This window comes from Pinus tabuliformis, chromosome 3_2 (genome assembly GCF_031772625.1).
Source record: "Pinus tabuliformis cultivar Carrire ecotype Pingquan chromosome 3_2, CPIR1, whole genome shotgun sequence".
Classification (NCBI taxonomy): domain Eukaryota; kingdom Viridiplantae; phylum Streptophyta; class Pinopsida; order Pinales; family Pinaceae; genus Pinus; species Pinus tabuliformis.
Window position 1 is genome coordinate 61197370 of NC_142302.1, and position 72089 is coordinate 61269458.

Genomic DNA, 72089 nt, shown 5'->3' on the forward strand with positions numbered 1-72089 from the left:
GAATTGGTGCAAAGCCAAGACATTGGCAATTTTTGGCATAGGCCGTTGGGCCATTTTCATCATGGGGCTTTGAAGATAATGCAATAGATATCTACAAGACTTCCCAAAGGTAAACTTGAGCAAGTTGACACATGCAAAGGTTGTACCTTGGGAAAGTACACCAAGTATTCCTTTCATGATTGAGACAGTCAAGCAGAGGCTATCTTAGAGCGAGTTCATACTGATTTGTGTGGACCATTCTTGACGGCATCCATAGTGAAGCAAAGGTATTATGTGATTTTCATTGTTGTCTATTCTCATAAATGCTAGATTTATTTCATGCAGAAAAAGTACCAAACCTTCACAAAGTTTTGTGAGTTCAAAGATTTGGTCAAGAAAGAGTCAGGGAAGAAGATCAAGACCTTGAGAAGCGAAAACAATGGAGAATATGTCTCTCAAGAGTTTAAGGACTTCTGTGTAGCAGAAGGAATTAAATGAGAGTTGACGACACCTCATAACCCACAGCAGAATGGGGTGGCTGAGAGGAAGAGCAGAACTACTGTAGGGGCGGCATGAGCAATGTTGCATGACCAAGGCCTACCACCTCACTTGTGGGTTGAGGCATGCAACACAACGGTCTATTTGTAGAATAGAAGCCTACATCACATACTTAGGATGAAGACACCAGAGGAAGCTTTCTCCAATAAGAGACCAGATGTGGGTCAGTTCAGGATCTTTAGCTCATCAGTATATTTCCATGTGACAAAGGATGCATGGAAGAAGCTTGAGCTGACAATAGAGTTGGGGATACTTTTGGGGTACATTGATACACCTCACAACTATTAGGTGTACTTGCCTACCAGTCAGAAGATAGTGGTTCCCAGAGATCTCAAGTTTGATGAGCGGATGGCCATGTGAGTTTCCCTTGAGAGGGAGCTCCAACTACAGGTTGTGGAGGAACTGTTGGTTCCTAAGAAGGAGGAGCCTCAGACTGATGCAGAGTAGCTACATGTAGATGTTCCAGGAGTAGAGACATCCACTCAAGCAGAGTCTTCCAGAGATGGACAGAAGCGCATAAGAGAAGCTGACAGATTGTTGGAGGATGCGAGAGAGAATGTGGGAGCACCATCTTCTCAACGCAAACAGAGGAGGTCATCTGAGAGGTACACTGGATACATGGCCCTTGTTGGGGAATGTGTTGAGACCAAGCCATCTTCCTTTGAGGAAGCAGTGTAGCAACCAATTTGGGTTGATGATATGGTGGAGGAGTATGACTCCATATTTCGTAATAGTGTTTGGGACGTGGTTTCGAGACCGGAGAACAAGTTAGTTGTGAGTTCCGTTGGCTTTACAAGGTAAAGAAAGATGCCGATGGTAGTGTGGAGAAGCATAAGGCAAGATTTGTTGCCTGTGGTTTTTCACAAGTCAAGAGGATCATGTTGCTGCAGTATATTTCGACATAGGAGCAAGATGTTAACATTTTGACAAAGGCATTGTTAAAGTGTAAATTCGAGTTCCATGGATATATGATTGAGGTGGAAGATAATCCCTTTTTGTTTTAGAGAGAGTGTTGAAATATGGCAACAAGAATATTCCAATTTAATTTGTCCTTGAATTAAAATCGAATTTAGTCTTAACAGCAACTTGGAAATAATTAATTTATTTATTTTAAATTAATTGGTTGGAGAAATTCAAGTTAAAAGTTTTTCTGAAGTCATGCAAGAGTTATCCCTTAAATTAAGGAGATAAGATTGAATTATATTTGAGTTGTAATTAGTTAACTCAGTTTACTGAGTTAAGTCCAATTAAATTAGTTCCAAACTATTTGAGGAACTAATAGTGAGTTAACAGTCAGTTGATGCATTAATGCACTCAACTAGAGCTACTCGAGTTAACTGAATATTCCCTTATCAGAAACTCATGCATGTCTATTATGAGAAAGACCTAGTTGAGATTAATGTTCAAGGACTGTGTACTATCAGTTTCATGTGTTTTCTCATGGAGAAAACTCATAGATGCAGTCAAGGATTCATCCTTGAGGATTGCGCAGTTTTGAAGGTTGGTTTTCCACTTGGTAATAGGCAAATCATTGACAAGGAAAAACACAAGGAAATAGGAGCTTGGAGGGAAGAGAGGAAGGCTGGAGAGAAGCCAATATTTCCTGTGAGCATCTATGAGGATTATACTGAGAGCTGGCTAGCTGTGAGAGCTAAGGCCTTGTATAATTCCTATGTATTTCCACCATGTATGATAATACAATAGTGTGAGGTTTTTAGCTGAGGCTTTCCCCAAAATATTTTCATGTGTATTGTGCCATTGATTCTTCTTCTTCTAGTTATATTGTTCAACTCAATCTTTAAGCTTCCACAAATTGATAGTAGAAGTAGGTTATAGTATTCTGCTTTGATTTATATTGCATTATTAGGTTAACCTATTACAAATTTTCTATATAGTTGTCTGTAATAACCCACCATAATTTTTTTACGCTAGGGATGAGACCATGTCAGACACCCTAGTATGGATAAAACTTGTTGGACTCCCCATGGAACCCTGGACTATCTAAGATTTATGAATAATTGAAAACAAGCTAGGAAAAACTATTCTTGTGGATGATATCTTTTTGTATGAAAGATAAACGTCAATTGTAACGATATTAGTTGATCTTGATGTAAGTAGAGGTCTTTTTGAGACAAATGAATTGATTATTAAAAAAATGCAAACATTCATTAAATACACTTTTCCAACTCCCCATCAATTGGCACAATTGTTATGGTGTACATGGTGGTCATACTTGTTGGTCCTTCATTTTGTCATAATAAATATGACTTGTAACCGTGGTAAATTAACCAAATAGTATTTATAATATAAAAGTGACTTTAAATTTATTTGATTTATTATAAATAATTTAACAAAATAATTCTCCTTCCAACTCTTCGTGGTCTATAAGATTCCATCTCGTAGTGTTTTGAAGTGAGAAGACTAGCTGGTGATGATAATGTTTAATCATGGATTTGTGAAAAAATATAGAATTTTCCCCTTTCCCTAAGCCATCTTATGCAATATTTTTGGCATTAGATAATTTATTTCTAAATGTGGCCTTATAATTGAGTGAGAAGCTCACTTTCTTCCTCAACTAGTTTTTTAGATCAACCTACAAGAATAATGTGTTACTAAACATGTTCCATATGACCCTCTAAATCCTATTTGATTTGGTGGATGTTCCCAAAATCTTCTCTATTCCATTTTTTGAATTGAGCTTTTAAGAAATTGAATTTTTACTGGAATTGGTGCATAATTGAGCCTAGTCAAAGAGTGGCTTCCTACCACCATTGTTGGGATTTTTCCAAGAAGGAAGTATCCCTATGTGTAACATACCTCTATTTCACACCCATTTTTTTATTATTATAATTATCCAAACATTATAATCATATTTACTCTTTATGATATCAATAAATTGGTTTACTATGGATTCTTTAATTTTCTTCCAAAACTTGCTCATGTTTTTAATTTAAATATGGCTTTGATACTTCTAGACATATCAAAATTTGGTCTCTTGGTAAAATGGGGCCTTTTAATAATTCATTCTCTTCTTCCAAATTCATTTGCATCCTATTGCATAAGATACATGTTTATTCCTATGTATCAATAGGTTAATCCTTTAAAATGATAATATTTACCTAATTTTACCTTAAGAAACATTTCTATCAGCGCCACATCTCATTGTAAAGAGAAACATTTCGACAAGCACCACATTTCCTTGTAAAGCCGATGGGTCATAATTCATATCACTTATAATCTTCACCATTTCCATTCATTTCATGCAGTAGACCTTTTCTTCCCTACACATTTCACTAGGGTATTGTTGTATTATGGTTTGCATGTGGTATTTATGACTGGATTGGATTCGTTGGCCTATCATTGTCATTTTGGCACCATGGATCTTACACCACATAGGTTGAATTACGTGAACTTCATGTGATACTTTGCACTGGCTCACATTGATGGTGAAAGATTTGTTATATGAGATCTAAGGATTGAGGGTGATTAGGTTTTGGACCTAATCCACTTATCTCACCTTCCTCCAAGTTTTTTGTTCTCATTTGTAACTTTTGTTCTATCAGAGCGTCACTCTGTTGATTTTCGCAGTGCCACAATTTTTGTTGGTTGTATGGCCATATGGTCCTTGTTCCACCTATGAATCACCTCTGGGGATGACTGTAACCTTAAGCTTCTATATTGGTCAAGTTATAACTATAGAAGATAATCTATATTTGTAATTTTTCCAATGAGCTTGTTCCATTTATGTTTATGGTGGGTGTTAGTAGGAGACTTAATTGTTTATTTACCTTCATCCAGGTACTCATGGGCAATATAATCAACATTAGTGAGGGTAACCCCCATTTTAGTTGGACAAGGGCTTTTGGTTCCTTTCAAAAGGTAAGAGTTAAAATCCTTTTCTCGGTGTATTAGTTTAATTGCAATTTTTTCCTTTTGAAAAGGTTCCATTCCATCAATTTGGGGTTTCGATTTCTACTGATGGTGGTTTTCCCTTCTAGGGTATTCAATAATCATGGTTGCACATTATTGGGTTTTCTTGAACCTTGAAACTCATGGTGGTAAGAACCTAGGTATATCAAGTTGATCTAACCCTTAAATTAAATTGAGGTTGGTATTTACATTTATTCATTGCGGTTCTTTTAATTTCTTATTCCATAGGATTATAACCCTATTAAGTTCTTCTATAATTTTCGTGTAGTATTTGAGCTATGATGGATGCCAATCTTCCTCTAGAGTTGTGATCTATTGGGAATTGGGGTAATTTACACTCGTACCCTATTTTTTTCCTTTTCAATTATTCCTATTATAGAACCCATTTTTTGGAATTTCTCTATTAATTAGTGCTTCTATCTACTCGTGTTCTGGTCAAGATTTGTAATTCCTTCCCTACTAACCAAGTTGACTATTATTCGTTTTATAGTTCAAAGAGTTGCAAGAGACACACTCCTATTTAGATAAAGGATTTTCCTTTTCATGCTAGTTAATTTTATGACTATAATTCTAGTTCTTGTATCCCTTCCCTAGATCTTATGCTAATTCTCTTTAATTCTCATGCTGGCAGGTGTGTTTATGCTTACGAGTTGATTTCCTTCCAAATCCTCCCATTTTGTATGTAGATGCAGAGGCACTGAGAACAAATGCTTATATAGGGTTTCATTACCAATGTCTAGGTTTTTTTGGGTTTTTCTTGTTTTATTATTTGAAAAATCCCATCGGGGCTCGACACTATCTCATGGCTATGGACATGTTATGTTCAATGTTAATATATATGATAATATAGTGACTCTAACAATGAACACTCGTATTTATTTTCTTTATTTATATTCGATGGATATCATTGTCAACTTATAGTTTTTATATATTGAAGAATGAAATATTTCCATTCTTAGGATTTTGAATGGTGTAACCATTAGGTTCTTTTATAAGTTTCTTATGCCAAATATCCATTGTGTGTATGCAATTCTTCTATGTTGAATGAGATTTACTATTATAGCGATGTCACTTCTATGTTACCGAGTCCAATTCAAAATGTTTCAATGATTATTGCATAACATCTATATAATAGACATATTATATAATTTCTCCAAATTATACTTAGTCCCTCTCTCTTTATTATTAAACATATTATTCTATCTGTAGTTTGGATGACCCTTCTTGGATTGTATTTCTTTCCTTTTGTATGGATACTCTATCCATTTAATGTTAGTATATTGTACATGATTCGATTACAGTGTATATTTCTTAATTTATTCTACTGTAGCTCATGAGTATTATTTACAATATTACTTAAATATCTACACTTTTTAGATTTGTCTTCTTCACACTTGTTGTTCATTAATAAATCTTCAATTGCTTATGTTGTATTGTCCTTTCAGTGTTCAAATTTAATTATGACAACCTTGAAACTATCAAAGTCTACGGTTATATATATATATATATATATATATATATATATATATATATATATATATATAACATGTAATACAAGGGATGGTATACATTCATTTACCTATATACATGCATATAATAACAATAATCCTGTAGGGTATTTTATTTCCCTACTAGTTAGATTCACAAACATAATTCTCATTTATTTATTGTGATAACATGGGTATTCCATGCTTCTTTACCCAAAGTTAATATAGTTACATTCACTTGCATAGATATATCATCCTAATACTAGATGGGTTGGATATCCTTATTATTCAATAACACATATATTACAGTGATACAATTTCTGTTCTTTTGACTTGTAACATGCTTTCCTAATAACTGTTATTTTAGTAGAAATATTTTAGAATATAAAGTTTATATAACATTTCTATAACTTTTCCATTGATATTTAAAGAGACAGGTCTAGATCTTATGTATATATTCATAGCTTTGTTTCAATTGTTATCTCTTTTCTTCCTCAATGTAAGACGCCACTCTTATTCCTGCACCTACAGAATTTAAATCATACCCAATAATTTCTAGATTTTTTGTATTTTGGTACTGAGTTGAAATTTGGTATCTGATAATTCCAATAACATAATTTTCAATCAACTTTGCATAATTTAATATTAGTCTCATATAGATTTTAATTTCAATTTAGCCTATTTTTATTCCTACCACGAATAATTTCCTTCATCGAATTTATAGTTAATGCAAGCATATAAACATTACATGCATATAGTCATTCCATATAACAACTTAAAAAATCCAACATGAAGAACTTAAATATGCATCATGAACATTGGTATGCATATTTTCTGCGATCCTGCCCACACCTATCATTAAATGATTCAGAAATAAATATAAGAATTAAACAAATTTTCATATAACCATTATTTCTTGGGGAATACTCACGAACAGAGAACGTTCCACCCAACCATGATCTATATTCAATAGTTCCCCTTGAGCTAATACCTTCTTGTCTTCAAGAATCAATAATCTCTTTGATTCCTATGTGGTTTATTTTATAAATTCTTCCCAACAGTTTTTTTAGCAACGTCTAGCTTTAAGGCTTGGCCGTCTTTTTCCTAGGTCTTTGTGTTTTTTAGTTTTCAATTTTTTTATTTTTTTAAGCACACATTTCTCTCCCATTGTGCTTTATTCCACTTTTCACCCCACTTAAAATTTATCTCCAACTAACTAATTAACGTAGTCTTTCTCTCTCATTATGTTAATATTATTAACAGCTTTCTCTTAGGGATTTTTAGGATACTTTTAGGGAAGGACCAATATGTGGACTTTAACCACTAAAAACTTTCTATAAGCCGGAAAGAAGTCTTCTGATGATCTAGTTTTCTTTCTTGAATATTTCCAAATAATTTATTTATTACTCCATAATAAAAACAATTACGTCATCATATAATTCCCATTCTGGCTTCCATAGCCATTAAATCCAATAATAGTTTAAAATTCTAAAAATAGTCAATATCTATAAAAAAAAACATAGGGGTGTTACATCTTCCCTTGTTAAAAATAAACATCATCCTCAGTGTTTCCCTTGAATTCCTTTCCTCTTAGAACAATGTTGGAATTTCCTCACACATTGTTTCCTCCATCTCCTAGGTAGCCTCCTTTGGGTTAAAGTCCTTAAATTGCACTTTAGCTTGGGTGATGGCTTGAGTTTGGAGCATGGTTTCTCTCTGATCTAATATTTGTAGTGGTTCTACCTAGAAATATCCTTTTGGTTCCACTTGTACCACATTCCAATCAATCACATGAGAACTATCATCAACATACTTCTTCAGTAAAGAGACATGAAATAAATTATGCACTTTTATATGATAGGGAAAGGCTAGCTGATAGGCCACTAACCCAACACTAGCTAGTATCTCAAAGGGACCATAAAAACTTGGTGGTAGTTCAACACAAATTTCTACTCTCAAAGTTCTATTCCATGGTTTTACTTTGATATAAATGTGTTCTCCCACTTTTAATTTCTTGTGCACTCTCTTTTGCTTTGTGTAGATTTTTTTGTCTATTTTGTGCATTTTTCAGATTCTGTCTTATTTTATTTACTACCTATTCCATTTCCTGAAGGACATCCGAGCCCAATATCAACCTGTCTTCTGAATGACTACAACTTAGGGGACTATGTCATTCCTTCCATACATAACTTCAAATGGGATCATTTTTATAAATGTCGGATAGTTGTTTTTGTATGCAAATTCTTCTAGTGTAAGAAATCCTCCCACTAAGTGTGTCTATCCATAACATACATCCTTAGCATGTCTTCTAAAATTTGGTTTGTTCTTTATATTTGACCATCTGTTTGATGATGGTAGGTAGTACGAAAATTGAGTTGCGTACCCATTCCTCCAAATAATGTCTTCCAGAAGTTAGAAGTGAATTTAGCATCTCTATTTGATATTACTACTTTTTGTATTCCATGTAACCGAAATATTTCCTTCATGAATATGTTTGCAATCTGTGTTGTTCCAAATGTAGAGCGTATAGGTATGAAATGTGCTACCTTACTTAGTTTTTCCACAACAACCATAACATAATCATGATGTCTTCTAGTTCTTGGAAGACTCGTGATAAAATATAGAGAGATAACCTCCCACTTCCATTATAGAATGGGTAATGTCTTTAGTAGTCCTTAATGTATGGAACATATCTTATTAACAGGTTGGTAAACTTCGCCAAAAAATCATCCATACTTAATTGTCCCAACCTTAAATCATGGAACTCTTTAGCACAATCATCATAATACCTTTAAGTTACTTTGAGCTATTTCTGGAACTCCTCTCAAGAAACTTTTTTCTCTTCAAGACTATGCACTGTTTTCACTTCTTCCCACCATAATCTAGCTCTCCCTTGTAGCTAGTAAATTGCTAATCTAGACATTAAATCATTGGCATATTCATATACTTGGAAATACTTAGTAATTTTTAACAACCATGCTTCTACATTTCCCTCTTTCTCTCCATCAAAGGTAGGTGGTATTATCTTGTTGAACTCTCCATGGAGTTCAATTTTCTTCTTCTTTATGGATTTACTTGCTTTTGGAGATCTTTTATCATAATCATTTCCACTTTCAGATTTATCACTTTCATCATCAACACTTTTCCTCTTCAATGGGTCTTCCTTGTCCCCTTCTACCTATGTATCAAGAGGTTTGTGGCTTGCATTTTCAGTCAAATCTTTATTCCATTTCTCTTGTTCCTCACTTGCTACCAACAAGCTTTCGTGACCAAATCTGATGTTGGCTAATTCTTGTCGTAAATCTCTTATTATGTCCAAGAATTGAGTTGTTGGAGGTGTATCTTTCCCTCCCAACTCAACATAAACCTCTCTTCCTTTAGTAGGAGGGTGATTAGAGGGTTCTGCCATTTTGTACTTTCCTTGTTGCTTGCTCTAGTACATTATTACACAAAAAATCACATCAATTTTCACAATACATACAAAAAAATTCTGCATTTTATTTTTTTGTAGTGGTTTTCCTTTAGGCCTAGTTTTCGAACCTAAAACTTTGATACCATATGTAACACACCTCTATTTCACACCCAATTTTTATTCTTACTATAATTATCCAAATAATAGCATCATAGTTATTCTTTCTCGTATCGCTAAACTGGTTCACCTTGGATTCTTTAACTTGCTTCCAAAAATTTCTCATGTTTTTAATTTAAATGTAGTTTTGATACTTCTGGAATCTAGACATAATAAAATTTGCTCTCTTAATAAATTGGGGTCTTTTAATAATTCATTGTCCTATTCAAAATTTATTTGAATCCTATTGCACAAGGTATATGTTTATTCCTATGTAACAATAGGTTGAGTCTTTAAAATTATAAGATTTACCTAATTCGGCCTTAAGAAATGTTTCAACCAGCACCACATCTCATTGTAAAGTGACACATTCTGATAAGCACCACATTCGCTTCTAAAGCCAATGGTTCATACTTCATCCCACTTATACTCTTCACCATTTTCATTCGTTTCATGTATTAAACCTTTTCTTCCCTGCACATCTCACTAGAGTATTGTTATATTATTCTTTGCATGTGGGATTTATGACAGGATTGGAGTCGTTGGCCTATCATTGTATTTTGGCACCATGGATCTTATGCCATGTAGGTCCATCCTCTTGAACTTCAAGTGATACTTTGTATCAGTTCACATTGACAGTGAAGATTTTTTATATGAGGTCTAAGGGCTGAGGGTGATTAGGGTTTCATCCTAATCAACTTACCCTCCCTTCCTATTAGTTATTAGTTCTCATTTGTAATTTATGTTCTGTGAGAGCACTGCTTTGTCAATTTTTGCAGTGTTGTGATTTTCGTTAGTTGAATGGCCATATGGCCCTTGTTCCACCTATGACTCACATTTGGAGATTCATGTAACCTTAAGCTTCCATCTTAGTCACATTATGACTACATAAAGTACTCTCATTTTCCTAGTGAGCTTGTTCCATTTATATCGACGTTGGATATCACTAGGAGGCACAATTGTTTAGTTACCTTCATCCAGGTACTCCATGGGTGACATAACTGAGAATAGCGAGGGTAACCTTGTTTGTAGTTGGACAAAGGATTTAATTTCATTTTCATATGTAAGAGTTAATATGCTTCTTTCAGTGTATTAGTTTAACTATAGTTGTTCATTTTCAAAAAAAAATCATTCCATTAATTTGGGGTTTCAATTTCTATTGATGGTGGTTTTCCTTGCTAGGGTATTCAATAATCATGGCTTGCAGTTATTGGGTTTTCTTGAACCTTCAAACTCATTATGCTATGCACCTAGGTACATCGAGTTTCTCTAAACCTTACATTAAATTTATATTGGTCTTTACATTTATCAATTATGGTTCTTTTAATGCATTATTACACATGATTAAAACCTTCATTAAGTTCTTCTATCTGTTTCTTGTAGTATTCGAGCTATGATGGACGCCAAGCTTCCTTTGGCGTTGTGATCTGAAAGGTATTGGGGTAATTTAAATTCATACCCTATTTTTTTTTCCTTTTCAATTAATCTTATTATAGAATCCATTTTTGGGGATTTTTTTGTTGGTTAGTTCTTCTATCTACTCATGTTTTGGCCAAGATTTCTAGTTCATCCCCTACTAACCAAGTCGACTATTATTCATTTTACAGTTCCAAGTATTGCAAGAGGTGCACTCCTATTCAGGTAAAGGATTTTCCTTTTCATGGAAATTAATTTTATGACTATAATTCCAGTTCTTGTATCCCTTTCTTGGCCCTTATGTTAATTCTCTTTAATTCTCTTGCTTGCAGGCGGGTTTATGCTTACGAGTTGGCTTCGCCTTGGTATCAAAATATCAATTTGATTTCAAAAAATTGATTTTATGTGTCATGTTACCATAGGTCGATTTCCTTCTAAATACTCCTATTCTGTGTGTATACATAAGGCTTCGATCACATATGATTGTTTAAGGTTTCATTACCCATGTTTAGGTTTCATTGGGTTTTTACCACATGGGCTCAACACCATCTCACGACTATGGACCTATTATGTTCACTGTTAATATATATGACAATATAGTGACTCTAGTAGTAAGTGATTGTATTTATTTCCTTTATTTATATATGATGGGTATCGTTGTCAACTTATAGTTTGTCTATATTGAAGAATGAATTCTGCTCTTAGGGTTTTGACTAGTGTAACCATTGAATTATTTTATACGTTGCTTATGCTAAACATCGATTGTGTGTATGAAATACTTATATGTTTAATGAGATTTACTATTATAGCGATTTCACTTATATATATATATATATATATATATATATATATATATATATATATATATATATATATATATATATATATATATATATATATATATATATATATATATGTAATACAAGGGATGGTATACATTCATTTACCTATATACAAGCATACAATAACAATAATCATGTAAGGTATTCTATTTCCCTACTAGTTAGATTCACAAATAGAATTCTCATTTATTTACTGAATAGGAATAATGCGGGCATTCCATGTTTCCTTACCTAGAATTAATATTGTTACATTCAATTTCATAGATATATTGTCTTAAAACTGGATGGGTTGGATATATCCTTATTATTCAATAACAAAGATATAACAATGATACAGTTTCTGTTCTTTTGACCTGTAACATGCTTTCCTAATAATTGTTATTCTAGTAGAACTGTTATAGAATATAAAGTTTAGATAACATTTCTATAAATTTTTCATCGATAATTAAAGGGACAGGTCTAAATCCTATTATATATTCCTATGTTCATTTTGATTGTTATCTTATGTCTTCCTCAATGTAAGACACCACTCTTATTCCTACACCTCTAGAATTTAAATCACACCTAGTAATTTCTAGATTATTTGTATTTTGGTACAATTCAGGTTTGGTATCTGATAATTCCAATAACATAATTTTCAATCAATTGTGCATCATTTAATATTATTCTCGTATCAATTTTAATTTCAATTTAACCTATTACTATTCCTACCTTGAATAATTCCCTTCATCAAAATTATACGTCAAGTTGGGATATAAAAATTACATGTAGATACCAATGACATATAAAAACATAAATAATCTTGCACACAGAGCTTAAATATGCATCCTGAACACTAGTATGCATATTTTCTGCTATTCTACCCACGTCTATCATTAAATGATTAAAAAAAATATAATAATTAAACAAAATTTCATCTAACTGCTATTGCTTCGGGAATACTTAGGAGGGGAGCACATTCCACCCAACTGTGAACTATCTTCAATAGTCCCCCCCCGGATCTAAGACCTTCTTTCCTTCAGGAATCAATAACCTATTTGGTTCCTAAATGGTTTATTTTGTCGATTATTCCCAACAAATGTTTTAGCAGTGCCCTACTTTAAGGTTTGCCCGCCTTTTTCCTAGTCCCTTTTTTTTAGTTCTTAGAAAAGGTTTTTTTTCTTTTTATTTAAAGCAAACCTTTATCTCCCGTTGTGCTTTGTTCCAATTTTCACCCCACTTAGCATTTCTCTCCAGCTAAGGGATTACCATAATATTTCTCTCCCATTATGGTAATATTACTAACAACTTTCTCCTAGGGATTTTTAATAGACTTTTAGGGAAGGTCCAATAACCACTAAAAACTTTCTATAAGTTGGTAAGAAGTATTCTAATGCTCTAGTGCTCTTTCGTGAATAGTTTCAAACAATTTATTTATTACTCCATAATAAAAATAATTAAATCATCATATAATTCCCATTCTAGCTCCCATAGCCATTAAATCCAATAATAGTTTAACAGTCTAAAAATAGTCAATGTCTGAAAAAGAAAAACATAGGGGTGTTACACTAATAAAATTTATTTCAAACCGAAAGGGCCTATTTTTGGGGCTTTCTTTGATGTATACATCCAGGCTTATTATCCAAATATTTGGTTTGTGACAGGGAAGGATTGAGGCTTCCACAAATATGTCTTTGTCCCAAAGAGATTTCGAGACCAAACATCTATCTAGTATGGAAGCGATTTGAGGGAAACCACATTTTCTATTATTCCAAGTAAATATACCATTTATAGTATATAAATCTATGGCATACATGTATTGGATGAGGTCAAGGAATATCTAGGCATTAGAGTCCAATCATCACAAACCTCCATTTTTTTCTTCCAACAATTTAGTTATGTTGAAACCATACCCTATTATCCATAGGTCTTCGGAAGAAAGGGAGTGGAGGTCTTGAAGAAACTTTTGTTTATCATTCAGTAGTGTTGGACCATAGACACTTACAAATCTACCTATTGAATTATAACCTACAAGTTGAAATTGAACTGAAATAATGTGTGGGGCTATAGTCAGATTAGTGTTGGTACTTTCCACATGATTGCATACAAGAGCTTTCCATCCTTCTTGTCATGTTGCAACTATTGGCAATGGAGCACTGCCTTCCCAACATTTATCTAAGATTTCGCTTAGATGCTCACTAAAGAATTTTGTTTCTTGTAGCATGAGTATTGTAGGGGTTTCCCTATGATTTTCGTCTTTCAGGTGCCTCAACTTTCCTTTGCTGTTGAGGCCCATTATGTTCCATGTGATTAATTTCATTGAGAAGGATGGGGAATGCAGTGGAATACATTTGTCATGAGAGTCACCTTATTTGAATTGGCTAACATCTTGCTCACTTCTTATATGAGGTTGTTTTTGTTTTCTTTGCCCTTCTTTTTTCCTTCCTTGTGGTGTTTTGAGGGTTCCTTGAAGTTGTGAGTTTGGATTCCATAGCTTGATGAACCCAATATTTGAGACATCATCCCTTTATGATTATAGAGGTTCAGGTATGGTTGTTGTAGCATATGCACTACATTTTTAAGGATTGATTGCAAATATTTTCCTTTTAGCTCTTCTACATCCATTTCTTCTACGTCATCATGGATATCTCCTGAAATTGTTTCTTTTATTCTGCATTTTTTGTTCATGGCTCTTCTTGGCTAGGTTCTAGTGCCTTTCTTTTGATAGAGCTTTAATCTGTATTTCGATCCACATAGTTAATTTCTGGTGTTGATTTATCCTCATATGCACCGTTTATTTTAGAAAATTTTGTAGATATTTTCCTTTTAGCTCTTCTACCATGCTTGCCACGGTTACTTCCTCCACATCCATTTATTTTTCATAATCATGGGTATCTCCTGGAATTTTTTCTTTTATTATGGCTTGTATGTTCATGGCTCTTCTTTACTATTTTTTGGTGGATTTATTTTGATAGAGCTTTGATTTGTATTTGGATCCACAACATTCATTTCTTGTGTTGATTTATCAACATATGCACTATTTGTTTCGGGATTGTCTTTTTTTTCTCCTTTTAGCTCTTATACCATGCTTTCCAAGTTTACTTCCTACACATCCATTTCTTTTGCATCATAACGGTATCTCTAGGAATTGTTTCTTTGCTTCTGGGTTGTCTATTTGTGGATCTTATTGGTTGGTTTTTGGTTCCTTTCTTTTGATAGAGCTTTGACCTATATTTAGATCCATGAAGTTTATTTCTTATGTTGAGTTATCCAACATTTCCATGTTATCTTCTAAGGAAGTGTATTTGTTCTTCGATTGCTAGTTTTCCTTAGGAAGAGGGGTCTCCTATTGTAGCAAACTTATTTTTCGAGGTGCCACTCTTTGAAATCCCTCTACATATTTTTCTTGCTATTGTTCCTAGGGGATTTCCTTTTGACTAAGAGGTCATATTCATGGAATTTGAAATATGGAAAGGAACATGCATGTAGTCCATAGATTACTAGTGTAGTTCATCATGGTAATAGATGTATATGGAGGTTGACAAGGGTTCCAAAATGTTTATATACATGAAAATGCACACATACAAGGTGTATTTGCACCTTTTAGGTTCCTATGAGACTTTGACAAAGGTACCTATTGTGTTCCTCATCCCTTCCAAGACTTCCTCATTACATAATTACTTGGGAAGTGAGAAAAACCAAACCAGCACAGGGGATTCCAAGAAGTTCTCCTTTTTTGGGCTATATCTCTCCTTCTAGAAGCACATGTATAGGCTTGCATTGTCGAAGAAATATGGTTTATTTTGAAAAACCTAGTTTTATCCTCCAACTTTCAAAAAATGATTGTTAAAAAATGTTTAACTCTAACTCCAAGTCTATTTGTCCCTTTAGCCTCCATTTGTTTTTCAACCAACTGATTAAAGCCCTTTTAGTTGGCCACATGCATATGAAATTGTAGATCAAGGTGTGGTATTTCATGTATTGAAGATATTTTTCTTGTATTTTTGATCGCACTTCAAATTTGGGGTCTTTCATTGCCTTGGACAAGAATCTAACTTGGTTTTGAATATGCTAGTAGAATCTCATCAAGACCTTGTCTTTCCCTCCTAGATTTGTATTGATGAATTTTCCATTGGTGTCTAGTGATGGGTGAAAAGGTATTGTAGCATCAAAACCCTATGTTTTATTATCACTGAAAACAATGTTCTTTTAGGAGGGAATTGCAACCCATATGAGTACTGCATGGTAGTGCTCAATGAGGATTGCTATAAAAAACCTAAGAGAGAACCCTAGCTGAATGTTGTATCAAATGTTTTTTCAAGAATTGATGTTGGATTCAAGTGAAATATGGATTTGTGGATGAACCCTCTTGCTTCTCTAATAACAATAAATTCATGAATTATTTAAGAGTAACACTGTGACTTTATTGTGTGCTTCTTAGAAAGGAACCATGATGATCGATGAGTTGTCAGAAGGAAAAAAATTACTTAAACAAAGTCCAGTTATGTTTGTTGGTATTTTCTTAATTTTCTATAAATTAAGACCACTTCCATTAGAGCTGCTTATATATGCATACAGAGGGTATGCGACTTACTGACTACCCTAATTCTAGAGAGTGTAGGATGAAAATGCTAGAGATGCCTCTAGATATAGGATAGATTATGTTGAAGGGTTTTAAGCCCAACAATTGTTATAGATATATCCCTCACTTCCTGTGAGACATCCAATTGAGGTGGAGAAAAAATGTTTGAAAAAATATGCTCAAATTTTTAAGTAAATATGCTCTAGTTCATTGTGTAGTTGATGAAAATGTCATGGGTTCGAGTGCCAGTGTAGATATCGTAGAGGGCCTTGCTGGCCATGTGACTTGTTGCAGTTCAATAAGGCACAAACTTCATCTCCAGGTTCTCGCAAAAGAATGATGGTAAGAAACAGATGTTGATTAATGGTTTTGGCACATTTATATTTGGCGCAAGTTATAAGGGTCAAATTATGTTAATGATGTCAAAACATTACGTTAAGTTTCATTTACCCTAATGCTATGATGGCCATAGTATTATGTTGTTTTAAAATAAAGGGCATTATTAAAATTCCAAAACATATGGAGCTAAGGCAAGGTGAGCACTAAGCATACTACAAAGTTTGAAGCTAGAATTATTATTATTCAACCTAAGTGCAATGGTGGGAATGATTATAATGTTTATGAGAACATATTAAATCCAAATCAAATGGATGAAGAATGTTCATGGTGGAATTTTAATGTTGAAAAACATTACAAATGGCATATTCAAAATTTATGTGACATACTATATGTAATGCTACATTAAAATTATAGTGCAACTCCACATCATTGCCAAAGAATATGGCGAAGTCCATAGAAGGCGCACTGGAAACCACCAATGCACAGAGGCAGTTGAAACATAGCCAATCAGCACAGTTGAGTGACTGTTGAGGGAGTAGGTCCGCTCACATAACATGGGTTCGATCTGCCATTAAGGGTCCAACTCAATAACATCACAACTACCAGAGGTATTTGGCACGGTGCCATGGGTCGTGAAATAAGAGAGTTTGATGAAGCCAAGGTGGCACTGTGGCATATGCGATGACAAAACTCAAAACTTGGCAAGCGCAAGTTAGCACAATGATAAATCCAGTGTCGGTTCCAACATCAATTAGAGTCTAGCAGTTGTTTGTGAATATGTTAAAGCCTGGATAAACTTCAAAGTTTGCGGTCCATTCAAAACAATTGGAGTTTAATGACTTTGGGTTATGTGTGAATGCAGCAATGGTATCAGTGCCACGGCCAATAAAATAAATACAAAGTATGCTAAAGGTTATGTAATATATTGAGCTTGAAATTTTTATGGATAGTGCTAGTGATATTTAATGTTTAATATAGTTTGGTGAACTATATTTAAATATATATCATTGCAGCGAGATTGCTCATTTGGCCACCAGAGATTTTTTTTTAAAACAAACTCCAAATTTAGCTTTGGATTTTCGTATAAAAGGAGGCGAATGCATGGAAGCTAGAAAGGAAGTAGATATTTGTAGAAGACAAATCCAAGGGTTCACATTTGTGAAGTAGAGATCACAATTTAAGTGTGAGAGAACTTTTTGCAGCCTTGTGTTAAAAGAGAAGAGAGTATAGCAGACTTAATTTGATTTGAAGAGTTGAAGTTCATATTGGAGTGCAGAAGGTAGAGAACCATTGCATCAGATTGAGGCATCAAGAAGCTTGAAGTCATGAGCTAGTCTGTTTTGGGCTTTCTAGAGTCATACGGAAACCAAATGGAGTGATTCAAAAGCCTAGATAGGGGTTTCAAGGTGCTCCAGAGACACTAACAGGGTCCTTTCAGTGAATGAAGTAGCCAAAATTCCAGATTTCAGTACAGAGACAATCTGACTCCTATGTCAAGTTGAGGGAGGTTTGATTTGTATTCTCGTTGCTATTGATGTTTGCTTGTTTTCAGTAGAGGTCCGAGTCTGCATTCTAAGACTCTTTTATTTTGTTGAATTTGACTAAGTCACTTGAAGAAAGTCTATGTAAAGTTGCGAGAGTTCTCTGCACTAAGAGAATTTCCAATTTGGGGAAATAGCCGCACTGTGTTAGCATTTTTCATGTACCTCTTTTTCACTGAAATACAAGTGGCCTAGCCTTTTGCATAGGGCCCAAAGACGTAGCTTGGGAGGGGTGAACTCTGTAATCAACATCAGTGTTCTCTATCTTGTTGATTTTTGTAACTTTTGTTTAAAATTTCTCTACAGTTAATTTCATATGTGATGAGGTTATCTGTAATGAACAACTAATTAACAAGTTGCATGAAGCATCATTTAATAATTTTTTCCAAGGAGAGAAAGTACAATCTAATTTTTCGCATTTCAGATCAATTTCTCATATTTAAATGACATGTAGATTGATTTTTCTTTGTCGATCTTGTGAAGTGATCACATATGTTTGGTGGAAGAATGACATAAGTTGTATTCGGATTTGAATCGATATTTTTCTGGAGATCCTTTTTCTCATTAGGATATTTGTCATGAGGTTTCTTCTCTGGATCTTTTTATAGCTTGATGATCGCCAATCAATGCATCCAAATGCTCTAAGACTATCAACAAGATTAACAACATTTGGATCCCCAATTACAGTGATTTGACTATTCTTCTCTTCAATCGTTATAGATTCAACCCCTGTGATGGATACATAGACCAAGTAAAATTTAGGATGAAATATTGTAAAAATCAGTACAAATTATCTCGTATTTTAAGACTCATTTCCCCTTGTCCAACAAATAATAAATAAAATGATATTTGCATTAAACTCCTAAAATGGTATCCATGTCTCTTTGTTTGTGTTTTTCACAATTTAGTTCCACCTACATCATGGTTTTCTATGTAATCGTGTGTATAATTCACATATAATGACAACGTAAGAAAAAATGGATGAAAGAACAATAATTTCTTGCATACCTTGGACATATCTTGAAGTTGCTAGACAATATGAATCTGGGATACCTTCTAAATAAAGCTCTTGTTCTATAATCCATGTTACCGGTTGACATTTACAATCATTGAGCTTGTTATTATTTTTTCTTGGGGTTTTGTTTGAGTCTTGTTGGGTTGTGTTATATTCTTTCCACGACTAACCCATGTAGTTAACTGGGGGGCAGAGCCCTCCCTTCGTTGCACCGATTGTGTAGCGGGGGGAGTCACAAGGGGTTTGAGGTATGCAAGTAACCCCACTCTATGGGGTGCAGGAAAATTTTGGTTTTGGACTCTATATTAGGTTGGGTGGACCTACCTATGGTTTTGTGCATGTTTTTCGCACATGGTTTTGGACGCGATGGTTTTCGGTCCATGGTTTTGGACGCGATGGTTTTCGGTCCATGGTATTGGATGCTTCGACATATATAAATATGTATTGTAACATTGAAAGGAACATAATGAAAAATCAAGCTGGTAGTCCCGGTTTTGGGATCTAGGGGAAAATCTCTGTGTATATGTGTTTTATGTGTTATGCTCTCGCATTGTTTATTTTCTGTGTTTTAGAATTCGTATGTAGGTAATTTATGTACGGGGTTAGAACCTACATTTTGGTATCAGAGCTATTTTTGGCCTCAAGGGGATGCCTTTGTTGTTGAGGGGTTTCGTTTAGGCCTATGGTAGACCCTGTTCAGTGGGAGATCTGCGAGATCGATTTTGGTGGTGAAAGAAGATGGCAGAGTAGTGGAAAGATAGAGATCGAGAAATTTAATGGTCAGAGTTTTGAGTTGTGGAAACTCAAGATGGAGGATTTGTTGGTGGATAAAGATCAGTGGCTCACGGTAGATCTGAGTACTAAACCAGTGGATGGAGGATTGTGGTGGATAAAGATCAGTGGATCTATAGGTCCGATGAAGAATGGAAGAAGTTGGATCGGAAGGCAAAGAGCACAATATGATTGTGTGTCTCAGATTTAGTATTTCTGAATGTATCAGGGGAAGCTACGATGAAGGCTTTGTGGGACAAGTTAGGGAATTTGTACCAATCTAAGTCTCTGGTGAATAAACTGTTTCTGTGGAAAAAGCTGTATAACCTAAGGATGAAAGATGGAGACTCAGTGACAGATCATTTGACATTTAATACTGTGGTAAGTCAGTTAGCATTTGTTGATATTAAAATTTCAGACGAAGATAAGCGCATTAGTTTGTTGTGTTCTCTACCAAATTTGTGGGATAGTCTGGTTATTGCAATAGGTAGCAATGCAACTGCCTTGCAGTTTGATGAAATAGTCTCATCCTTGCTGATGGAGGAGATGAGACAGAAAAATATGGAGAGCCAGAATGGTGATGCCTTGTTTGTATGAGGACGGTCCCAGAACAGAAGCAAAAATAAGTCATCGAGTGGGAGATCTAAATCTCTAGGAAAACCTGTAAAAGTGGTGTGTTGGAAATGCAGAAAGGAAGGGCACTACAAAAGGGACTGTAAATCTAAGGCTCCTGATAAAGGAAAGGGATCTGATGATGCTCCTTCTATAGAGGTGAAAACCACCTCAGATGAAGGTGGGGATGTGTACTTGGCTTCTTCAAGTACACATGTAGATCATGAGGCATGGTTGATTGACTTAGGTGCATCCTTTCACTTCACTCCCCATAGAAAGTGGTTCTGCGAGTATGAGAAATATGATGGTGGTGATGTCTTCTTAGGGGATGATAGGAAGGCTAGAATTGTTGGTCAGGGAAAAGTAAAGTTGAAGTTATAAGGTGGAAGGGTTAGAACACTTCCGGGTGTTCTGTGCATTCTTGTATTGGCTAGAAATCTGATTTCTGTAAGCAAGTTGGATGATGCAGGTGTAAAAATAGTATTCGAGAAGGATACTGAAAAGATGGTTCAGGGAGCACTGGCATTGATGTGGGGAGTTCGAATTGGAACTCTGTACAAGCTGTAAGGTAGCACAGTTGTTGATGGGTGCAATAGTTTTGTGGTTCCTAAAAGTGGTAGAAAATCTAGTGGTCTCTGGAGAGAAGACCATGTTGTGGCATCAAAGGCTTGGACATATTGGAGACAAGGGCCTTTGAATACTTCATGGCAAAGGTATTGTAGAAGCTATGAGTAACAACTCTCTTGATTTTGATTTCTGTGAAAATTGTGTATATGGGAAGTAGAATTGGGTGAGTTTCCCCTCTAGTGGTAAGAGGGCGAAACAGATATTAGAGCTTGTGCACAGCAATGTGTTTGGACCTGTGAAGGTTCCATGACTGGGTAAGTCTGTGTACTATGTATCATTTATAGATGACTTCTCAAGGAATACATGGATATATTTCCTTAAGAAGAAATCTGAAGTCTTTGACAGGTTTAAAGAAATTAAGGTTCTGGTGGAAAACCAGATAGAGAAGAAGATAAAGGTGCTAATGACAGATAATGCTGGAGAGTTTTGCAGTAAGGAATTTGAAGAATTTTGTAACAAGTGTGGTATAGCACGACAGAAGACTACTCCATATACACCTGAGCAAAATGGAGTTGCAGAAAGAATGAACAAGACGTTGATGGAAAGGGCAAGAAGCATGCTCAGTGGTGCTGGGTTAGGACAAGAATTCTGGGCAGAGGTGGTGGAGATAGTAGGTTACCTGGTCAACAGATCACCTTCATCAACGTTGGAGGATAAAACTCCACAAGAGGTATGGACTGGTAAGAAACCCTCTCTTTCACATCTGAGGGTATTTGGATGTGATGCATATGTACATGTTCCAAAGGAGAAATGAACCGAGTTGGACAGTAAATCTGAAAAGCGCATCTTTATTGGGTATAAGGATGGTTTAAAGGAATATAAGCTTTGGAACCTAGTAACAAGGAAGGTTGTGTACAACCGAGATGTGGTGTTCAGAGAGGTGAAGGATGTTATTAAACATGAAGTCCAACCAAAGGATCCTGAGAAGATAGAGTTTGAGCTAAAGAGGAAGAATCAGACCCTACATTAGAGGAGGAATTAGAAGATGAAGAGCCACAAACTCCGAGGGTGACAAGATCAATTCGAGAAAGAAGGCAGCCAGAAAGGTATAGTCCATCTGCTTTCTATTCAAATTTTGCTTTATCTATTACTGATGATGATCCTAGAACTGTGAAGGAAGCAGTAGATTTAGAAGATGGATAACTCTGGAAAGAGGCCATGGTTGATGAAATGGCATCTTTGCACAAAAATGAGGCTTGGGATTTGGTGGAGTTGCCGGCTAGAAGGAAAACCATTGGCAGCAAATGGGTGTTCAAGAAGAAGACAAATGCAGAAGGAAAGGTGGAGAAATACAAAGCTCGGTTGGTAGCAAAAGGTTATTCCTAGGTGTTGGGAATTGATTTTGGTGATATTTTTTCTCTTGTTGCCAAGTTAACTTCTATTAGATTACTGTTATCTGTTGCCGCTGCTTTTGATTTTGAGGTAGAACAAATGGATGTGAAGACAACATTTCTTCAAGGGGATCTGGAAGAGGAGATCTACATGAAGCAACCTGAAGGTTTTTTGGTGAAGGGTAAGAAAGAACTGGTATTCGAGTTAAAGAAGTATCTATATGGGTTAAAACAATCACCAAGGATGTGGTAGCCGAAATTTGATACATTTATACGGGGATTTGGATTCACAAGAAGCAAAGAAAATCACTGTGTGTATTTTAAATTAATTGGTGACCATGTTATTTATTTGGTCTTGTATGTGGATGATATGTTGCTGGTTTGAAATGACAAAGAAATTATCCAAGATTTGAAGACCTAATTGTCCTCCAAATTCGACATGAAAGATCTTGGTGCTGCAAACTATATTTTGGGCATGGAAATTAAAAGAGATCGGGAAAAGAGGAAGCTCTGGTTAAACCAGAGGAAGTATGTTGAGACAATATTGAAGAGATTTAATATGCAGGATAGTAAACCGGTGAAGGTTCCTATTCCTATAGGTGTAAAGTTATCTGCTAAATAGTGTCCCAAGACACAAGAAGAGGAAGAGGACATGTCTCATGTTCCATATGCAAGTGTAGTCGGTAGCCTGATGTATGCAATGGTCTGTACTAGACTAGACATTGCACATGTAGTGGTAGTATTGAGCAGGTTTATGTCAAAACCAAGAAAGGAGCATTAGACAGTAGTGAAGCAGGTTTTTAGGTATTTGTGTGGCACTAGTGATTATGGTTTGTGCTACAAAGGAAGACCAGGATTGGACAGAGTGTTGTATATTCATGGCTTTGTTGATGTAGACTGGGCTGGAAATTTGGATCAGAGAAGATCTACAAGTGGGCATGTGTTTAACCTATTTGGAGGTGTAGTCAGTTGGATGAGTAAGAAACAATCTGTAGTGGCACTATCAACTACAGAGGCAGAATACATGGCAGCCACTCATGCAAGAAAGGAAGCAGTTTGGTTACAGAGATTGTGTTCAAGTATGGGGTTAGTACAGGGAGCTATAAGGATAGACTGTGACAGCCAAAGTGAAATTTTCTTGGCAAAGAACCCTGCATATCATTCAAATACAAACTACATTGACATTCAATATCACTTTGTGAGGGATATGATAGAAGACAAAAAGGTGTTGCTGGTAAAGGTGGACACTTTGAAGAATACTGCAGATGCATTGACAAAATATGTGAGCTTTGAGAAGTTCTCTTGGTGTAGAGAAATAATGGGAATTTCAAGGCTAGATAAATGACCAGGCTCTCTTGTGTCCCCTTGTGGAAAGAAAACAACAAGTGGGAGAATGTTGGGTTGTGTTATATTCTTTCCACGACTAACCCACGTAGTTAACCAGGGGTTTAGAAGGGGGGCAGAGCCCTCCCTTCGTTGCACCGATTGTGTAGTGGGGGGAAGTCACAGGGGGTTTGAGGGGTGCAGGTAACCCCACTCTATGGGGTCCGGGGCAGTGCCCTGGAAAATTTTGGTTTTGGACTCTATATTAGGTTGGGCAGACCTATCTATGGTTTTGTGCATGTTTTTTGCACATGGTTTTGGATGCGATGGTTTTCAGTCCATGGTTTTGGACGCAATGGTTTTCGGTCCATGGTATTGGATGCTTCGGCATGTATAAATATGTATTGTAACATTGAAAGGAACATAATGAAAAATCAAGTTGTTAGTCCCGGTTTTGGGATCCAGGGGAAAGTGTCTCTGTATATGTGTTTTATGTGTTATGCTTTAGCATTGTTTATTTTTTGTGTTTTAGAATTCGTATGCAGGTAATTTCTGTATGGGGTTAAAACCTACAAGTCTCTAGGCATGCAACCATATGGTGATTTCACTTTAGAGAGGAGGTAGAGAACATGATACCAGTGAAGTGTAAGTAGGTGAATGAGAATGGAACGAGGACTTAGTCATAAAAGCACAAAGATAAACATGTGGAAATTTTTCATATGCTTTGGATAGATGTTGAATGTCAGTGGAAAGTTGTCCCTTAAAATTACTGCCTTCAACATAATAATAGGTGTGTTTTTTATAATCAAGTTATAATGCAAGCCTGAGTGACATTAATGGATTACTAGCTCCTTACCATAGAAGATTAGCTAATCATAAGCTCAACATTGCTCAAGTATTAATTTGGTAGCTCAGGGACAAATTCCCTCCTTTGGACAACCATCCTCATCAAGAAATACCCCTCCTAACCCTTGGAAGAATTTAATTTGGTCAAGCAAAACATTTAATTTTTGAAGAGAAACCCACAAGTACACACAACTACAAGTCAGTTTGGGCAAGTTGATTCAACCACCTAAGAAGCATATAAACACATCATTTGTATATCACTTTGGAACATCAAAACAACACATCTTCTATTCATCCATTGGTTCATACAAATCTAAAATTATAGGTCTATATTCACACATGTGAAGGAGAAGAAGGGTTTTTCTATTGACCAGAATCATCTTATGTTTTGGGATGTTGACCAACATTGAATTCCTGATATTGGAGCTTGTTTAACTTCATTTGACTTAGGAATTTCTCTATTTTGGAAGGCTAAGTTGTTTGAAAAAGAGAGTGAGGTTTTCTACGCTACATTGACTACTGCTAATTGTCGAATTTGACCATATAAATATGAAGTTGGCCACAAGGATTCTCTCTCCTTTGACTGAGATATTCTGGGATTGTTTTGACTTGAATTTGAATAGCAAAGGAAACCAATTTCCTTGACTATTGACCAAGCTACTTTGCAGACACTCTAAATGTTGAATGTTGACTGGTTATGGCATCTTTGATTGTTATTGAATTTGACAAAAAAATGCAAACTTTGACTTTGGATCATATTTGACTTTTGGGCTCATCTCTTACTGGATATTGGTTAGCTGAATTGGTTGGTCAATTTTTTTTCCCTTCGACTCATTGATTGGTTGGAATATTATATCTCTCTACTGAGCATTTAATGACAATCTAATAGAACAAGAATTTGGAAATAGTTTTCCTCCTTGTGGGGTTTTCCCTTGTCTTTGACCAAATCCTTTTGTCTCGTGTTTCATGCTCTTGGCTATCTTCTATTGCATTTGAAGTATTGTTCTATATACAATTACTTACTATCATTGGAGGAATACATTATTAAATAAAGTTATTTCTAATTGAAGAAGAATTTTTGTAAATGATTTTTCTAAGCATAGAACTATGGAAAATTAACATGGTATCATATTGAAGGTGAACACTAGCCCAAGGAGACAAGAGACTGAAGCAACCTTCCTTGAAAAAAATTATTTGAAAGAAGCGACTTGGTCAAGATGTCTACCTCATACTTCAAAGATATAGAGAAGCTGGGTGAATCATCAAATTTTACTACTTGGAAGATTAGGTTGGAAGTGGCATTGGATGAAAATGATGTCTTGGAGTATGTGGAAAGAAAATTTCCCGAGCGTCTGAAAAATTCTCCCACTACTGCCAAGGTTGAGTATAAGAAAGGTGAGCTCAAAACCAAGAAAATTATTATTGATTCTTTAAAATATCATTTCCTTACTTACATTGGAAAGTTGAAAAAGTCTAAGGCTATCTATGGTAAGCTGGTTGGGACATATGAGGTCAACATTCTGAAACACATTCTCTCCTTGAAAAATCAACTCAAGGATATTAATATGAACAAGGGGGAAACTGTGTAGTCATATATCATAAGGATATCCCAACTAAGGGATTAATTGCAGACTATTAGAGAACCTATATCTGATAGATAGCTAGTGATTGTTTCTCTTCAAGTCCTTCCTCCTAATTGGGAAACCTTCCTCACTACTAAAAGCAACAATGACGAGTTCCTGAAAATTGACAGTTTGGTTGGTAAATCCACTTAAGAAGAAACAAGGATGATTTCTAGAGGGAGAATTAAAAAGCATGAAGAAGGAGAGCCCTCTTCCTTTGCTACTCAAGATAAGAAGAAGAAAGGAAGATGATGATCATTCAATTCAAGAAAGAAAACATCTAGGGACTTTCAAAGAGGATTTAAGAAGGAAAATTTTGAATGTTTCAAGTGCCATAGGTACGGACACTTTGCCAAAGACTATTTGGAAAATGAGAATGCTCCAAGATTCAACTACAACAAACATAGAGGATTCAACAACAATAGGTTCTATGATATAAAAAGAGGAGATGATAGAAGAAGTTGAGATGAAGAAGAAGAAGAAATGATCCTAATGATCATGAAGATGGTAATCATTCTCAAAAGAGATTAGGGAACTCCAGGTATGGAAATAATGCAACTGCCACTCAATCTGAATATATTCTTATTTCTACAGTTTATAGTTCCTCTCCTCTAGATTTATGTGATAGTTGGTTGGTAGATAGTGGGGCCTCTAGACATTTCTATGGATATTGTGCCTCTAAAATATGGTTAGAGGGAGGCTAACTTGAAAATAATTCTTGGAGATAATTCTAGTTATCTTGTGAAGGGTTTTGGTTCTATTAAATTTCAATAGGATTATGGGGAAACCATACTTCTTCATCATTTCATGTATGTTCTAGGGTTGAAGAATAACCTTTTATTTTTATCTTCCTCGGGAGACAAAGGAATGAGAGTTTCCTTCATAAGAGGAAAGTTCCTAACCTAGCCTATGGAGTCCTACATGAGGGACCTTGGGATCTAAAATTGAAGGGCTCTATAGAGTCAATGGAAGACCACTGTGAGTTATGGTACATGATAGTAATCATAAAAGTGAGCTATGGCACTGAAGGCTTTCTCATTTACATTATGGATCCCTACCCAAAGTAAGCAGGATGGTTTCCTATATGCCTGAACTTCAAACTAGTCATGATGGGGTATGTCTAGGATGTGCCCGTGGAAAGAAATCGAGGGGACCATTCCATTCTAGAAAAAATAGGTCCGGTGACATTCTACAAATCATTCATTTTGAACTTTGTGGGGCGACGCCGACCAAATATTTGGGTGGCTATCTATATTACATAATATTTATCGATGACTTCCCTTGGAAGACATGGATATTCTACTTGAAGCATAATGATGAATCATTTGAGATATTCCAAGATTATGAGAGGAGTCTTCGATGAAAATAACATCATATTTAATTTGTCGATGCATTTTGAACGCACGAGTGTGGTTCATCATCAGGACGAGTTGAAGAAGCAGATCATAGTTGCATGTTAAATAGAGAGAGCAGGTCCTCAAATGGTTAAATTTGACTAGGAAATGACTATATTTGACTAGACAACTAGGTTGTACCAACGGTTACTACGGAAGGCTAAGTTTGATTGGGCACCAAGACCAAGAAATGGGGAGAGGAAAAATAATTATTTAATTAATTTTTATTTTTGTTTACTTATATTTATTACCAAATGCTAGAGTATGAAATAATAGTCTATTAATAGGCCTTTTAATTAAATCGATCAATAGTTAGTAAGTTAATATAAGGGATAGTATATGATATTTAATTGAATATAAAATAATAAGAAATATCTTTAATTAGATAACCTTTTAATTTAGTTAAATAAAGACCCCAAACTAACTAAAGGGAATCCCACGATATTGGACCATTAACAGTATCTATATATATATATATATATATATATATAAATATTACTCATATAGATATAATTAATAATATATATATATTTGTTATAATTGTTACCTTAAGGTAGAGAAATAATCTATTAAGGATTTTTAGTTAAAACTAGGTAGGTTAATTGTTACGGTAGAATAATTATTTGGGATTTTTAGTTAAAACTAGGTAGGTAAATAGTTCGCTAATTATTTAGGGGTTAGTATGTTATATTAACCTAATAAGTAGATTCTTTATTACAAGAACCATTCTTATTAGATAATTAATTATATAGCAATAAATTTATATGAAATAAGAAAAAATAGATAACCTAATAAATTAGTTAAATAATTACCTCATACTAACTATCAACATAACCTGATTTTAACTTAATAAAATTAATATGGTAATTCAATTAGAAAGAATATAGAATTTACCATAGGTTAGTTAATTCAATATTTATTTTGTTTTATTTATATTTAAAGGGTTGGAAAGAAAAACCATACTATTGGAATTCTTTCATCCACGAAAAGGAACAGACAATGCTTGCTTCAATACCTTCCTATGTCACTTAAAAGGAATTCGAACACTAAAATCAAACCCGTTTTTTCATATATATTTTTCTTATTTCATATAACTTTAATGTTATGATAGTATTATTTGGATCTAGTAATACGAATATGGTTCTTGTTAATTAAATTCAAACTTTTACTTTTTAGGATAATAAATATAACATACTAACCCCCAAAAATAAATTAACGAACTATTTACAACCTATTAATAGATTATTGCTCTACCTTAAGGTAACAATTATAACAAACCAACCTAACATTTTTAATTATTTTCTGCCCATTGAGTAATTTTTTACCTTATTGCTTATTGACTTATATATATATATATATATATATATATATATATATATATATATATATATATATATATATATATATATATATATATATATAGTAGTTATAAATTGTTAATGGTCCAATATCGTGGGATTCCCTTTAGTTAGTTTGGGGTCTTTATTTAACAAAATTAAAAGGTTATCTAATTAAAGATATTTCTTATTATTTTATATTCAATTAAATATTATATAATATCCCTTATATTAACTTACTAACTATTGATCGATTTAATTAAAAGGCCTACTAATAGATTATTATTTCATACTCTAGCATTTGGTAATAAATATAACTAAACAAACATAAAAAGTAATTAAATAATTATTTTCCCTCTCCCTATTTCTTGGTCTTGGTGCCTAGTCAAACTTAGCCCTTCGTAGTAGCCATTGGTACAACCTAGTTGTCCAGTTAAATATAGTCATTTCCCAGTCAAATTTAACCTTTTGAGGACCTGCTCTCTCTATTTAACATGCAGATATGATCTAGTTCTTCAACTCGTCCTGACGATGAACCACCCTCGTGGGTTCAAAACGTGTTGACAAATGAAATATGATGTGATTTTCGCCGAATACTCCTCTCATAAACTTGATATGGATCAGAGAAGCCTCAATTCAACAAATATTCCAAGATTTCAAGGCACTTGTTGGGTAATTTAATTGATTGTTAAATTACTTGTCATTAATTGTCAAACCCGGGGTTCGTGAACTTGTGAAGTATACCTACACTATATGTGCTAGGATATCTATTTTCAATTCAAAGAAACTAATCTAATTGCACATGAGGATTTAAACCTATTTATGACTAAGTTTTGATAAGCATATGCACGTTTTCTCTAAAAAGGCCAATCACTTCAAAATTTAAACGAACTTTTAAAGCAAACTACACTATGAAAACTTCAAGATCTATTCTATTTGGAAAAGAAATTAAAATCTATTCTACTGAACAAAAATTAAAATCTATTATATTAAACAATGAAAGGAAATCTAACTAACCAACTTGAAAAATAAAATTTATTCTATGAATTGTAAAACAATTCTAGACTAATTTTAATCTATGTAACTTGAAATAAATTTAATTTAAACTGCTGAAATAAAATATAACTATCAAATTGAAAGCACAACTATTCTAAAAACACGGAATTGAAAACTATTATAGAAAGCAGTGAAAAACTAATGATCTATTGACAAAATTTCAAGTGCAAGAGTCTCCAAAGATTACTAATGTGCGTATTCTATCGAGAACCAACCATATCTATCAAATGATGACTAGAACAAGCATGAAAATGAAAGCAAATACTTCAAGGAAAGTGTTTTTGGATTTTAAAGTTTATATTGAGCACTCAACTTGTAACAGACGACAAACAAGTAAGAAAACTACATTGAAAACATAAAATTCAAATATCTAAAGAGATTGAAAACTAAATCGAAGCAAATATTGGAAAAAATGAAATTAAAATGACAACTATACTATCTCACAACTCCACAGGGGAGCCTCCTAGTGAGCATTAGGAATTATAAACTCAAATCACTTAATTTAAATCACCAATTTGATTCATAGTTGTGCCATATTAGAGACTACATACATTGGAAAAAAAAACATAGTTCTTCTTCTTCAAATAATGGCAACAATTACAAGTTAATATTCATCATTTACATCTGATATGTCCTTTCATCAACAAGAGTGCAATTTATAGAGTTTTGAGGCAATTAACAAACTCAAAATTTTCTTGCTTAAGTTCTAGTCATGAGATCTTTATAGATTAGTTTTGAAAATAAAATCCAATCTTATTTGATGGATCCTTGGATCAAAGATCAGCCCAGATATGGTAATAATGATCTCCCTACCACAAATTTGTTAAAGAACAGCTCATCCCAATCATTTTGGTCATTTGTCATTGACTTTGAAACTACAAAATTACTTGATCATGTAATATGAAAAGGTAATGAATTTGAGGAAAATTATCAATAGGAACCTAATTGGGCTCATCCTGAAAAAAACCCATGTTTTCGTTTTCCAAAATTCATTTTCATTTGCTCAGAAAATGTGTTTGAAGTTGACTGGTCAAAACTGCTACATTTTTCCTTTGATCTCTTGTTGGAGGTCCACATGTATGAGCTGGGTGGAATTTGACCAATACAAATCTATATTGGAGATTCTAAAAACTAATTCCAAGTGTCAGATTTACTTCTAGATTGGTGCTACTACCTTAGCCATGGAGATAGCTACGAAAATTGACTTGAGCTGCAGAATCTTGAACTGGCCAAACTGTCATTAGTAAAACCAAGCAAAGTTCTTCTTAATTCATTAAAAATAATGGAAATAATAATAATAAACCATGTAAACATGTTTTTAGGAATTTGGTGTGTTTATGGAGAAATATGGTTAAAAACGTTGACAATGGGTGAATGGAATGATGTGAAAATTGATGGTTTCATCAACAAAATCATGACAAGTTGGAGGACCAACATTCCCCCACACCAGAGATTATGCATTCCCCCACACCAGAGATTATGCATGTCATAATGCATATAAATCTTTTTGATAATCCAACTAGTTATTGGTGTTACTTTATTTTTACTTTTCACAAAATCCTTGACCAAAGCTCAAAGAGATCAATATTGACCATCTATCTCAATAAGATGCACTTTTCTCTATTTGTTTTTCAAGATTACACATTTGGTAGCATAACTCTTTGTTTCTATACTTGCTTGTCGTGCCACTAGAGTAAGAAATAAGAGTTACCTATCCTCCTTTGAAAGTAAAACAAATTGAAGTCTTCACATTCTAGGTTTCTCATGGATGTTATAAAGGTAGAAGTGATTCCTGCTGATTTTTTCTTTTCTTAATAAAAACAACCCTTCATTATTTATTATATGCAACTTGTGTGAAAGGTAAGGGTGCCCAAATACTAGCATATCCAAGCACTTGTCACTAATTTTAAAGCCTTTGCACATAAAACTCTTTTAATAACTTGGAAACAACTTACAAGGGTTCTTGTCACTACTTAATTATGCTCAAATTGTTCAATCCTTTGTTGAATACCATATTGTGAAGAACACATCAAGAATTTTACTCCATTTATAGAATGTGCTTTCCATCCTTGTGAAGTTCATCCCATTAACATGGTAGGAAACAATCATAGATTGCAACCCATAATTCTTGTCTTCTTATCATCCATGCATAGAAAGATTTTTCATAGCTGTCAATCCTACTTCAACAGTGTTGTCAAGTAGTTTCTTCAAGAACTCACCAATTAATGAATGTTATTAATGTGAAACATGAGCGTTGTCTTGTTAACGCAAGCAAACTTCCCAATGTGAATCTTTGACAAGATGAGTTGCACGTAACAAAAATTAAGAGTTGTAGGTGAGGGTTGTACAATTTATCAAAGTGAAAATATACTTCCAAGTGATTTCAAGAGTGTGTGAAAAAAAAAATATTGCAACCTTCTTCTTGTGGCTCTATACTCATCATTTCTTGGCTTTCATTAAAAATCTGAAGATGAACATTATGACACATAATCCAAGTGCCCCATGTACTTTTTTGATCATGTGCTACAAACATGTACTATGATGGTTCATTAAGAAAAGCATCTCCATATTTTGAATTAATCTCATATGAAGGCCAAAAAGGTCAAATTATTCATCAAGGAAGTACGAATCAATTTATATGGCGGCAAAAAGAGAAAATGCAAACATAAGATCTCATGAAGGAAAACAATTATGCAATCATAGTATGGGGCTCAATCATAAGAAGATTTGTAGATTATCCAATAATATGTAAGGTATGAGGGTTGAAAATAGTAGAATAGGAATGAATGACTGAGAAAATGTTTTGAATAATGTGGATATGATAGGGTGAAACACATACATCACATGTTTTACAATAGTTTTCTTATTACAATTTCCAAAAATCTTAACAAACTAAATAGTTTGAAGCTAGTTTAACCTCAACTTTACCTTTTGGAATTGGAGAAGAGAACACGATCTGATGGTTGATTTGATGTTGATTTGACTAAGGTACTTTGTTGCTACACGATGCATTGACCATCACTTTGACCTTGTTCCGCATAATTTGTCCCCTTATTGTAGTAGACTTGTTTTTCCAATTTCTCTTACATGATAAATCAGATTCTCATGAAATTTTCTGAGGTTAATACGATTAATATTATGCATCTTCCCACAAAAAATCCCAACCAATGGGTGCACATATCTCGATAAAAATGAGAAATGGTTGTAGAATGGCTAATTTCTTGAAACATACACATTATAATTTCTTGAAATTTTGTGTATTTATTTACCCTACCATGATGCATTTACCATAAAGAAATTTGGACCAATGGATGCATGATTTGCAAGATATTATCAAATCAATCTCTGCCATGTTTCACCCTTCATGCTACTCAACATTTCAACAAAAACATATGTGATGAACTCATTTTAAGGCCAAATTGAGTGCTTCAGAAGGGAAACAATGTATTTTTACCTTTTTTACCACCACATGCATTGAGAATCCAATTTTTATGAATTAAAGATGATGCTAAGCAAAAATACTAAATTCTATCTTGATGTGTGCATAATGATGAAAAATGAAATCTGCCTTAAAAACCCCACTGAAATATCTTAGAATTTATTTATTTATTTTTCTTGTGCCGTACTTGACTTATCATACTCTGAGAAAACCAAGTGTCTCGGAATTTTTTAATTCTTCTCCAATCATATGCAATATTTGTTCCAAAACTGCCCTGGAACAAGCTGCTACAACAATAGTAACAATCTGCAGAAATGCGACTTTCCATAGTTGTTGCAGAAAATGTAAATTTCCGCAACTATCTTTTTTTTAATTTTTAAATTTGTTTTCTCCGAGTTTGAACAACTGACTTGGATTGTGTATTGCATGCTAAAGCACAAACCATGAAATATGATGCATGTTGACTGAAATATACCCAATTTGATTGATTTGCTTGAAAGGGAAATGAATGAAGAAAGGTTTTACTAGTACCATCATGCTTCTATTGAATGACAAAAAGATGAACACGTTGCTACACGAAACTAATAAAATCTACTTCTACAAGTTGTTTTTGATTCCATAAAACCATATAATCTTCATCAAAACCAAAATTCATGCTACAATTCTTACCATGCAAATGAATGTGTCGAAGTCGAGCATGGAAAGAAATCATTGGATACCAATCAATGACTTGTTTTTCCAATTTCTTTTCAATGATAAATTAGATTCTCCTGAAATTTCCTGAGGTTGTTACCATTAATATTATGCATCTTCCCACAAAAAATCTCAGCTAATGGGTGCACATATCTCGATAAAAATGAGAAATGGTTGTAGATGACAATGACCAATTTCTTGAAACATACACACTGGAATTTCTTGAAATTTTGTGTATTTATTTACCCTACCATGATGCATTTACCCTAAATTGTTTTGGACCAATGGATGCATGATTTGAAAGATAATATCAAATCAATTTCTACCTTGTTTCACCCTTCACACTACTCAATGTTGCAACAAAAACATATGCGATGAACTCATTTTAAAGCCAACTTGAGTGCTTCAGAAGGGAAACAATGTATTTTTACCTTTTTTTACCACCACATGAATTGAGAATCCCATTTTGATGAAGAAAAGATGATGCTATGCAAAAATACTAAATTTTGTCTTGATGTGTGCATAGTGATGAAAAATGAAAATTTGCCTTAAAAACCCCACTGAAATATCTTAGAAAATTGCTCTTTTTTTGGATTCTTCTTGCGTCTTAATTTATCATACTCTGAAAAAACCCAGTGTCTTAGAATTTTTTATTTCTGCTCCAATCTCATGCAATATTTGTGCCAAAACTTCCTTGGAACACGCTGCTACAATAGTTGTTGCAATCTACAGAAAATGAAACATTCCATAGTTGTTGCATAAAATGTAAATTTCCGTAAGTATCTTTGTTTTTATTTTTAAATTTGTTTTCTCTGAGTTTGAACTCCTGACTTAAATTGTGTACTGCATTCTAAAGTAGAAATCATGAAATATGATGCATGTTGGCTAAAATATACCCAATTTTATTGATTTTCTTGAAAGTAAATGAATGAAGAAGAGTTGTAGTGGTACCATCATGTTGCTATTGAATGAAAAAAAGATGAACATGTTGCTACAAGAAACTAATAAAATATATTTCTACAAGTTGTTGTTGATTCCATAATACCATATAGTCTTCATCAAAACCAAAATTCATGGTACAATTCTTATCATGTGAATGAATGTGCTGAAGTCAAGCATGGAAAGAAATCATTGGATTACCAATCAATGATGAAAATCGTTAACCAATGAGAGACAGCTCACCAATAATGTAAATGAGTGTCAATGTATCTAAGTGCATTTTTTCAGGGATGAATGAATGTGTTAAAGTCGAGTCACTTGCAATAACCAAAAATCAAGAGACATTGTTGTATTCCCATTATTGTCAATGAAGAGGTCTTCCATTGATGTATGCATGTTCCAAGGCTCTAAAAAAAAATCTCTAATCCTGATCCAAAATAAGGTGCTGAACTTGATGGGACAAGATCTCTTGGAAGGTGGGCCTTACGGAATCCCACATCATCCAACTCAAGCATAGAAGAAAAATTGATTTGAAGAACCATAACAAAATATTCAAACCATCATGAAATTGCAGAATTTATTATGAACTTTGCTCGCCAGTTGCTGGATTTTCAAGCAAAGCTCATGGCCAATTGCGTTAGCAAGCTGGTTTTCACAATAGGACTTATTTTCTCTTTACTTTTTTCTTTTTCTTTTTATATGTCCTACTCTACTTGAAAAAGAGATCTCGTTCAAGTATATTAATAGTTTCCAATGGAAACATGTGTGTAACAAGATGATAGATAAACCTATATGCATGTTTGAAAGGTATGCTTCGATATATACCAGTACATGGGAGACAAGCCGCCTTGATTGAGGTGATGTTGAAAAATATTGAAGAATTGAACACTGGGATCCAATGACTCTCTTGAACCAAGATTCAATGTAATCTTTCTTTCCTTGGCTTCCTGCTACCATGCCATTCAAGTATTGAGAGATGTGATCCCCATTCATAGAATCTGGTGAAAAGCATGCAAGAAACTCTTCAATCTCAGGTTCCAAAGGTTTCTCTCCATCAGATGTGGTCCACGATTCTTTAGTCTTCTCTAGACCTTCTTTTGGATGTTGTTCTTCAATGGTAGTTAGACAATCTTTTTGCAATACCTCTACATTGTAAGTGGATTGAGTTATTTTATTATTGTGGATTCGAAATGGTTGTGAAGGTATTTGAGTGGGAATCGATCATTGGGGTGCTTGTGTTGGTGGTAATGGGAAACTTTGAATTGAGGTCAAATGAGGGTGAAACTAATGTTGTGGTGGAGGTGAATGGTATGGATAACATTGAGATTAGTATTGAGGATAGTGAGGAAAAGATTGAGGATATGGTGGATTTCTTATGTAAATCCATTGCAAACCTTGTTGTCATGATTGGTTTTTAGTTTTGTATTGATATGGCCAAGGTTGCCAAGGAAAGGGTGTTTTCCAATTACTTTGAGATTATTGTGCATAGCCCTAAAATTGTGAATTAAGATCTTGCAACATACCGGGTTGATGAGGCTTCCATTTTCTTCTTGGAGCTACATAATATGATTGTTTTAGTGTTTGATTTTCTCCCTAATAAACTGCCTTTAACCCTGGTAATGATGGGCAATCTTTAGTAGTACGTGATCCTGCACATATTTCACAAATTTCAATGTTGTCAAGTGGAAATTCATGCAAATCATGTTTCTTTCTACATTTAGGGAAAAATATAAATGAAGTAACATTCTCAACCTTTTCCTTGTTTTGCATTATTAGCATATCAATTTGTTCATTTAAATTACCGAGAATGTCTAGCAAATTGTTAAGTTTAGTCTGACTTACCAATCCTGATGTCGAGTTACTTACTCTTGCCATAAGCAGATCTTGAGGGGATCTTCCATACTTTTCTTTTCCACTTGATATGTTCTTTCATAATTCACAAATATCTTGAAAAGACAATTAAGAGACATCTCCTTTCGCCACCACGTTAAGAAGATCTATCCATTCATCCCTTATAGCTTTTAGTAGGAGATTTTTTAATGTGTCTAATCCTAAATCATGCAATTTAGATCTTTTGACATTATAAGTAAATCTATCCACTAAATCTTTTAGGCTTTCATCCTCTTTTTGGTCCATCCATATTAAAATCTTCATTTCTAAGGTCATGGTGTATGCAATAATCTTTATATTTTTCCAAAAATACTCTTTATATCATCCCATGTCCTTATAGAAATTGTTCCTAAATTCACAAACCATCTAAGAGCTTTATCCTTCAATGTTTCCAAAAACGAATTCAAGTTTTGAGGGTGTAATGAGTAGCCATAAGATCTACAAAGTATTTCAAATTTGAAAAGAAATATTTTCGGGTCTTCTGATATCATACCTTTGAAGTTAGGAAGTACAAATGGAGAGATGGTCTTCATATGAACGTTGATATTAGTTTCTTGAATGTGAAATACAAAAGGATCTTCCTCATTGTCATCATCTCTAGCCATCTCTTTTACCTCCTTTGTCACCTCTTCTTCTACCTTCAAAAATAGGAATTCATGATGTGGAAGGTGATGTGTAATTCAAGGATGTACTAAAATGAGATTAATCTTATGAAACTAAATGGATGCAACTAAGAATGAGATGCAATTTAAAGCTAACACCTATGTATACTTCCCCGACAACAACGCCAAAATGTTGGGTAATTTAATTGACTATTAAATTACTTGTCATTAATTGTCAAAATCGGGTTTTGTGAACTTGTGAAGTATATGCGCACTATATGTGCTAGGATATCTACTTTCAATTCAAAGAAACTAATCTAATTACACATGAGTATTTAAACCTATTTATGACTAAATTTTGATAAGCATATGCACATGTTTTGTCTAAAAAGGCCAATGAATTCAAACTGAAAACTTTGAAATTTAAATGAAATTTTAAAGCAATCTATACTATGAAAATTTCGAAATATATTCTAATTGGACAAGAAATTAAAATATATTCTACTGAACATAAATTAAAATCTATTCTATTAAACAATGAAAGGAAATCTACCTAACCAACTTGAAAAAGGAAATTTATTCTATGAACTATATATATATATATATATATATATATATATATATATATATATATACATATATACTCTAATTTTAATCTATGAGTCTTGAAATAAATTTAATCTAAACTATTGAAATGAAATATGACTACCAAATTGGAAGCACAACTATTATAAAAACTTGGAATTGAAAAGCATTATAGAAAGTAGTGAAAAAACAATGATCTGTTGATAAAATTTCAAGTGCAAGAGTCTCCAAAGATTACTAATGTGGGTATTCTATCGAGAACCAATGATATATATAAAATGATGACTACAACAACCATGAAAATGAAAGAAAATACTTCAAGGAAATTGTTTTTGAATTTTAAAGTTTATATTGAGCACTCAGCCTATAACAGACAAAAAGCATGTAAGAAAACTATATTGAAAACAAATAATTCAAACATCTAAAGAGATTGAAAATTAAATCGAAGAAAATACTGGAAAAAAAAAATGAAATTAAAATGACAACTATACTATCTCACAACTCCACAGGGGTACCTCCTGGTGAGTGTGAGGAATTATAAACTCAGATCACTTGATTTAAATCACCAATTTCATTCAGAGTTGCACCATATCAGAGATTGCATTCACTGGAAAAAAAAAAAAAAACAAAAAACAAATTTCTTCTTCTTCAAATATCAACAACAATTACAAGTTGATATTCATCGTTTACATTTGACACCTATTGTCATCAAAGAGACTAAAATTTATAGAGTTTTGAGGCAATTAACAAACTCATAATTTTATTTCTTGAGTTTTGGTCATGAGATATTTATAGGTCAGTTTTGAAAATAAAATATAATATTATTTGATGGATCCTTGGATCAAAGATCAACCCAGATATGATAAGAATGATCCCCCTCCCACGAGTTTGTTAAAGAACAAGTCGTTCCAATCTTTTCTGTCATTGTACGTTGGCTGTAAAATTACAAAACCATTTTCTCACACAATCTGCAAAATAGGGCTCCAAAGAACCCCAAAAATGTCTCAAATGGTAACGACTTTGAGGAAAATACACACATAGAAACTAATTGGGCTACTCCTGAAAATAACCCATGTTTTATGTTTCCAAAATTTATTTTAATTTGCTCAGAAAACGCATTCGAAGTTGACAGGTCAAAACTATTGCGTTTTTCCTTTGATCTCTTGTTGGAGGTCTGCATGTGTGAGATATGTGGAATTTGACCAATACAAATCTATATTAGAGCATCTAGAAACCAATTCTAAGTGTCATATTTCCTTCTAAAGTGGTGCTACTACCTTAACCATGGAGATAACTACAAAAATTGACTTGAGTTGCAGAATCTTGAATGGGCATAACTGCCATTACTAAAACCAAGCAAAGTTCTTCTTAATTCAAAAATAATAATGGAAATAGTAATAATAAACCATGTAAACATGTTTGTGATAATTTGGTGCATTTATGGAGAAATATAGTTAAACATGCTGACAATGGGTGAACGGAATGACGCGAAAATGGATGGTTTCATCAAAAAAATCATGACAAGTTGGAGGCCCAACATTCCCCCACACTGGAGATTTCGCATGTCATCATGCAAATAAAGATTTTGCATAATCCAAACAGTTCTTGGTGTTCCTTTATTTTTGCATTTCAACTAAATCCTTGATCAAAGCTCCAAGAGATCAATATTGACCATCTATCTCAATAAGATGCACTTTTCTCTCTTTGTTTTTCGAGATTACACCTCTAGTAGCATAACTCTTTGTTTCTATACTTGCTTTTTGTGTCATTAGAGTAAGAAATAAGAGTTATCCATCCTCCTTTGAAAGTCAAACTAGTTGAAGTCTTCACATACTAGGCTACTCATGGATGCTATAGAGGTAGAAGTGATTCTTGCTGATTTGTTCTTTTCTTAATAAAAAAAACCCTTCATTATTTATTATATGCAACTTGTGTGAAATGCAAGGGTGCCCACATAATAGCATATCCAAGTACTTGTCACTATTTTTAAAGCCTTTTCACATATAACTCTTTCAATAACTTGCAAAACAACTTAAAAGTGTTATTGTCACTACTTAATTGTACTCACATTGTTCAATCCTTGGTAGGATACCATATTGTGAAGAACACATCAAGAATTTTACTCCATTTATAGAATGTGCTTTCCATCACTTTGAAGTTCATCCCATTAGCATGGTTGGAAATGATCATAGATTGCAGCCCATAATTCTTGTCTTCTTATTGTCCATGCATAGAAATATTTTTCATAGTAGTCAATCCTAGTTCAACGGTGTTGTCAAGTAGTTTCCTCAAGAACTCAGAAACAAACGAATGATATTCATGTGAAACATGAGTGATGTATTGTTAATGCAAGCCAACTTCCTACTATGAAGCTTTGATAAGATGAGTTTCACATAACACAAGATAAGAGTTGTAGGTGAGGGTTGTATAATTTATCAAAGAGAAAATATAATTCCAAGTGATTTCAAGAGTGTGTGAACAAATAATTGTTGCAACCTTCTTCTCCTTGTGGATCTATACTCATTATTTCTTGTCTTTGATTAAAAATATGAAGATGAAAAATATGACACATAATCCAAGTGCCCCATGTACTTTTTTGATCATGTGCTATAAACATGTACTGTGATGGCTCATTAAGAAATACATCTCCATATTTTGAATTAGTCTCATATGAAGGCCAAAAAGGTCAAATTGTTCATCAAGGAAGTATGAATCAATTGATATGGTAGAAAAAAGATAAAAGAAAAACATAAGATCTACTAAAGGAAAAGAATTATGCAGTCATAGTATGGGGCTCAATCATAACAAGATTTGCAGAGTGTCCAATAATATGCAAGGTATGAGGGATGAAAATAGTAGAATAGGAATAACGGATTGAGAAAATGGTTTGAATAATATGGATATGATAGGGTGAAACACATACATCACATGTTTTACAATAGTTTTATTATTAGAATTTCAATTCTTTTTAACAAATTAAAAAGTTTGAAGCTAGTTTTACCTCAAGTTTACTTTTTGGAATTGGAGAAGAGAACACAATCTGATGGCTGATTTGATGTTGATTTGACTAATGTACTTTTTTTCTACATGATGCGTTGACCATCACTTTGATCTTGTTCCACAAAATTTGTCCCCTTCTTGTAGCAAACTTGTTTTTCCAATTTATCTTAAATGGTAAATTAGATTCTCCTAAAATTTTATGAGGTTGCTACCATTAATATTATAAATCTTCCCACAAAAAAATCAGCCAATGGGTGCACATATCTTGAGAAAAATGAGAAATGGTTGTAGATGACAACGACTAATTTCTTGAAAAATACAAACTGGAATTTCTTGAAATTTTGTGTATATATTTACCCTATAATGATGCATTTACCCTAAAAAATTTAGGACCAACTGATGCAAATTTTGCAAGCTAATATTAAATCAATGTATGCCTTGTTTCACCCTTCATGCTACCCAATGTTGCAACAAAAACATATGCCATGAACTCATTTTAAGGCCAAAATGAGTGCTTCGGAAGGGAAACAATGTATTTTTACCTTTTTTTACTGCCACATGCCTTCAGAATCCCATTTTGATTAAGAAAGGACGTGTCTGTGAAAAAATACTAAATTCTTTCTTGATGTGTGCATAGTGGTGAAAAATGGAAATCTGCCTTAAAAAACCCACTGAAATATCTTAGAAAATTGCTCTTTTTTTGAATTCTTCCTTCATCTGAATTTATCATACTTTGAGAAAACCCAGTGTCTCATAATTTTTTATTTTTGCTCCAATCTCATGCAATATTTGTGCCAAAACTGCCATGGAACAAGCTACTACAATAATGGTTACAGAAAATGCAACTTTCCATAGTTGTTGCAGAAAATGTAAATTTCTGCACCTACCTGAGTTTTTCTTTTTAAAGTTGTTTTCTCTGAGATTGAACTATTGACTTGTATTGTGTACTGCATGCTAAAGTAGAGACCATGAAATATGATGCATGTTGAATGGAATATTCCTAATTTTATTGATTTTCTTGAATGAAAAAAAATGAACATGTTGCTGTAAGAAACTAATAAAATATAATGTTGCAAGTTGTTGTTGATTCCATAAAACCATATAGTCTTTGTCAAAATGAAAATTCATGGTACAATTCTTACCATGCGAATGAATATGCCGAAGTCGAGCATAGAAAGAAATCATTGGATTACCAATCAATGAGGAAAATCATTAACCAATGCGAAACAACTCACTGATAATGTAAATGAGTGTCAAGGTACCTGAGTGCATCTTGTCAGGGATGAATGAATGTGTTGAAGTTGAGTCACCTCCAAGATTTGACAATCAAGAGACATTGTTGTATTCCCATTATTGTCAGCGATGAGGCTTGCCATTGGTGTATGCAAGTTCCAAGGCCCTAAAAAAAACTCTAATATTGATCTCAGATAAGGTGTTGAAGTCGACGGGACAAGATCTCTTGGATGGTGGGATTTAAGGAATCCCACATCATCCAACTCGAGCATAGAACCAAAAGTGATTTGAAGAAACATAATATATATTCAAACCATCATGAAATTGCAGAACTTATTGTGAACTTTGCTTGCAAGTTGCCCGAATTTCAAGTAAAGCTCATGTCCAATTGCACCAGAAAGTTGGTCTTCACAATAAGACTTATTTTTCTCTTTACTTTTTTCTTTTTTATATTTTCTTATATGTCCTACTCTACTTGAAAAAGAGATCCTGTTCAAGTGTATGAATACTTCCAATGGAACCATTTGTGTAACAAGACGATAGATAAACTCATATGCATGTTTGAAATATATGCTTTGATATATACCAGTATATGAGACACCGACTGCCTTGATTGAGATGATGTCAAAAGATATTGAAGAATTGAGCACTGGGATCTAATGTTTGTCTTGAACCAAGATTCAATGTAATATTGTCTTCCTTGGCTTCCTTATATCATTCCATGCAAGTGTTCAGAGATGTGATCCCCATCCATAGAATCTGGTGATAAGCATGCAAGAAACTCTTCAATCTCAGGTTCCAACAACTACTCTCCATCAGATGTGGTCCACGATTATTTATCCTTATCTAGATATTCTTTTGGATGTTGTTGTTCAATGATAGTTGGACAATCTTTTTGCAATACCTCAACTTTGTAAGTGAATTGAGGTAATTTATTATTGGGGATTCGAAATAGTTGTACAGGTAGTTGAGTGGGAATGGATCTTTGGGGTGCTTGTTTCAGTGTTAATGGGAAAGGTTGAATTGAGGTCAATTGAGGGTGAAACTGATGTTGTGGTGGAGGTGAATGGTATGGATAACATTGAGATTGGTATTGAGGATAGTGAGGAAAATATTGAGGATACAGTGGATTTATTTTGTAAGGCCCTTTCCAACCTTGTTGCCAAGATTGGTTTTGAGGTTAGGATTGAGATGGCCAAGGTTTCCAAGGCAAGGGTGTTTGCCAATTACATTGAGATTGTTGTGCATAACCCTGAATTATGAATTAAGATCTTGCATCATATTGAGTTGATGAGGCTTCCATGGTCTTCTTGGAGCTACATAATAGGATTTTTTTAGTGTTTGATTTGCTCCCTGATAAACTACCTTTAACCCTGGTAATGATGGGAAATATTTATTAGTATGTGATCCTGCACAGATTTCACAAATTTTAATGTTATCAAGTGGACATTCATGCAAAGCATGTTTCTTTCTACATTTAGGGAAAAATATAAATGAAGCAACATTCTCAACCTTTTGCTTTTTTTTCATTCTTAGCATATCAATTTGTTCATTTAAATTACTAACAATGTCTACCAAATTGTTAAGTTTAGTTTGACTTACCAATCTTGATGCTGACTTACTTACTCTTGCATAATTGGATCTTGAGGGGATCTTCCATACTTTTCTTTTCTTCTTGATATTTTCTTGCATTTCACAAATCTCTTGAAATGAAAATTGAGAGACATCTCCTTTGCCCACCAGGTTAAGAAGATCAATCCATTCATCCCTTATAACTTTTAGTAGGAGTTTTTAATGTGTCTAATCCTAAATGATGAACTTTATATCTTTTGACATTATAATTAAATCTCTCCACTAAATCTTCTAGGCTTTCATCCTGTTTTTGGCCCATCTTAAAGACTTCATTTCTAAGGTCATAGTATATGCAATAATCTTATATTTTTCCAAAAATACTCTTTTCATATCATCCCATCTCCTTATAGAATTTTCTCCTAAATTCATGAACCATATAAGAGATTTATCCTTCAATGTTACTGGAAGCAAATTCATTTTTTGAGTCTGTAATGAGTAGCCATAAGATCTACTAGTATTTCAAATTTGAAAAGAAAGGTTTTCAGGTCTTATGATCTCATACCTTTGAAGTTAGGAAGTAAAAATGGATGGATGTTCTTCATATAAACGTTGATATTCGTTTCTTGAATGGGAAATGCAAAAGGATATTCCTCATTGTCATCATCTCTAGCCATTTATTCTACCTCCTTTTTCACCTCTTCTTCTACCTGAAAAATTAGGAATTCATGATGCGAAGGCGATGTAGCTCTTATTTCACCATGTGATATAGTGGGGGTGGTAGGTGATTGAAGTCTTTTTTATTTATTTTTAATGAATCTACCTCTAGGATGTACTAAAATGAGATTATATTATGAAACTAAATGGATGCAATTTAAAGCTAACACCTATGTATACTTCCTCGAAAACTACGCCAAAATGTTGGGTAATTTAATCGACTATTAAATTACTTATCATTAATTGTCAAAATCGGGTTTCATGAACTTGTGAAGTATATGCGCACTATATGTGTTAGGATATCTTCTTTCAATTCAAAGAAACTAATCTAATTGCACATGAGTATTTAAACCTATTTATGACTAAATTTTGATAAGCATACCCACATGTTTTGTCTAAAAAGGCCAATGAATTCAAACTGAAAACTTTGAAATTTAAATGAACTTTTAAAGCAATCTATACTATGAAAATTTCGAGATATATTCTAGTTGGACAAGAAATTAAAATCTATTCTACTGAACATAAATTAAAGTCTATTCTATTAAACAATGAAAGGAAATCTACATAACCAACTTGAAAAAGGAAATTTATTCTATGAACTGTAAAACAATTCTACTCTAATTTTAATCTATGAGACTTGAAATAAATTTAATCTAAACTATTGAAATGAAATATAACTATCAAATTGAAAGCACAACTATTCTAAAAACTTGTAATTGAAAACTATTATAGAAAGTAGTGAAAAGACAATGGTCTGTTGATAAAATTTCAAGTGAAAGAGCCTCCAAAGATTACTCATGTGCGTATTCTATCAAGAACCAACGATATATATAAAATGACGACTACAACAACCATGAAAATGAAAGAAAATACTTAAGGAAAGTGTTTTTGAATTTTAAAGTTTTAATTGAGCACTCAACCTATAACAAACAGAAAGAAAGTAAGAAAACTATATTGAACACATAAAATTCACACATCTAAAGATATTGAAAACTAAATCGAAGAAAATACAAAATAAATAAATTAAATCACTTGATTTAAATCACCAATTTCATTCAGAGTTGGGCGAGATCAGAGATTAAATTCACTAGAAAAAAAATAGATTTCTTCTTCTTCAAATAGAAACAATAATTACAAGTTAATATTCATCATTTACATATGATCCATATTCTCATCAAACAAACTACAATTTATAGAGTTTTTAGGCAATTAACAAACTCAAAATTTTCTTTCTTGAGTTTTGTTCTTGAGATCTTTATAGATTAGTTTTGAAAATAAAATCCAATCTTATTTGATGGATCCTTGGATAAAAATTCAGCCCAGTTATGATAAGAATGATCTCACTGCCATGAATTTGTTAAATAATATATCATTCTAATCTTTTTGGTCATTTGGTGTTGACTGTGAAATTACAAAATTGTTTTCTCACGTAATTTGCAAAATAGGGCTCCTATGAACCCCAAAAATATCTCTAATGATAGCAAATTTGAGGAAAATACACATAAAGAACCTAATTGGGCTCGTCTGGAAAAATACACATTTTTTATTTTTCCAGAATTCATTTTCATTTGCTAAGAAAATGTGTTTGAATTTGAATGGTCAAAATTGTTGCTTTTTTCCTTTGATCTCTTGCTGGAGGTCCACACGTGCAAGCTAGGTTGAATTTGACCATTAAAAATCCACATTGGAGCTTCTAGAAACTAATTCCAAGTGTCATATTTCCTTATAGAGTGGTGCTACTACCTTAACCATGGAAATAGCTACAGAAATTGACTTGAGCTATAGAATCTTGAACTGGCCAAACTGTCATTAGTAAAACCAAGCAAATTTCTTCTTAATTCATTAAAAATAACAGAAATAATAAATATAAACCATTTAAACATATTTACAGGAATTTGGTGAGTTTATGGAGAAATATGGTTAAATATGTTGATAATGGGTCAATGGAATGATGCAAAAATGGATGGTTTCATTAACAAAATCATGACAAGTTAGAGGCCCAACAACACTGATTGAGAATCAAACAGGGAAAATAATCAAGGTCTTCAAGTCTGACAACAGTGAATAATATACTTCTAATGATCTCAATGACTTCCGCAAGAAATTTTGAATGAAGGAGGAGGCCATCATACCCTATAATCCCGAGCATAATGGCATGGCTTAAAGAAAGAATAGGACCATTGTGGAAGCTGCATGAGCCATGTTGCATGATCAAAAGTTTCAGAAGTTCCTTTGGGGAGAATCCACTAATACAATAGTCCATGTTAAAAATAAGATTCCTCATAAATCTCTGGGTGACAAGATTCTCGAAGAAGTGTTCACAGATGTGAATCCTTATGTTGGACATTTGAGGATATTTGAATACCTCATATACTTTCATGTGTCGAAGGAAAAAAGGAACAATATGGAAGCCACTGGAAAAAAAAGGTATGTTTGTTGGGTATTGTGATAATTCTAAATATTTTAGAATATATGTGTTTGGTCAAAGGAATATCGAGTTTAGTAGGGATGTGACTCTTGATGAAGATGATAACCTTGGAAAAGCAAGGGACATTCCTCCTCCTCCTCATATTGAGAAGAAGGATGATGACATGGAACTACTAGAAGGTCCTTCTATGCCTAAGTCGGAGAAAGATGTTGTTCATGATCCCATGGAACCTATGGACCCCTTGGTTCCTCCTCCATGTGATCCCCCTGGTAGGAAGAGACCATTTCAGCTTCGTGATATGTTACACGATGTCAAAATACATGTCGCTGTCAAAGGAACCTTTAGTGAAAGCAAGAAGCCATGTCGATACCAGGGATATGTTATGGCTATGAGCTCCATCATACAGGATAAACCACACAATTTTGAAGAAGTAGTGAAAGGAAAAGTTTGGAAATATGCTATGGCCGAAGAATATGAATCTATTATGAAGAATGATGTGTGGGAAATTTTTCTGAGTCCCAAAGGGAAGTCTGTTGTGACTTCTAAGTGGATGTACAAGATTAAGCACATAGCTGATGGAAGTATTGAGAAATATAAGGCAAGGTTTGTGGCTAAAGGTTTCTCCCAGAAAGAGGGAGAAGAATATTATGATACATTTGCACCTATTTCCTACTACACTACTATTCGTCAAGTGTTTTCCTTACTCCCAATCAAGGATGGACACTTCACTAGATGGATGTGAAGGCTACATTTCTTGATGGCATACTACAGGAAGAAGTACATGTTGAGAAACCACAGGGCCTTGAAGTACATGACAGAAGACTCATCTTTGTAGGCTAAAAAAGGCACCTTATGGATTGAAGCAAGCCCCTAAAGCTTGATATTCCCATTTTGATAGCTACTTGGTGAAGCTTGGTTTTAAGAGAAGTAATGCCAATCTGAACCTATACTTCAAAGTGGTATGAGGTATGCATTTTATTTTGGTTTATATTTTGATGGTCTATTATGGACAGGTAGTGAACCAATGATGCTCGAGTTCAAGAGGAAGTTGGCGTTTGAGTTTGAGATGAAATACCTTGGACTGATGCACTACTTCTTGGGATTAGAGGTGTGATAAAGGCTCAGTGAGATTTTCCTTTCTCAAGGAAAATATATGGTGAAATTGTTGGAAAGGTTAGGAATGGTAGAATGCAAGTCCATGACCACACTGATGGAGATGAACTTCAACAATTTATGTGGATATGTTTACATACTTGACTTTGCAAATCCCTCTAACTATCAATAGTTTATTGGGGCATTGATGTTTCTTGTGAACACCCATTCAGACATATGTTTTACATTTAACATTTTGAGTCAATTCATGACTTAGCCTCTTCATGCACACTAGGTTGCTTCTAAGCATATGTTGAGATATTTGCATGGGATGATTAATCTTGGTCTAATATATATTACCGTAGATGTGAGACTTCATGGGTACACTAATGCTAACTGGGCCAAAAATGTTATTGATGGGAAGAGCACATCAGGGTGTTGCTTTAGTTTTGGTTCTACCATGATATCTTGGATGAGATGGAAGCAAAAGTCCATTTCTCTAAGAATGACTGAGACATAATACATTCTTGCTAGCATGGCTAGCTGTGAGGTATTGTGGTTAAGAAAGCTCTTTGGAGAGTCGTTCGAGTAGGTTTTGAATATGAGTGTGATATACTGTGACAAAAAGAGTGGGATTTGATTTGCAGAGAATCGTGCATTCATTGATGAGTCCAATCATATTGAGATCACATATCACTACAAATAACATACATTATGGTGAATATAGGAGTAGTGATACTCCATCACATTTCTATTGATGAGCAAATAATAGGCATTCTTACCAAGGATTTTCCAAAATGGAAGTTCTTGGTCTTCAGAGAGAAACTTGGATTGATGAATGTGACCCTCCCAGGTAAGGGTCATGGTTGATCGAGGACACTGAGCTATGCTCTTCCCCCTTGTTTGAGCTCCCAAGGTGAGGAATTGAGCCATTAGAGCTCTTGGGGTTGAGGGATATCTGGGCAATAGGATCTACGATCCTTACCATTTATGACAAGTTTGGATATCCTACCTATTATCACAATAGGGTGTTTATGATCCTTGTCATTCATAACAAGTTGGTATATCCTCCCCTACCATATGTTTGAGAGTTGACAAAGTATACCCAAGTTGGAATCTTGCCCACAAGCAGGGCTTGTTGGGATTATCCTCCCCACTTGGCCAATGAGTGAGAAGACTTTGGCATTTGTGATCCTTACCATGGGTAAGTTGGGTTATCCTCCCCAAGTGATAGGATGCAAGCGTTCTACCACTTGATTCTTGAGGTTAAAGGTGGGAAGATTAACATGCAATAGGATTTGTGATCCTTGTCTCTCATGACAAGTTCAATTATCCTGCCTATTGTCCTTGGATATAGGGTGGTAGCTTGAGCTCCCCTATGATGATGATGATGATTCTTTAGATTTGAGAGTTTTTAGTAGATGAGAAGAGATGAGGAGAGATGAGATATGACTTGATTCAATGATGATAATGACGAGATTCATGATGTAGTCAGAATTTCTCCCTAACCGAGTGGGAGTGTTAATTTGGAAGCTCAAGGAAAAAACTCCTTTGGAAAACCTTCCTCATCAAGAAAGATCCTTCCTAGCCCTTGGAAGAATTTAATTTTGTCAAGGAAAACAAATATTTTGGAAGTGAAACCCACAAGTACACAAAAGTACAAGTCAGACTAGGCAAGCTAATTCGACCACCTAAGAAGCATATAAATACATCATTTTCCCCATCACTTTGGAGAACAATGTAAACTTTGAAACGGGAACTGATACTGTTACCCATTTTGTAGAGATAGCAAAAAAGTGATCCGATTTTGAAAAGGGTTGATGCAGAACACACATGTTTCTTTTATAACATAGTTTTTGGCACTATCAATTTTTTTATGTACATTGCATTTTATAATGGTAGTGATTTTGATGTTGATTTAAAAAAGTGGTAATTCTACACCATGCCCTTTTTTTAAGAGGCTTTTTTTTTTTTTTTTTACTTTTAATTTTATAATGTATGAAATGTAAATATTTATTTTGTAAATTTAATAACTTTGGAAGTAGTCTTCTTCTTCATATTTTTTTTGTTTTTTTGTAGTGAGGTTTTTATTGTTTTGCATATTTAAAGAAGGTCGATATTTTGCATTTTTGATATTCTACATATTTATACATTGTTAATTAAATTTTCAATTCACATAAAATAATTGTCTCTAAAAAACATATATAAAAATATATATAAAAAATACAAAAATGAAAAAAAAATGTTAAAACAAATTATCTCGTAAACAATAAAAGAATTTGGAAAATATATATATATATATATATATATAATTAAGTAAGTAAAAAATACAGAAATTATGAAAACATTAGCAAAAACTAGGGGCAAAAAAAATAAAAAATTAAAAACAAGCTAGTTAAAATAAATAAATAAATAAATAACAAAAAAAAATTAAAAACTAGTAACATTAATATTAAAAAAAAACAAAAATGAACTCAAATCGAAATATATATATATATATATATATATATATATAAAATTTAAAAAACCAAAAAAAATTAAATATAAAAAAACCAAAAAAAAATTAACATTTATTTTTTTTAAACAATTTTTTTTATTAAAAAAAATATATTTTTATTAACTTTTTTTTTAAAACAATTTTTTTCTTATTTAAATAAATAAATAAATAAAAAATCATTAGAAAATTTTTTTTTTTTTTTAACTAATTAAAATTTTTAATTTAAAATTTAAAAATTTTAAAAAATCATTTAAAAAAAAAATTAAAATTTTAAACTTTTTTTTTATCGATTTTTTTAAAAACAATTTTTTTTTTTTTAAGAAATAATTATTATATTAAAAAAAAAATTAAAACATTTTTTTTTTAATTTAAAATTTTAAAATATATAATTATTATTTAAAAAAATTTATATGGTTTAAAAATTTTTAATTCAAAATTTTAAAACACATAATTTTTATTTAAAAAAACATTATACATATTAAAAAAAAAATAGTTTTTAATTTTTAAATTTATATTTATTATTTCCAAAAAAAAATTAAAAAAAAATAGGTTTGCTCGCCCCCCGGCCGCCCATGGTGGCTCAGCCGTGGGCGGAGGGCCTGCGCGCAGGACCCTCCGCCCACAGCTGCGCCACCACGGGCGGCCGGGGGGTGGACGTCCGATTCCCGGAATCAAACGCCTGCCCCCCCGTGGGCGGAGGGCCTGCGCACAGGACCTCCGTGATGCAAGCAGATCGAGATGATTCTCGCAGATGTAGAGTAGGGAGTTCTGACTCAACCCAAAAACTCAAAAACTTCGAATGCCTCTCCCTTCTTGCAACTCTACTATATATAACCTCTTAGCCAGTTACTTGGTTGAAACTTTTACCGGAAACTTGGACTAAGGAGAATCTACTTTTGGTATGAATATCACGCAGGAAATCATATCCAAAGGACTAATAGTAAAAAGCAAAGTGTACCAAAAGTAATGAACAGTCTAAAGATTCGGGCAAGTGAGGACAATCACTTGTTATCTCGTCCCGTGGAAAAGCCATATGAGGACCGAATCTGAGACAATCTAATAAAGTAAATAGTACAATCAAGCCGGAATCTAGGACATCAGCTTTTTAGATAAGTAAATACACAGTGGAGATTTTTGCTGGAGCAAATCCCATGGAAACCAAAAGTAAGATATGCAAAGATATCAAATGAGTGATCTTTGCTATCAATCACTATTCTCTCTATCTTCATAATCATGCTTATGATTATGTCTAATATGCTCACGATTATGCTTGGAAAACTATTCAGCTTCTAATAATTCTTCTGGTATCGGAGCCATCTAGTTCTTTGTCCAAGCTATTTTCGTTCTGTCTGGTTCTTTCATTAAGATATATTCGTGTCAGTACTTGTTTAAGTTTGAAGTGGACGGTAAGGCGCTGGTAGAGAGCGTTGAGGTGAAGGACTGCCGGTTTTTGCTTTCCTGGTGCACAAAAGCTTTATTCCTTTGTTCAGGTGCATACTTATATCTAATCTTAATGGCTAGTTCTATGAATGAATTTGTTCTTCAGAAGCCCGATGACAGGAAAATTGCTAGACAAAAAAGATGGTCTTTTTTGAATAAGTATAGATCTAGTAATGATAAGTTGTATGATGAGAAAGTGCTCATTCAAGAATTTGAACCTCAGCCTAATTGGACATTGCCGGAGATAGAAGTTGATAAACTATATAAGATTCCTACTTTCCAATTTAGAGTTGCTTAGTTATTTCGATTTACTTCAGTGAATATCCCTATTTCTACTGGTCAGTCTATGTATCAATTCCGTTGATAAAGAAAGAAGATGTTGAATGGGGTTTGGAACATGGCTATAGTTATATTCACATTGGAATGATTTAGTTTGGCATAAATCCTCTAGTAAGACCAGGATTGAATACTTCTTGTTTGACCTGGGTCTTAGATACTCGAATGAATAATTTTCATGATGCACTTTTGGGTGGATTTCAGAGTCCATTAAATAATGGTCCTGTCTAGTCTTCAGTCATTCCCAGATATCAAGTAGCCTTAACAGATCCATACATCAATGAGTTCCTAAATGCATACATCCAATTCCATGGCTTTGATGTAGCCACTCAGGCTTTAATAGCTCAGCTTCATTCTTCAATATGTTTTCATTTTGTATCTACTTCAATGCCTCCATTAAATACAAAATTGTGTTAAAGAGCTTTGAAAGAAGGCGTAGTTGTTGGCACTGGTAATACACCCCCTTTACAGATAGGATTTTCTAAGTGTACCCTTCCTGATGAATGGAATAGTTCCTACACACCTTTGTCACAGAAATATCCCCAATTAAAATCATCTAAAGAGCCACGTCAACTATCACTTATCCAACATCCTAATGGATCCACTGGTCTTAAGTTTACTTCACCGTCTCTTAGTCGATCACTGTCTGCTTTAGCCAGATCTCCATTTTTTCCGGGTAGAGATGGAGATATCCTGCCATCATCATCATCTCAGTCTACTGTTCCAAGAAATCTTACTTCCAAGAAAAGTCTTAAAAGATCTCAGTTCCATAAAATTGATGATTTTCAGTTCTGCATTCCATCCTCTAGTTTCCAAACTAAAGAACAACATTCTCCTAAAAAGGATACACAAGTATTCATCCCTGACATAAAGAGTTTAACTCTTCCTAGCGCCCAACAAGAGTTATCTACAAAGATAAATGAACGGCATCTAGAACCTGGAAATGTTAGAAGAACATTTAGAAATGGAACAATGAAAGCAGATTTACAATGGTTGCAAATGAAGAATATTACAGATTCAGAGCAAAGTGATTCAGAAAAGATGCATAATTATACAAACTATCAGATTGTTTGTATGTTGCAAAACATAGATGATATAGCCAGAGATGTGTTAGAAATAAAGGAACATATTAAGAAACTGCATACCAGTTATAATGAGGTATTGGGAACACAAAATGAGCATACACAGAGGTTAAATGATATTCAGTCAAACATGGGTATTATTTCTAGATCTCTAGATCATTTAAGAGATGCTCTTCCTACTCCTGCTTCTCCTCCACACTATAGAGAAGTAGATGTTTCCAGTTCAAAGTTAAGGTTTACTTCTGAATCTGGTGGAGGGTTAAAAGGTACTCTTTTCAAAGGAATAGAAAATTTGGATGCAACTAAGTTTGAAGGAATACAGAAAGGAATAAAATTAGCCAGAAAAAAAACAGAATTGATGAAAGAAAGGTTAAAAGGTTTCCCTTCTCTTGAAAGCCTAAGACTCCCTAAGAATTATGTTAGTCTTAAAAATCTGATAGAAAATGGCCAATCATCTGCTCCACAATTTCCTCAAATTTTGGCCATGTCTGGTGTCACTTTTACTCCAAGAACCCCTGGTGAACAAGCACAAGGTGAACGAATTTCTAAGAGAGAAAGAGGTGAAACTTTTTCTTATATTCATAAAGGAAGAAAAAATAATGAAGAAACCACTGCCCATGAAGCATCTGCAACAAGCCCATTTAGCAAATATACTAAGAAGTTGCAAAATATTCCATTAAAAATGGAAAATCCTACCACCAAAGGATTTGGCGATACTTTGCTTGTTAATATTGATTGTTTGAGCTATGATGAAGTCATTACTGTGTTACATAATGTACATGCTTGGGCTTTACAGAGAAAAGCAAAAACTAAGGCAGAATGGTCAGATATTGTTACTCAGATTATTTGGTCTTTTACTGGTATTCTTAAGCAATGGTGGGATAAGTTATCAGATAAAGAGATGAACCAAATCATTGAAAATGAAGATGATCCCTTAAAAGCTTTGTTTGATGCATTAACACATGAGTTTGTAGGGATTGTACCAGAAGATTCAGCTCACCATTCTCAGTTGTTTTTATCTCAAAGATTATGTAATATAGACTATTTGCAAGAATATTTCTGCACTATGCAGAAATTATTGTATCAAGCAAATGATCCCCATAATGTTGCATATTTGAGGTATTATATAGCTTCCATGCCAGGGAAAATTCCAGATCTGATTAATCAGTTTATTGATGAACATAAGATCAAGATTGAGAACTCATCTTTTGCTGCTATACAACAGTTAATTGTTTCAGTTTTGCAGAAAGAGTGTGCTGCTGCAAAAGCTAAAAAGAATTTTCATAAGAAAATGCATTTTAGCACTAAGCTCTGCAATAATTTCAAGGAAACTTATGATTTTGGTTGCCATTCTAAATCTAAGAGGAAGAATATCAAGAATAAGCACCAAAATTGTTCCTGCAAGACAGACAAGTATTTTCCTAAAAAGAAATATTATCCTTCTAAGAAAAGTTTTAAGGGGAGAAGGGTTGTATTTAGGAAAAGAACAAAGCCTTCAAAGAAAGTTGTTTGTTTTATTTGTGGAAAGGAAGGCCATTATGCTAATGCTTGCAGAGAAAAGAAAGACAAGAAGCAGATAAAGATCATGGTTATATTTTCTTCAGTACATGATCCAAAAGATTGGGATCTCATATCCCATTCTGATGAAGAATATTTTGAAGTATCTAGTTCTTCCTCAGAATTGGAAGAAAACGAATTACCAGATATAAAAAGACTTGCACTAGATTCTGATTCTACTAACTCTGATGAGACATTTGTTGCTGACATAAAAATGTTTCATTTTTCAGATAGTATATAGATAAAACTAGCAGAGGTCAAAGCTGAGTTGGCACAGCTTGATCCAGTACAGTTTACAGCCAGGAGAAGGTTAACAGAGAAACTTGAAAGCCTAGAAAGTCAGCTACCTTCTTCCAGAAGATCCAGAAAAAATTTCTCAGATGACGAATTCAGTGAGAAAGAGTTTGATTCAATGTTCAAACCTTTGATGATTACAGATGAGTCACAAGGATCAGGTATGGATACAATCACGACTCTTAACAATAAAATTGCAGATCTAAAGTCATCCATTCACCATACAAGAACAAAAATGATTCAATTATCATCTAAACTTCAAATGCTTATTGGTAATTATGATGATTGTAATTCAAAGCTAACAAGCTTGTTGATGAAGAATGTTTCAGAAGAGATTCCCTCAAAATCCACAAATGTTGATATGATAAATATTATGGGAATTGGAGATAGAGTGATTATTCCAATTAAGATCAAATTGCCCAAAGTTAAGGAATACACTCTAGATGCTCAGATTGATTCTGGAGCAATGAGTAGTTGCTGAAAATTTGGTGCCATTCTTGCATATTATTAGCAGCCTACAAAATTACAATTCAGGGCTATTACAAAAGACTTGATGGAGATTAACCATATAGCTCCTGATTTTCCAATTTGTTTAAATGATGTTCAAGTATTTGTGACGTTGTACAGTTTTGATACCGGTACAGATTTTTTGTTAGGACAAGATTTTTTGAAGAAATTACTTCTTGTTACTTTTGATATAGATTCTGTTACTTTTTCTACAACAAAAGGTCCAGTAACAATACCTGCTTCCAATGACTACAGAGTTAACGTACAGCCTGTTGAAGAAGACCAAATTCAGTGCAGTCTACAAGATTTGTCAAAAAATTCACAAAATTGTCAAAAATGCTAAGATTCATGGTCCAAAAACATTACAGAATATTTTGGACAAGCTTTGTAAAGATTGTACAGCAAGCCGTCCAGATGCTTTTTGGACAAGGGAAAAATATTTCGTGGCACTTCCTTATAAAGAAGGATATGTTCCTAGACCACAAAAGGCAAGTGCTAATCACATGAGTCCACAAGAGAAAGATTTATGCAAACAGGAGATTACTCAATTGCTGCAACAACAAATTATTGAGCCATGTAAAAGCCCTTGGGCTTGCCTAGCTTTTTATGTGAACAAGCATAGTGAGTAGAAGAGAGGTAAGAAAAGGCTTGTTATCAATTACAAGCTCTTGAATGATGCATTGCTCCCTATCAGGGATCCTCTGCCTAATAAAGAACTCCTTCTTGCAAAAATTGCCAATGCTAATGTTTTCAGTAAATTTGATTTGAAGAGTGGGTTTTGGCAAATTGGCATTATCCCTGCAGATAGGTACAAAACAGCTTTTACAGTCCCTCATGGACAGTATCAATGGACTGTAATGCCTTTTGGATTAAAAAATGCTCCCTCTGAGTTTCAAAAAAGGATGGAAGATATTTTTGGAGGGGTAGAGTTCATAATTGTGTACATAGATGATTTACTTGTTTTCAGCAAAGATGTAAATAGTCACAAGATGCATTTAGAAAAGTTCTATGAAATGGTGTACAGACATGGACTTGTTCTTTCTGATTCTGACGAGAAGTTTCAAATTGGTAAAGTCATAATTGATTTCTTAGGATTGCATATAGAACAAGGTCATATTGGGCTTCAATCACATGTTTTGGCTCATTTATTAAAGTTTCCAGATGTCATTTCAGATGTTAAGAGTTTGCAAAGGTTTCTTGGTTGTCTGAATTATATCAGGCAGTTTTATGAGAAACAATCAGATGATACTAAAACTTTGCAGAAAAGGCTAAAGAAGAAGATAATTGGGTGGACAAAAGAGATGACAGAAGCAGTTAGAAACATTAAAACTAAAATCAGTGAATTGCCAAAACTTAAACTTCCTGACACTAATCTTTCCTTTATTCTTGAAACAGATGCTTCACATCACACTTGGGCTACAGTTTTGTTACAAAAGCATGGAAGGAAAGAGTTAGTCTGTGCATATGCTTTAGGCACATTTGATGACATAGAAATAAAGTATCCTTCTTCCCACAAAGAGATACTTGCAGTAAAAAGAGGGATCAAAAGATTTCATCTATTTCTTAAAAGTGTCAGATTCATTGTTCACACAGATCTCAAACACATGAAAGGAATTTTGGCAAATAAAAGATTGTTAGAGCAAGGTAATACCAGAGTCCTCAGATGGGCACTATGGCTTGAAGGATTTGATTTTGATATTGTGTACAAGTCTGGTGCTGAGAATTATCTTGCAGATATGTTGACAAGGGAAGGAGTTGAGACCAAGGAGATTAAAATGTTCAGGCCTCTTCGCCAAGATGAAGCTTCGTCAAGTAGCAGTTCAGTCCAGTCTAATAGAGTCAGTCTAGTCGTCATTTGTAGTTTGTGTCAGTATGAGTTTTGTTGGAGTTGTTTTGTAAAAAGAGTCAAGTCTTTGCCTTTAGGTCTTCAGCAGCATATATTACAGAAATGGTTTGATTCTGAAGAAGCTATGTGGTCTTATGCTGGAGAGTTACCATATAGAAATAGGTCATGGCATGTGTACTATGGATTGTCTAGAGAGTCTGTATATTTTGGTTTCATTCAGAATACTGATTGGACATGGAATGATTATTTCACAATCCATCAGAGAGCTAGGATTCATGGGTCCGTTAGAGTCATATTTTATGCAATTGACATAGATAGTGTTGTAAATTGGTGGAGTCCTTGGTTCAAGTTATTTTTGTATAAGTATATGCCTAGAGTGTGTTGGATGCTAGATCATGATTTCCAAAGTACCATCAGTGCTCTAATTTGGGAATTGCATGTTGCTGCACAAAATGACTATGTCATAGAGTTCGAGTTTGTCCATCAAGACACAGTTGTAGTACCAGATGAAAGAGATGAATCTTTTAGTCTCTTTGTGAGTTTTCAAGGGAGGATCACTGTTGATGAAGAATACAGACCACATTATGTGTATTCTTTCCCTTTCTACTATTGTTTCAAAGAAGTTGGTCCACCTTGGTTGGATGACTCCATACCAAATGAGATATTTGCTCCTAAACCAAAAGAATTATTAGAAGTTGAACAGTTTGCCAGGCATGCTCGTGAGCATATCGGACATGATCATAAGCATGATTATGAAGATAGAGAGAATAGTGATTGATAGCAAAGATCACTCATTTGATATCTTTGCATATCTAATCGGACGCCTGCCCCCCGGCCGTCCGTGGTGGCGCGACTGTGGGCCCCCCGGCCGTCCGTGGTGGCGCGACCATGGGCGGAGGGCCTGCGCGCAGGACCCTCCACCCACGGCCGCGGCACCACGGGCGGCCGGGGGGTAGGCAAACACAAATTTTTTTTTTTAATTTTTTTAAACTAATAAATATAAATTTAAAAATGAAAAACTAATTTTTTTTATATGTATAATGTGTTTTTAAATAAAAATTATATGTTCTAAAATTTTAAATTAAAATTTTTTATACCGTATAAACTTTTTTTAAATAATAATTATATATTTTAAAATAATAAATTAAAAAAAATGTTTAAAAAAAAATTAATATAATAATTATTTTTTAAATTTAAATCGATAACGATTTTTTTTTTTAAATAAGAAAAAAATTGTTTAAAAAAAAAAAATTAATGTTAAAATTTTGTTGGTTTTTTTATATTTTAATATTTTTTGGGTTTTTTTCAAAATAATTTTCATATTTTTTTGGTTTTTATTTATTTATTTATTTATTTATTTATAATTGGAGTTAACTTTTGTTTTTTTTAATATTAATTTTACTAGTTTTTTAATTTTTTTCGTATATTTTTATTTTATTTATTTATTTATTATTATTATTTTTTTTTAACTAGTTTGTTTTTAATTTTTTTTTTCTTTTTTTTGAGTTTTCGATAATGTTTTTTTTCAATTTCTCTATTCTTACTTATATATATATATATATATATATATATATATATATATATATATATATATATATATTTTTTTTTTTTTTTTTTTCCAAATTGTTTTATGGTTTATGAGATAATTTTTTTAACATTTTTTATTTTTTTATTTTTGTCTTTTATATATATATTTTTATATTTGTTTTTTTAACTAATCAACATTTTAATCTTAATTTTAGTAGTTTTTTTTTTTGTTATTTTTCTATTTTTTTTAAATCTAGGTTTTTTTTTTTTTACCCACTTAATTTTTAGTTTATTTTAAATGTTATTTTTTCTTTTCCATCTATATTTATATTTTTTTTTTGCCAATTTTTTTTTATGGTTATATATATATATATATATATATATATATATATATTTGTTTATAATGTTTATTTATTTATTTTTAATTCTTATCATTAATTTTGTTTTTTTTTTTCTATATTTTTATGATTGATTTTTTTTTTTTTATATTTGATTTTTCTTTTTTTCATTTTATGTTTTGTTTTTAGTATATATTTTAATTTATGTTTTGTTATTTTTCTTAACTTTTTTTTGTTTTGTGTTTTTCATTGTTTTAATTACTTTTATTTTTATTTTATTTTATGTTTTCATTATTTCTTTTAAATTTTAATGTTTTTTGGGGTCATGATAAAATATTTTACGCCATTATTTCGAAATGTTGAAATTTTACTTTTGAAAAAAAAAGTGTTTTCCCAACGTTAACACTTTTCATTTTGATGGTGTTTTTTGGACAATTTTTGTGCAAAATTTTGGTTTTCACCACCATTTTTAAAACATGTTGAAAATTTACCCAAGAAAGAAAAAGGTGTTATTCTAGCGTCAACACTTTTCGTTTTTAATACTGTTTTTGATGTTTTTTCGAGGTTTTTGGGCCAGAGTTCCCGTTTTGAGTTTACAGTTCCCGTTTCAAAGTTTACATTGTTGGAGCATGACATCAACACATCTTATATTTTCATTTATTGGTTCGTACAAGTATAAAATTTTAGTTCTATATTCACACATGTGAAGGATAAGGTCTTTTATGTTGACCGAAATCATCTTCTGTTTTGGGATGTTGACCAACGTTGACTTCTTGATATTGGAGCTTGTTTGAATTCATTTGACTTGGGAATTTATCTGTTTTGGAAGGCTGAGTTGTTTGACAAAGAGAGTGAGGTTTTCTGGGCTACTTTGACTGTTGTTGGCCATTGACTTTGAACATAGAAATCTGAAGTTGACCGCAAGGATTCTCTTTCCTTTGACTAAGATGTTTTAGGATTGTTTTGACTTGACTTTAACTAACAAAGGAGGTTGAGTTCCTTGAATGTTGACTGAGCTGCTTTGGAGACACTTTGACTATTGAACATTATCTGATTAGGGCATCTTTGACTGCTATTGACTTTGACCAAAAGTTCCAGACTTTGACTTTGGATCATTTTTGACTTTTGGGGTCATCTTTTATTGGATATTGGTTAGTTGAATTGGTTGGTAAAAGTTGTTGTCCTTTTACTCATTAATTGATTAAAATATTGTATCTCTCTATTGAGCATTTGATGAAAATCTAATAGAAGAATAATTTGGAAAAGGTTTTCCCCCTTGTGGGGTTTTCCCCTGGTCTTTGAACAAATCCTTGTGTCTCTTGTTTAATGCTCTTGGTTGTCTTTTATTGCATTTGAATTATTTTTCTATTTACAATTTCTTATTGTCATTGGAAGAATAAATTATTGAATAAAGTGATTGCTAATTGAAAAGGAATTGTTGTAAGTGACTGTGCTAAGAATAGAACTCTAGAAAATTAATATCAAGCATGTGAGAACCTCTTTCATAAGTTAGCTATATTTAAAGATGTGATTTGTCCTTTAAGGAGTAAGGCATGCTTGTGAGACCAAGCTAATTGCATGTTCCAATCATAAAACAAACACTGGATATATTGACATTATAGAACACAGTCTTTTAAAAAATAAAATGAAGTATGATATTTTGTTATTATGCTTTACTGTACTCCATCATCAAGATAAATGAATTAACAAAATCTAATTTAACACAGATATTAATTAATGAAAGGGCATAACTTTTTAGAAAACTAATGTAACAATATAATTATAATTTTTTTTAAATTTAACAATACAATGTAATTAAAACTATGAATTCTATTAAAAATGAGAAGTAAAATAAATATATATATATAAATAATTGTAAAAACAATTTTCTGGGGTAAATTTTGTACCTTTTAAGAGTGTACATTCATATAGTAGATATTTTAGGTTAGTATTTCACTTAAAAGGCTAGACCATAACCAAAAGTTTACTTTCTGTAGAGAGGCATATGATAGCATAGTGTTCAAAAACCAAAAACACATTATACATAAAATAGAAGGCAGTCTAGATTGACCATGAGAATCATCTGTGATAATAAAAAAATAAAATAAGCTTGAGCACAACATAGGACAAAGAAAAGGGATTAGAGTTCATAGTTGCAACTTGAATTGAATTCTTGTTGTTGTTGGGGGTGGAATACCATGGTGTTACTCTATGTTATTGAGGTGTTGGTCTAAATCCCTCATATGTCGATGAAAATGCTCTAGAGAGTGTCAGATGTATGCGCAATGATTGAACCAATCCATTAGGATTTTTCCGAGGAGAAATTTCAAATGCTAATATAAGTTAATGGTGTACATGAATTGGTTGAAACAACACCCAATCTTCTAGTTCTACGAGAACCTTTGTGTTTGAGAGATGATGTTGCTGAGAGTCTCCTTCTCATTCCATATGGGTAAGCTCATCCTAGATGGGGCCTAAGGTGAGCTCATGAAATTGAGTAGTTGTTTCCTCCACACAGTGGTGGATACATGAATTCTCCCGAGAGGCTAGATCTTGGTAATAGGTACTCCTTTTTGAACATGTGAACATCAGTGAGGCATGGTGAGGGGACCAAGTAAGATTGAAGGGAAATTTTTTAGAGGGGGAGCGGTACAAGCATCAGTCACAAAGAGAGGGAACATGTGTAGAAGGGGAAGAGCCAGGTGATCAAGTGATAGAGGTGGCATGGATCCAGTGAGGTAGAAAACAACATGAAATCCACAAAAAGGATGAACAAACTTAAGAGGGAGTGAAGAAGAAGACACACTACTTGTTGAAAAAACCAAAAAATGAAAGAGGATAGTCGAAGAGTCAAAACAAAGAGAGAGCACATAAACACGAAAGAAAGCTAAGGAACATGAGGAGAGTGCCAGATCTTGGTAATAGGTACTCCTTGTTGAACACATGCACATCAATGAGGCATGGTGAGGGGACCAACAAATATTGAAGAGAAAGTTGGTAGAGGGGGAAGGGTACAAGCATCAGTCACAAACAAAGGGACCATGTGTAGAGGGGACAGAGGCAGGTGATCAAGCGATAGAGGTGGCATGGATCTAGTGAGATAGAAAACAACATGCAATCCATAAAAAGGATGAACCAACTCAATAGGGAGTGAAGAAGAAGACACAACACTTTTTAAAAAAACCAAAAAATGAAAGAGGATAGTTGAAGAGTCAAAATAGAGAGAGAGCACATAAACATGAAAGCAAGCTAAGTAACATGAGGAGAGTGCTAAACAATAATGATAGGTGAGGAGATATCAATAAATAATTTATATGTATAAATCAAGACTAGATGAGGGGAGAAATTCAAACCAAAAGTTATTGATAACACTCCCGCTGAAGGCATCCAAAGTCTAGATAAATGCTTGTTTAGTATTTAGGAGGAGCCAAAATCAGAGGCAACATCATGTGCATCGAACTTGCGAAGAGAAGGAAACCATTGGGCAGGCCTTATATTCCAAACTAATAATGGGAAACTACTACTGAAACTATAGATTGTGAGGGAGGGTTGAATAATTTTGGAGCACCAATTTCTTGCCAGGGGTGGTAGAGTAGGTCTCGGCCAAGGCTTAAGAGGGTGGGCCAACTAGTGACCCTAGTTTATATTAGTGAGATCCCAAGCTTGAGGTGCAGATGAGGGGATCTAGCATCCAATTGCAAAAGGTGTGAATTGTAACATGAAGAATAGTGTCATAAACTGCATTAGAGTAGGATTAAACATCACACAAGTGGAGGCTTGAAAAGAATTATGGCTAGATCACAAACATTCAAGACTATGGTAATGATCATGTATGAGTTCAAATAAAGTGTGGTTAGCTCGCATGTGGCGAGGCTTTGGGATTGATATCACCATTAACACTATTATGGGGGTGTGCTACCATGTCACCTAGTTGCTTGCCTAGGCGGGGTGGTGGTAGCCTGCCCCTACCCCTTTTGAACCATAGACACCCCATCCAAGAAAAAAATTATAAAAATGTAAATAAATATAAATATTTGATTATAAAAAGAAAAAAAAAAAAAAAAAATATATATATATATATATATATATATATATATATATATATCTTATGAAAATGAAATCTAAGTGTGCAACTTAATTGGTGATGCTTGTCTTATGAAATATTATGAGGGAATCATCCAGTTACACTTCATATTCATATTTCACCATAGACTTCTGCAAATTTGCTTGATGTACTCACAATGAAAGAAGAGATGTTCATTAGTCTCCTTCTATTATTTGCACAATGCACATTGATTTGGGTTGTGCCAATCCCTTCTTAGCAATTTGTGCCAAGTGAGGAGATTTCTATTGAATGCTAGCCATAAACATAATTTTGATTTCAATGGGGCTTTAATCCTCCATAACACCTTCCACCACCAAGATCTAGATCCAGTGAATTTTTCTTCAAACCATGAGTTACATCCCAATTTTGATGTAAAATTTCTTTTATGGGAATTCTTACTCCAACACAAAGAGCCATCTAAACTTTCTCTCAAGCAAATCTATGACTCGGATAAACTTCCAACATAGTTGTACCATTATTTTTCTAAATTAGCACTAAGCCCCAAATCCTTGCCTATTTTCCATCCCTCGATACCTCTAACCTAAGGGAGTTGTGCAACAACATCGAATAGTACTGCGATATTATGCTGTCTCAATTATGGAACAAGGGGAACATAAATCTTGTAATTATTTCCTTCTCCAAACCATGGATCGTAGGAAATTCTAGTAGCTCTACCATTCCCAACCTGCCAAGTCATCCAATCACCAACTAGAGGTTAGGATTTAAGAAAGAATTTCTAGATAATAGATCATGTAATAAGATTATTGACAGATCTAAACCAGTTAAAGATTGACATACTAGAGAACTATTTATTTTGTATGACATTGAACCATAAGGATGTCCCACTCGTTAGGTGCCATAAATTCCTTCCTACTAGAGCCTTGAAAAAGAGATAAATGTCCTTAATTCCCCAACCTTCAATCTCATTTGGAGCTAAGATACAAGACCCCTTTACTATCACAATGCCCTTACAATCACCAAATCCCGTGTAGATGAATCTTAGTAAATTTTCTAGATCTGATCAAGGACACCTTTAGGAATAACTACAATAGACTTCCAATATACTAGAATTATTTCTAGTATTTCTTTGAATAAAACCAGTGGCCCTCCTCTAGATAATAAATTATTCAACCATCCTATTATTCTCCCTTAAACTTTCCTAGAAATCCATGACTAGTCATATTTGTAAGTTTTCAAACGGAATTCTAAGTATTAAATGTCATATTCCAACACTTGGAAAAGAAAGGGAAATATTTCTTGAGCCCACAACATAGCCTCCATAGATCATCCATTGATCATATTACAAGATTTAAAACCATTGAAGTTCCATACCTGTTACTTTACAAAATAAGTCCAAAGAATATTCAAGGATGTGAGTTCACATTGGGAACTTGAGGAACAAGCCAATCGGTCATCTACAAAGATCAAATGAGATATAGGTACAAAGTCTAAGCTTTTGACTCTTCCAAAAACCCCCCTACTCTAAGAATATATCATAAGGTGACTATAAGTGTTAGCAATAATCAATAAAAGGAGAGGCCAAAGGGGGAAACTTCGCCTTATACCCCTAGAAGCAGTGAAAAATCGGGAGGGATACCCATTATTCAAAACCTCAAAGGAAGTGCTTTGGATGCATCCCATGATCCAATTAATAATATTGATACCAAACCCTAGCTGAATGAGCACCAATCTAAGAAAATTCCAACTCAACCTATCATAAGCCTTAAACAAGTCCAATTTCAGAATCGTCGCTTTTCAATCAGTATTCTTAACCAAATGGAAGACCTCCTGGGAAAAAAAACCACATCATCAGTATTCCATTGGTGAATGAATACAAAATTTTCTTTCGATATGAATTCATTGAGAATTGACTTAATTATGATTGCAATTAATTTGGAAATTAAATTATATATTAGATTGCAACAAGAAATAGGCTTGTAGTTGTTATGCTCCTATACTAATAGGTGTCATATTTCATGATTGACTGGTGAAATCCCAAATATGTTCATCCTTTCCCTGCTGCAAAGGTTCCATATTTTGAAAAAATAAAAAGATTAAAAAATGTAAAGAGGGTATGCCCTAAAAGAAAGATCAAAGGGAAAAAGGAATGAAATGGTCAAGAGAAAAAGAAAAGAAATGAGCCCCAAAGAAAAAGACCGGGAAAGTGTGCTAGTCAAAAATGCCACTACTATTCTATTTTTGCAAAGAATCTCATTGTGTGCAGTTAGTTGACTCTTGCCACAGTTGATGGATGGCCAAACAGCTTAATCTTGGCTAGTTCACGTTTGAATTTCTTGTTTTAGAGATAGAGAATAAAATCTGTCCAAACAGTTCAATCTTGGCAGATAAGTAGCTAGGTAGAGAAGCAAAGGAGCTCAACAGTTAAATCTGAGCCCTTGGAAAAAATAAGGGCAGACTTAGATAGGATGCTCATAAAAGGAAAAGAAAATTTGTAAGGGTTTGCTAGTCCAAGTGCACCCATGGAAAAAGAGTAAAAATGTTAGGTAATAATAGCCTGGGTAGGTAGTTTTGGTGTTATAGAAGCATGCTTATGATTAATTTTTGTTTCTCAAGAGGTTCATCTTGTTGATATCATAAGTACAATGGCAATTATTTGGCTCCAAATCAAGTGATGCATTTCTAATTTCCCCTCACACTTCTCCCAAAATCACTTACTAACCTCCCCCCAAGGATATTGAGATCTGCTCAATACTCTTACAATCACTCCATTTCATCAAAAGCCTAAGGAAAATAACATTCTTGCCTTAGGCAAAGAAACCACATTTCTTGTGTAAAACCTTTGTTTTCTCCTAAACCTAAGTTGTTGAACTTTATAACTTGGCGCTCACCCTTCATAGATCCATTTTGACCATTAACATTACTATATAAATCCATATATTCCTCCCCTTGCCCGTATTATGTACATAAAAGAAAAAACCCAAGACTTTATTATATCCCGCCCCGGTTTAGTTATAAACGATATCATTATATTATCGGGAATTAATGGTTCAACTGGAATACATTAAAAACCCTCCCTCTGTGCAAATATTCCAAAGTTAATTAACACTTGGTTAATTAACATTCTAATCCCCTGACAGCCAATAACAATAGCCCCGATATATTTTAAAAACATTGTTTATTACTTGGGTCCCGCACCATAGCCCTGACCCATCTCCGACATACCGCCAACCGTTGGATCTGGTCCTGTTGATCGGACGGCTCCAGATCATATCGCGCCTCCCCCCCATCCGATATTTACCGCTCGGGGAGCCGGCAGAATTCCCGCCGTACCTGGGACACGTGGCACCCTCCCAACATGCTCGCGGCCCCTCCACCCAAAACCACATTAGCGCATAAGCTGTGTGGGCCGATACTGCTTACCACCCTCGCGCTAACCCCGTCCACTTACGTCACCTCCATGTCATCGTCACATCAGCATCCGTACCCAGCGTTGCGACAAAACATCACGTCCTGATGACATCATACAACCAAAAAGTGCCAAAAATCCCCGCGAAGCCAATTTTTGATAAAAAAAACCCGTAAAATTGTCATTTTCTTTCATTTTCATTTGTTGTTCTCGCAAGACTGTTGCATGTGAATCACGTCCAAAGTAACTACCAGAGCTCCAGTCCGCCACCCCGACCAGCAAAGACCAGCATTCTACCCTGTAACTCGTCAATCAACCTGCCAATTGCACTCGTGCACTTCCAAAACACAGGTATTTACCCCATCCCACCTCCCAAACCTGTGTTTTTGGTTTTCCTCTGCAAAATTGTACCTATATGAGCCAAATTCAAGCCGAAACAGTCCATAATTGTTATACCAACCCATCCAAAAACAGCTCTTTTGCCCTTTTTCCGACAGAAATTCAACTTCTAGTTGAAAACACAGAGAATTGAACAATGGAAGCCCCGGTGGCCCTCAATGTCGCACCTCTCAATGCACCTCATACAGGCCAGCATCATTTACCCTTGGTCGACAGAGATTTCCAAATAAAAGAACCAATTGGTTGCCAAAATCATCTTCATGCTTTCTGCCTAATCAGAAATAGTCATTTGGAAAACTTTGATATCTATGGAATATGGGAATCCAATCGCCCAGATACTACCTTCCCTCAGTCAATATATTCCCAGATATTATTCGCCACTGCTGTGCCAATTATGACCCTGTCAGTAAAGCAGTTATCTATCCATCACAAACTGTCCTTTTCTACATAACTGCTGAGTCTATCAATGAAATGCTACAATTCCATCGAGTTTAGCCTCTTGCTCCTCTTTCCATGGGATATTTGCTGGAGCAAGGCTCTCAACTGTTCACTGCAGAAATAGCTCAGATTGCAAAGTTATTCATGAGACCAGATTGCCAGCCCTAAGGCCCACCTCCTTATTTATATGTCTCCTTCAATGAGACTGGAAGAATTATTCTTGACATGATATCAGTGATCTTGGGATTCAGTTCCAATGAATTTGTGGATGAAATTGTCCTAGTTTTGTTATCCACCTTTACTCCAGGACAACCCCCTGCTATTAAGTATGACTATGCCTCTTTCATTTCTGACAAAATCCATGCTCAATTTATGAATTTGGAAAGAGAAAGAGTGTTTAAATACACAACTTTCATATACCACTGCTGTTGTATTATCACCCAGACAATTTTATATTTCCCATCAGGAAATTGGATTCCAGAGGAGAAAAGAGATCTGTGATCTTTTGAACCTCTATCTTCCAAAAAATTGTTGAATCCCCTTATACCTACTGTGAGTTCATTGACCTATTTATACATCCAGCCTCCACTCTATTGGTAGGAGCTCCTCCTCCTAGGCTCTCTAGTGACATAAGGAAGATTCTATAGCTCTCCAAGAACTACAGGATAGGTGACTTGTATTTCTACCAGGATCACACTGAAATTAGGATATATGGCTGTGAACTATGCCCTTACAAGGTACCCAAATATTTTCCTATGAGATTGTTTGCTTTGGAATATTTCAGGAAACTTATTAATGCAGATTTTACTCACTTTTGCAATGTGAAGAAAAAAGCTCAGCTGAGGATAAGAAACCAATTAGGCCCCTTTATTATTCACAAAAGGGAAGCATGGGAAGATGCTGATAAAATATTAGGGGAAGACCTTAAATTGAAGAAAAGCTTCTAGTAGGTACCATATGACCCAAATGGCTTTATAAGTTAAAGAAAAGTAAAAAATCGGCTGTCAGCTTACACACATCATAGGATCCCTGAAGTAGAATAATATGCTAATCAGGATGAGTGGATAGAGGGTACATTAGTAGAAGGACTTACTCGGCAAGAGAAAATGGAAAAAGCTATGAAAGATTTAGAAAAGACCCTTGACCTGGACTCTTTTGGACAAGTATCTTTCAAGCTGCCTTGGCAAGCCGAAGTGGGTACATCTCCTGCTAGGACTTCACAGCAACTTATACAAGAGGCCAACGCACCAGTTTCAGGTTCTTCAAAGGGAAAGGAAGTGGAAAGCACATAACAACAATAAATCATTGATCAACAGGAGCAAATTCCTCAAGTACAGACCAAAGCACCAGAGATACCAACATTACAGACTCCTCTAAATGAGGAAAAAGGCAAGAAGAGGGATAGAGAAGAGACCACACCCATCAGTGGACCTACAGAATAGCTAGGTGCAAAAAGGCAAAAACTGAACCCTCTATCTAAAGAGGAAATAATTGAGGAAACAATAGAAAGCCTAAGAGGTGAGAGGGCAACTAGCCCACAGACCTCCCTAGTGATAGACACATCAACCAGCTCACACAGGCAGGAGCTGGAAAGGCAGCATAGTGTGGAAGTTTCATCCACAAGGCCACCAAGCAAGCAGACCTCTGATGTCAAAAGAACATTCACAGAGATAAAGGCTAGAAATGATCCATTGAGGCTGCAAATTTATGACCAATATCTTAAGATGGCCCCCACAAAACAACAAAGATTAATGTCAGCATATGACATTAAAGAAGGGAAAATGATCATGAGCTATTTCAAGCCCAAAGTGCAGCAACCACAGTCAGCAGCTGATTATATCAGGACAAATCTGGAGGTCTTGGCCAAAGACATTCATCTAATAGACCAAATTGAGCTGCACAAACAGATAGGAGAGATGGTGTATTCTACACTAGCTGACAAAGCAATGTTGGCTCACAAATTTCAAAACTCATTGGAGAACACCTCTGCTCAGCTAGATTTAGAGAAAGCTTCTTCCCTAGCAAAGGAGAATAGGATTAAATCCTTGGAAGATATTATCATTGAGTTGGGACATGATCCCAAATATGCCAAAGGCATAAAAGCATTAATGAGGAAGAAGGAAGATGACATTGCTGCCCTCAGAAAACAATTCAAAATGCCTCCTTCTATGCATCCACAGACAGCAGATGTTGTATAGCAGAAGTCTGAGGAGGACATGATGGACTTGCTCATGAGGTTAAATGAAAGATTGAGTGAGAAGGAGCAGGCATTGGAGAAAGCACTACAAGAAAAGCAGGGAGAGTCGACCTCCCAGCCACCTGAAGTAGCTCCAACAGTCACAATTGCCCCTCCCAGAATTATAACAGCAGTGCCTCCCACTATCCCAGCATCAACAGTAGAAATTACCACAGCAACAGCAATAGCACCAGGCAGCAGTACAGCCATGACCACAGAGCAATTAATAAAAGCCATGGAGGAGTTGAAACTCCAAGTATCTGAATTGAAGCAAGTCAAAGAAAAACTGGCAAATATTGAGCAAAGCTATGATAAATCTAAAATTAATGCGGCAGAGAAAACAAGAGAAGTCAAAGCATTGGAAAACAAGGTAAGAGCCTTGGAAAAGGATCTCTCTCTGCATAAGCCTCTGGCAGAAATCAGAGGAATTTTGTGGACCAACATCATTCAATCACTTAGTGGTATATGGAGGTCTATTCAGATCATTTATGAACAGATTGATTTGATAAAAGTAGCCCAAGTGGAGATTCAGAAAACAAGAGCCGTATTGGGACAAATGCCTGAGCAAGCTAACAAGCTAATACATTTTTTAAATACCAAGACCAGTGAAGAACTGGCAGCACTGGATATTAGAAACAGAATATGTACCATTTTGGACATCAAGAGAGTTCTAACCATGAGAACTCTAATGAAAAACTTGGACAGAAGATGCCAGGACATGCAGGTAGAAATTGACTCTTTCATAGACAAATTTACAGTCCTGAATCAGAAGGGTTTTCCAAGTCCTGTGGGAGATAATGATCATTTGATGAAGCACAAGGACTATGTACACAAATTAAATACATTTTCTATCAATCAAGCTAGTGCATCTTCGAGTACTTCAACAGAAAAATCACTTCCATCTGGCCAGTCCCTTTATGACAGCCTGGAAAATCTTTTTTACATAGAGCATGAGGTGAAGCATCTGTTCACCATCCCACCTAATTTTTTCAGGTACACAGAGACTGATGAGACTTTAAGGAATCTAAAGAGACATCAAATACCAGGACCAGACTAGTGGTAGAGCATGCTAGATATCCTGTAAATTTATCTTTGATCAAATCAAAATAATGCACCATTTATTATAATGCGCAGAACATAAATAAATCACGGTCCTGCAAATCAAATCATATCACATCAGCATTAAAGGAAGTCTAGCCAAAGAAGAAAGATCAGCACAGAGGATCCGTAGGGAACAACTGGGAACCGACTTGCAGCATCTACCTCCAGTACTTCTCATAAATTCGGATCAACCAGTGCAGCACAAATTTATTGCATCTATTTATTGTCTCCCTGTTTTCGAGACTGTCTGTCTCTATCTATGTAAAAGAAACATTAATTTTCAGCAGATATTTATTTCTATCAGATATTTTGCATAATATCTTGACATTTTTGTATAAATACCCCCTCAGATGAGGTATTTGGGGTTGGTTGATGGTGGATGTTCATAGCTTTGACTGTAATACTGAACAATTTTTGGAATAAAAGGCTGTTGGAACCATTTTGTCTTGCTCACTGGATGAAGAATTGATGCTAAGGACCATGTTGCAGAATTCTTGAATCATTTCATGGATCAATAAGTCCCTTCTAACTTATGTTTTACAGTTTCTGTGTTTGTTATATCATCTATGTTTCATGATCTAAATAATAGAGAAAAATAATAACTCAGAACTTGCTTGTTTGCACTCTGCATTCAATCTCTGTTATTATTAATGTTTTCTTCAAGAATTAGCATAAAC